Here is a 72,089-nt window from a genome sequence, read left to right on the forward strand (position 1 = left end):
GCTGCATGACCCACCTTCTCTTGAGATTCAGTTCATGGACAGATGTCCTGATATTTTCCTTTAGAATTTGCTGGTATAATTCAGAATTCATTGTTCCATCAGTGATGGCAAGCCGTCCTGGCCCAGATGCAGCAAAACAGGCACAAACCATGATACTACCACCACCACCATGTTTCACAGATGGGATAAGGTTCTTATGCTGGAATGCAGTGTTTTCCTTTCTCCAAATATATGCTTCTCATTTAAACCAAATAGTTCTATTTTGGTCTCATCTGTCCACAAAACATTTTTCCAATAGCCTTCTGGCTTGTCCACGTGATCTTTAGCAAACTGCAGACGAGCAGCAATGTTCTTTTTGGAGAGCAGTGGCTTTCTCCTTGCAACCCTGCCATGCACACCATTTTTGTTCAGTGTTCTCCTGATGGTGGACTCATGAACATTAACATAAGCCAGTGTGAGAGAGGCCTTCAATTGCTTAGAAGATACCCTGGGGTCCTTTGTGATCTCACCAACTATTACACACCTTGCTCTTGGAGTGATCTTTGTTGGTCGACCACTCCTGGGGAGGGTAACAATGGTCTTGAATTTCCTCCATTTGTACACAATCTGTCTGACTGTGGATTGGTGGAGTCCAAACTCTTTAGAGATGGTTTTCTACCCTTTTCCAGCCTGATGAGCATCAACAACACTTTTTCTGATGCCCTCAGAAATCTCCTTTGTTCGTGCCATGATACACTTCCACAAACATGTGTTGTGAAGATCAGACTTTGATAGATCCCTGTTCTTTAAATAAAACAGGGTGCCCACTCACACCTGATTGTCATCCCATTGATTGAAACCACCTGACTCTAATTTCAGCTTCAAATTAACTGCTAATCCTAGAGGTTCACATACTTTTGCCACTCACAGATATGTAATATTGGATCATTTTCCTCAATAAATAAATGACCAAGTATGATATTTTTGTCTCATTTGTTTAACTGGGTTCTCTTTATCTACTTTTAGGACTTGTGTGAAAATCTGATGATGTTTTAGGTCATATTTATGCAGAAATATAGAAAATTATAAAGGGTTCACAAACTTTCAAGCACCACTGTACATTCTTACACACCCTGACTTGCCAGGCCTTCAGCTTGTGGCCAACAAAAGCACCAAGTTTTGGCTTAAAAGCCCCCACACTAGAAAACTGCCAATGTTCCTGTAGCCCTATAGACCTGCTCTTCTGTCTGCCCTGTTTGTTGCTCTTCTGTCTGTTGTTCTGTCTGTCCTGTCTGCCTTTTCTGGCTTGGCTGGACTGTCAAAATAAAATATTCCACTTTTGTCCTGCCAGTGGTCTTACTCGTCGGGATATCTTACCTTTGAAAGAATTAAAATAGTCATGTTGGTTTAATAAATCTACGCAGTCACAACAACATGCCTTTTCCTGGAGGACAAGTTTCTTGTGTTTATTCTGAATCTTACCTGCTCTGAGTAGTAGGCAGGCCTACAGCAAAACGGTCACGTTCTTTGATATTACAGGTGACCATGCTTTATTTACTTTAGCTGAGCAATTACATACATCATAAATAATTAAAAATAAATACCCTGTAAATAAACAATAGGTATGGTGGCTAATGGCTCTTCTTGCATTTGTAATATTATCTCTTACTTGCTTTATTTTACAACATTTCCAGTATGGCTTCAAATAAAGTCATAAAGTATGATAACATACAGTAAACAAACTAAAAATGCGCCTTAATAAATGTGTGTTAAGGAGGTGCTCTTCCGTGCTGTGGCACGTCAGTAGGCCTATAATGATTTATCATGCCTAGTACACAGCTCTCGATATGGCATTAAATATTCTCACAACACTTATAGGCTAAAACGATTAAGAAACTTTATATAAGTTCATAATTATGCCAGTAACGCCACACATTGGCGTGCATATGTACAAACCTGTCTGACACACCCGTCTTCAACTTGGATACCTTCTTCTCCCTCCTGTTCCTCTAAATTGATGGTAGGCAATTATCCAACTTCCGGCGAGTGCAGCATCATTAGATGCGCCACCTACCATAGGGGAGTGTGTACAGAAGGGAACACCTCTCTGCCTGTTTAGCCATGCGTAAGGCATAATTGATCAATCACAAGTGGTTGGCGCGATGCAATGGGTAGCCTAGATCAGATAGATAAACTAGATTTTTTTCTAGCGTGAGAAATCGGAGGTATGGCGTGTGAGCATGTGAAGACAGTCAAATGCGTGTGTCTCACGCTCATTGCGTGAGAGTTGGCAGCCCAGACACTAACGTGGTGTAATACTTTGCGTCGCATGACCATACACACAGTCCTTAAATAGTCCAACCTTTAGTTCACTCATTGAAAACAGGTGTGCCTTGTTCATGGCACACGTGCTGTAGCTAACTTGGCACATGCACAGCCCAAGGTGCGCCTTCAGGTGCACGCGCCAAGGAGTAGGGACTGACACCAATTCATTTCATAAGTCATATAATTAGTTGATTAAGATCTACTTGTGTGCAATCGAAGTGTCACATGATCTTTCACATGATGTCTGGATAAATCAACTCCAAACATGTCAGAGACAAATTTGTGTAGAAGTATGGATCAGAGTTGGGTTATAAAAATATCCCAACTTGGAATGTCACAGGGAGCACCATTAAATCCATCCATCCATTATCTGTAGCCACTGATCCTGTACAGGATTGCAGGCAAGCTGGAGCCTATCCCAGCTGACTATGGGTGAGAGGTGGGGTACGCCCTGGACCAGTTGCCAGGTCATTGCAGGGCATACACATAGAAACAAACAACCATTCACACCTACAGTCAATTTAGAGCCACCAATTAGCCTAATCTGCATGTCTTTGGCCTGTGGGGGAAACTGGAACACCCAGAGGAAACCCACGCAGGCATGGGGAGAACATGCAAACTCCACACAGAAAGGCCCCTGTCAGCCCTGGGGCTCAAACCCAGAACCTTCTTGCTATGAGGCGACAGTGCTAACCACTACACTGCCATGCCACCCCCCACCATTCAATCCATTATACCAAAATGGAAAGAATATGGCACCACTACAAACCTGACAAAAGAAGGCCACCCACGAAAACTCATAGATCGGTCAAGGAGGGCATTAATCAGAGATGCAATGAAGACACCAAAGATAACACTGAAGGAACTGCAAAGATCCACAGGGGAGTGGACGTACGGCTTAAAGTGGTCCATAGGCTTAAAGTGGTCCACAGAGTGGGGCTTTATGGAAGAGTGGCCAGAAAAAAGCCGTTGCTTAAGAAAACACGTTTGGAGTTTGCCCAACAGCATGTGGCAGACTCCCCAAACACGTGGAAGAAGATTCTCTGGTCAAATGAGACTAAAATTGATCTTTCTGGCCATCATGAGAAATGCCATGTATGGCACAAACCCAACATTCTGAGAACACCATTCAAACAGTGAAGCATGGCGGTGGCAGCATCATGCTGTGGGGATATTTTTCATCTGCAGGGACAGGAAAGCTGGTCAGGACTGAAGGAAAGATGGATGGCATGAAATACAGGGCAATTCTGGAGGAAAACCTCTTTGAGTCAGCCAGAGGTTTGAGACTGGGACAAAGGTTAATGTTCCTGCAGGACAATGCCCCTAAACATACTGCTAAAACTACACTGGAGTGATTTAAAGGGAAACATTTAAATATCTTGTAATGGCCTAATCAAAGCCCAGACCTCAATCCAATTGAGAATCTGTGGCATAACTTGAAGATTGCTGTACACCAACGCAACCCATCTAACTTGAAGGAGTTGGAACAGTTTTGTCTTGAGGAATGAACACAAATCCCAGTGGCTAGATGCACTAAGCTAATAGAGATATTCCCCAAGAGACTTGCAGCTGTAATTGCAGCAAAAGGTGGCTCTACAAAGTATTGACTTTGGGGGGTGAATACCTATGCACACTCCAGATTTCTATTTTTTCATCTTAATTATTGTTTGTGTCACAATAAAACAAAAATTTTCACCTTTAAAGTTGTAGACATTTTGTGTAAATCAAATGGTGCTAACACCCCCAAATCCATTTAAGAATTTATGATTTTAATATTTTAGCTTTTTTCATCCTTTAGCTTTTAGACTATTTTAAAGGCATTAATTTCTGATGTATGTGACCTTCTTCAACTAGACTTCGTAGACTAGACATAGTATCTGTGTTTAGAAATTCCATTACTATCGTAAGTACATATTGCCCTGTGCTATATCTGACCTAAGGGTGTGCATCAGCAATGGCCTTTAAAATCTGTCTGTACCTTGCTATCATATCATATCATCAGAATTGATCAGAAATGTGTCATTATGTTTATGATTGATTCAAGATTTACACACACACACTGATGGAGATTATTTGACCTGCCCCAGACCAAGGTCTCCTCAGATGCACACAAGTCAGACACACACATAGCTGATGTCATAGTCTGATGTCATATACACCCACCCCTATTTACACACACACATGCATATACACACTCATTCACACACTCACACACACACACACACACACACACACACACACACACACACTCTGCCTTCACACAGATAAACAAAATATATAAAAAGTTTCTGTGGATGTTCCATCTTTGGCGAAGCTGTGAATTAAAAGATGGTGAAACCAATCTCTGGGTCCCTGTCTGTTCTTCGTGGTTCTCGCCCCAGAATTCTGAGGTGGCACGGAGGCATTGATCTCGAGAGGTTAATCGCTCCGGCTGGGGGGCAAGAGGTGAATCAAAAACCTATCAATTTGGGGGCTCGTCTGGGATTACCATCAATCAAGTAAGAGAGATCTCTTTCTATTTTTTTAAGGGACTTCTGCCTGGTTGGTAGTATCCGAAAACCCAGTTATCTCCACGTGTGAGCTGCCACGGAACGATTTGTTTATCCCCATGAATAGTTTCACGGGACGATCTGTTTATCCCCGTGAATAGTTGTCACGGGACGGTTTGTGTATCCCCGTGAATAGTTTCACTGGACAATTAGAGCGTGCACGTCTGTGTGTGAGTTAACACAGAATAATTAATCTCGAGACTATCCCTTCGTGCCACCATGGGGGGAAATTGTAATAAGGTACTCAGACCCGACCCTGAAGAAACCCCACGGGATTGGATGAACCGCTGTGATTTAGAATTATACACCACTCCATGGTTAGACAATTTGGCCGGCTGGACGGAATCCCAGCCTCAGCTTTTGATTCATCCCCGTGCCGGAACTTTTAAATCAAAATACCTCGCTTCGGCACACAGACAGATATACAAGGGATTTGGCAACCCAGAATGGGATTATGATTATATGACAAAAGGCTATTTAGAATGGGTCAGAATGAAATCAATATGGGATGATTTTCACGGAATTAAAGAAACTAAAGAGCAAAATAAATCATTACCATGCCCTAAGCCTGAAGATAAAGCAAAACCCGCTTTGTCTAAATCTGTTATTGTTACACCACCTACAGCCTCCGCTCTCCCGCCGATGTACGAGGGATCAAATAATGTTCCTGCATACACACCGGTCACAAAAATATATATCCGGAGTTAAGTAATAATTCATGTCCCATTGATAGCGTTCCCAGCACGCCTGTATCTCTTGACACAGGTGCTAAATCTAATAAACCTAAAGCAGATAAAAAGAAACCCTCTGTAAGCTCAAATACGCTGTTACTAAAAAACGAGACTGACGAGTCTAATACAGACGACAACTCTGATGATGATAACGATGATGATGTGAGACCAGATAGAGGTTCCCTTCCACCGCCGCCTCCCCCCGTGAATGCCGCTTGTGTATGGGTTCAGAAGGGAAGGGGACTTAAGATCACTCCGCCTTCGGCATCAGACCTAAAAGATATTATTAAAATGTTGCCTTCGTTAGACAAACCACTTAACTTTGTAGACATGCTCGTAAAAATGTGTCGACCCTGCCAGCTCATCGGAGCAGATTACCATTTTATCCTGCATGCCGTTCTAGGTGACAGTTATGATGAAACTGCATTAATAGCTGCAGTGCCATGTCTAGATCCTAAGAATGATGAATACGAAGTGGTTAAAACTAAGATAGAAGGAGACGGCAAAACCACCACAAAGAATGAGTTTAAGTTCTACTGGAAAGATACCAGTAAAGCCATGAGTGAATTAAAGGAACAATTGACGCGTTATCTGCTCTCACGACAACAGGCTAACCATGATCTTTCACAGGTTACTAATTGTAAACAGGAGAAGGCTGAACTCACTTCAAAGTTTCTGACGCATTTTAGTGAGATGTGGACTTGTCTGGGAAACATGCAATTAGATCAGCAGCAAGCCAATCCGCTCTTTACTTCGACATTTTTGAACAATTGTCGTCCTGATATACAGAAGGTTCTGAAATATCATTTAAGTGACCATAGTAATATGATAATAAAAACCCTAGGGGAAAGAATTAGAACTATGGAGGGAGATGGTATTCTGGATAGTAAGCAGGTAGCCTGCCTCTCTGTGGCTGGTGGCTACTCACAGCCCTGTGGAAACATGAATAGATGACAAAAGAATCAGAATTCGAGCATCTGCCTGCAAGGCAGGGTACGCCCTGGAGCGTGCCACTATTGTGGCAAAGAAGGACATTGGCAACATGAGTGTAGAAAGAAAAAGGCGGATGAAGCCAATTCACAGCATATGTTTCCCCTTAACCCCCCTGACCCTCAATCTTCTGATATGTTTCCCCTTCCTCCTCCTAATTTTCAGCAGCCGCCACCGGTTGCCCCTACGGCAAACCCTTTTGCACAGCAACGCCCCACAGGCCCATATCAACCTTAGAGCTGCCTACAGAGCTGTGACCCCGTAATGCTACATTGTTCTTTCGACTCTTATCTAGCCAATGATTTGCCTGTCGTAGAATTAGCTATAGATGGACAGGTGCTTCCTTTTCTAATTGATACTGGTGCTATGATGTCCTCTGTGGGAAAATCCTACGAGGGCCCTATTTCTAACAAAACCATTCACTCTGTGGGAATTGATGGGGTCCCCTTCTCCTCCCCTTGCACTCCTCTGTTATTGGTAACCTGTCCCACTGACACAGCACTTCGTAAACATCACTCTTTTGTGTTTATGCCACAGTGTCCTTTTAATCTAATGGGGCGGGATCTAATGAGTCTGTTACATTTATCCATTTCGTTTCAGGGATCCAAAATGATTATTTGCACCCCTGACTTTCTGCCTCCTGCCTTATCTCATCTCTCTTCATGTATGACTATCCCAAATATCTCTGCTGTTTGCACTGCCTCTGTAAACACTGTTATTTTCCCTTCTACAGATCCTTTGAATGACCTCCCCTCCTCCCTCTGGGCTGAACACAAGGAAGAGGTTGGCCTGGTTCACTGTGTGCCTTATGAGGCTAAGCATAAACATTTGCTTCCTGTTTATGTTAAGCAGTACCCTCTCTCTGAAAATAAGGCTAAGGGAATCAGTGTCATCCTACAGTCTCTTCTCGAGCAAGGCGTGGTGAGACCGTGTACCAGCTCGTACAATACACCTGTCAATCCAGTACCTAAACCTGATGGTACCTGACATTTTACGCAGGATTTATGTAAGATTAATGAACTGATTGTCGCTGTTGCACCCATTGTACCTGACGTTTCCTCTGTAATGTCACAGGTTCCTGCTCATCATTGCTGTTTTTCCATTATTGATCTCTGTTCTACCTTTTTCAGCGTTCCTGTTGAAGAACACACACATCCTTTGTTTGCCTTCACGCACAGGGGGAGACAGTATACTTGGACATGGTTGCCTCAAGGTTTCATTGATTCTCCTGCTGTTTTCTCAGCCATAATTCATAACGCACTCTGTGACCTCTCCCTCCCTCAGGGCTCTGTGGTCCTGCAGTATGCAGACGATCTTCTAGTATCTGCTGAGTCACCAGAAATCTGCCAAGATGCCTCCTTACGCCTGCTCCAACATCTGGCACACAAGGGCTTCAAGGTTTCCAGGACCAAGCTGCAATATTGCATGGACACTGTTAAGTATTTGGGTTTTGAACTTTCACAAGGTTGTCGTAAGCTGTCATCTGATCGGGTGCGGGTGATTCTAGACATAAAACGCCCTGCAACTAAACATGCACTTATGCCTTTTCTGGGTCTTATCAATTACTGCAGACAATGGATCCCTGACTGCTCTTTATATGACAAGATTCTCCGTTCTGCAATTTCTCATCACGATCCACTGCAACAACCTTTGACCTGGACTGACGCTATGGCGGACGCTTATCACTCCCTCAAAAGCGCCCTTTGTTCAGCCCTGGCCCTGGGTTTACCTGACTACTCCATGCCCTTCCATCTCTATGCCTGTGAACAACAAGGCACAGCCTCTGTGGTGTTGGCCCAGGAGCATGGGGGGGGGAATGCATCCTTGTGCGTTTTTATCCAAAACGTTAGACACTGTTGCTCAAGGCTTACCTGTGTGTCTAAGAGCTGTTGCCGCATGTGCTCTGATAGTTTTAGATGTGGAAAAATTGGTTTTGTCTCACCCACTGATCTTGCACTTGTCACATCAAGTTAAACAGGTGTTGCAAAATTTACAGACCCAACATATGACTGCGCAGCGATGCTCCGGATATGAAACCATTCTCTGTTCTACTGACAATCTCGAAATTCATGCCACATCCTCTTTCAATACTGTAGGTCACACTCTCACACACCTTCTTAATTCTCAGGACGACACTCTGGATGACACTGATCATGATTGTCTATCTGAAATCGTACATACTACTAGTATCAGGTCTGATCTCTCCTCCAGCCCTCTAGGGATGGGGGAAGTACTCTTTGTTGATGGCCCTTGTTCTAAACCCTCAGACGGTGTTTTCCTCTGTGGTTATTCTGTGTGTTCACTGCCTGATACTGTGCATGAGGCATATGCTCTTCCTTTCTCTTTGGCTCAGGCAGCTGAGTTGTATGCTCTAATGCGTACCTGTACTTTGTTTCAGGGCAAGGATGTCACAATCTACACAGACTCTCGTTATGCCTTTGGTGTGGCTTATGATTTTGGGAAGATTTGGCAGTCTCGAGGCTTCCACGCCACAGACGGGAAGCCCATTTCTCACTCTACCTTAGTACAAAATCTCATTGATTCTTGTCATCTTCCTAGGTCACTCGCCATAGTTAAAACTAAGGCGCATGCCTCGGGAAACACACCTGAAATCATGGGTAATTCTCTTGCCGATCGTATTGCAAAACTTGCTGCTGCTTCTGGTGTCATGTCTCCTGGCCTAGATCCTTCGCGGTGTAATACCTCTTGCCTTGCCAGCACACTGATTCCTGACTTAGATCTTTTTTCTTTACAGGCTTCAGCCTCTCCAAATGACTCTGCCTTTTGGCAGTTACAAGGTGCTTATGTTGCCTCTGATGGCCTATGTTACAGTCAGGATGGCTGCCTTTGTCTTCCATCTCATTGCCTTCCCTTCCTCGTGTGCGAATTTCACGGTGTGGCACATCGTGCACGAAGGGGGGTGAAGGGGGACATGAACAAACTTTTTGTATAGCACAAAATAATCCCTCTAAAGCAGGCACAAAACAAGAGTGTTTACCCATACCTACGTCTCCATTCCTAGAATGGCAAATTGACTTCACACACATGCCTCCCTGTGGGCCGTTTAAATATCTCCTGGTGATTGTGGACAAATTCTCTAAATGGGTAGAAGCCTTTCCCTGTTCTCGAGAAAACATGAAGGTAGTTACTCATATTCTGGCAAAATAAATAATACCTCGTTATGGGGTTCCAAATGCCATAGACTCAGACAAAGGTACCCCTTTTACCTCAAAAGTCACACAAAACCTTTGTAAGTATCTCTCACTGAACTGGTGTTTTCACATTCTGTACCACCCTCAATCCTCTGGTATCGTAGAACATACTAATCGAACATTGAAAGACAAACTAACTAAGGCCATGCAGGCCACAGGTTCGAAAAATTGGGTAGACTTATTGCCAGCCACTCTGGCTGAAATTCGTATGACACCAAGACCTAGCCTAGGGGGATACTCCCCCTACAAAATTATTTTTGGAAGACCTTTCCCTCTCCCCTTGAAGAAGGGAACTCCGGCTCTGGGTACCTCTGATTTGAAAACACATATGGATGAGTATTCTGCAGCCCTTATAGATAAGTTGCATAAAATTTGTGCCAAGGTCAATAGTACAATATCGTCTCCACCAGCAGCACCCACACACCCCTTTCACGTGGGAGACAAGGTGCTGGTGCAACTTTTTAAACGATTTGGACAATTGGGAGAACCTAGATATAGTGGGCCTGCAGAAATAGTCACCATTACTCGTACTGCTGTTTTAACTGACCTTTTTCCACAGTGGATCCATGCCACGCGATTGAAGAAGGCTCCATAACAAAGCTGTGTTACAATGACAAGTTTGCTATTAACGTTTTCTCTGTGTCCCTATCCAGTCTATGTTCTCTCTCTCTATCTCTGAGCTCTACACAGATTTGACGTGACATTTGTGCAGCCCTGGCCGACTGAGAATTCTCAGATTACTCCCTGCAAGACGTTGTGAACAAAGAGGGGATCTAGCGCCCCGTCTGGGACCAATCATCCTCACTACAACCATGAAAGTCCTCATCACGAGTTTCGTGACCACTCTACTGCTGCTCGGAGCAGGGTTACCGGCTTGAGCTGGACCTCGAGACAACATCTTCTGGCAATTCGCTAACTGGACTGCACGAGCACACATGAACGAAAGTTATGTATGTTATTTGATGCCGCCTTCTACTATTATTACACATCCACCTTTGCCTCTATGCCCTGAAGCTCTGTATTATGCTTGGGGCCCAAGGGGCCAACCTTTCAAATTTTGGGGCTCTTTCTGTAATTACTCTCCGCACCCCTCTGTGGTAGCAATGTTAAACCAGACTTCTTCAGAATCTAGCACAGATACCCCCGACATTGTCTTACAGGACTCTGTTCTCACTACTTTGCAGGTCGATATGTCCTCTAATTTCATTTTCCCTCACTGTTTTAGAACAAATTACTCTGAAAGAAGTAACGTGTATTTGGGACAAATTCCTAATTCTCAATGTAATCACATATATGATCAGAATTCCACCACCTCTCCATGTCCTCGCTAGGTCCCAAATTCATGCCAATGTAACCCTCTGCTAACTAATTGCACACGCAACAGTATCGGGTATGTCAATAATACATGTAGGGCTCATCCTGATTGTGTTCTACCACACCCTAATAATTATCCTGGTGTTAAATTAGCATTAAACTGGTACTGGTACTGTGGTAATAGATATGATCTCTTTGTTTCTTTTCCCACCAATTGGTCAGGCATTTGTGCTCCCATACGACTCAAGAACACTATCACTGCTATCCATCCCCTCTCATCGGCTGAAATGAGATGTTTATGGTACTTTCCCACCCCTGGCACATCAGCTTACTTCTAAACGGCACCGTTTCTGGACATCGCTGTTTCCTCATTTTGGCATATCTGATCTGTGGAGGGAAGTAGAAATAACACATTATCGCTTAGCCAGTTTTGTTAATGAAACCACTAGAGCTGTAGATGGTATTAGGACTGAATTAACTGCCCTGCGTCTAATGACTACTCAAAATCGTATGGCCCTTGATATTTTGTTGGCAGAAAAGGGGGGTGTTTGTGCTATGGTCGGAGAAAGCTGTTGCACTTTTGTCCCTGCTAATGATAACCCAGATGGCGAAATAGGTGCAGCCGTACATCAAATGAAACAGATCGCACAACAGCTGGAGCATGACGAGCATGGAGACTCAGCTGGGTGGACATGGTTCTCTACACTGTTTGGGAAATGGACTGCTACTTTATCTATGTGTATACCAGTGATTGTGGTTTTCCTTTTATTTCTTCTCTTTGGACCCTGCATTTTTAAATGCTTGATGGATAGGATATATAAGATGATAAATGTTTTTACCCATAAAACTCCACGCAGGGAAAACAATGTATATTATCCTGCTAGGGTGTAATACTAGTCTAATCAAAGTCTGATCTGATACTATAGTACTGATACAATAGTATCAAAGAGGGGGAATTGTTAAGAATTTATGATTTTAATATTTTAGCTTTTTTCATCCTTTAGCTTTTAGACTATTTTAAAGGCATTAATTTCTGATGTATGTGACCTTCTTTGACTAGACTTCGTAGACTAGACATAGTATCTGTGTTTAGAAATTCCATTACTATCGTAAGTACATATTGCCCTGTGCTATATCTGACCTAAGAGTGTGCATAAGCAATGGCCTTTAAAATCTGTCTGTACCTTGCTATCATATCATATCATCAGAATTGATCAGAAATGTGTCATTATGTTTATGATTGATTCAAGATTTACACACACACACTGATGGAGATTATTTGACCTGCCCCAGACCAAGGTCTCCTCACTTGCACGCAAGTCAGACACACACATAGCTGATGTCATAGTCTGATGTCATACACACCCACCCCTATTCACATGCACATACACACTCATTCACACACACACACACACACACACACACACACACACACACACACACACACACACACTCTCTCTCTCTCTCTCTCTGCCTTCACACAGATAAACAAAATATATAAAAAGTTTCTGTGGATGTTCCATCTATGGCGAAGCTGTGAATTAAAAGACGGTGAAACCAATCTCTGGGTCCCTGTCTGTTCTTCACGGTTCTTGCCCCAGAATTCTGAGGTGGCACGGAGGCATTGATCTCGAGAGGTTAATCGCACTGGCTGGGGGGCAAGAGGTGAATCAAAAACCTATCACCATTTTATTTCCAACTTGTAATGCGACAAAAGATGATAAACAAAAAGGGGGTGAATACTTTTGCAAGACACTGTATATGCAGAAGGTGTTTTTTTTAATTAATAAAATTGAAAACAAGCAGGGGCGGCATGGTGGTGTAGTGGTTAGCGCTGTCACCTCACAGCAAGAAGGTCCAGGTTTGAGCCCCGTGGCTGGTGAAGGCCTTTCTGTGCGAAGTTTGCATGTTCTCCCCGTGTCCACGTGGGTTTCCTCCGGGTGCTCTGGTTTCCCCCACAGTCCAAAGACATGCAGGTTAGGTTAACTGGTGACTCTAAATTGACCGTAGGTGTGAATGTGAGTGTGAATGGTTGTCTGTGTCTATGTGTCAGCCCTGTGATGACCTGGCAACTTGTCCAGGGTGTACCCCGCCTTTTGCCCGTAGTCAGCTGGGATAGGCTCCAGCTTGCCTGCGACCCTGTAGAACAGGATAAAGCGGCTAGAGATAATGAGATGAGAATGAGATGAAAACAAGCACACAATCCAGAATGGCAGGCAAAATCATAAATGGTAAAACAGGCAGTAGGTCGAGTGAGGCACAAACAGATTATCAAAGGCAGAATCAGCAATGAGGAAACAGGAAATCAGGGATCAGGAAACCAGGAGAACAATCAAGGAAATTAGGCTCGGTAATGTGTCAGCAACACAACTCAATACTTCGCAAACTGCGAATGCTTTCCAAGTCCTTATATAGGCATGCTGATTGTGCCTTAATCCCATGCAGGTGCGAGTCGTTAACAGATCATGTGAAAGAATCTTTTTGGAACATACTCTGTCCAGAGTGCGCCTGAGAGTCTGTCTGAGGCATGCACTAAAGCCCGGCACACATGGGTGATTTTCCGTCGCTTGGTCGCGCAACTTTTTGATGCAAGCGAAAAATCGCTTCGTGTGCAAATATTTGTGACAGAGATTTTTTGTTGCTTGCGACAGATTGCAGGTATCAAACATGCTTGATATTCTGCGACAAAAATCTCCAGTTGCTGACTTGTTGCAGAGATATCGTCGCGTGTGTGTGTCTTTGCGATAAGGAAGCAATCACCTCTAAAGGCTAAGCCAATCCCCACCCGCGAAGCAGTCATGTGATTTCCATGTGACTTGCATCCCCCTCCCCAAATTGCCCATTGTTCTCAGATAATGCGCACACGAGAGGGGAAACTTGCGTCCAAAAATCGCAATATGCTTGTGACGGAAAATTGCCCATGTGCGCTGGGCTTTAGGCACACAGGTGTGACAGCCAACTTCATTTAATATATATTCATTCCTGCATTTCAGGCCTGCAACACATTCCAAAAAAAAGCTGGGACGGGGAAATTTTGTGCTAGTAATGAGGTAAAACAATTTAATAATGATGTGATTGGTGATGTCAACAGGGAATTTGTAATCATGTTTTGGTTCAAAATCAGTATTCAGCAAAGGCATAATCACTGCGCAAAGATGAGTCGAGGATCTCCAGTTTGTCAGCAAAGGCATGAGAAAATTGAAATGCTTAAAAACATAAAAAGATGCAAAGTAATTTGGATATTTCACCCTCAACAGTGCATAATATCATTAAATGATTCAAGGAATCTGGGAAAATTTCAGTGCATAAAAGGCACTGCCTTTTAAAAGGCACTGCAAGCCTAAGCTGAACACCTGTGATCTCTGATGTCTCAGATGGCACTTCATCAAGAACTGTCATTTATCTATAGCTGATATGACCACATATGGGTTGATGTTTACTTTGGCAATCATTTATCAAGCACTGCAATATGGAGTTACAGTCACAAATGCCCCTTAAAACTTCACTGTGCAAAAATGAAGCCTTATATTAACTGTATTCAACACCATCGACTTCTCTGGGCTTGGAGGCATCCACTGTAGGATGGAACATCACACAGTGGAAATGTGTACTATGGTCAGATGAATCAGTATTCCAGGCTTTAGAATAGAATAGAATGCCTTTATTGTCACTATACACATGTACAATGAGATTAAAGCATCTCCAATAACAGTGCAAACAGCATGTAGAGAGAGAGAGAGGAAGGGGGGAGAAAAAAGGGGGGGTGTAAGGGGGGTAAGGTGCACAGTCTGAGGTGTATGTGTTGTGTTACACATTATGGAGTGAGGTATTGCACATATAAAGTATTGCACAGAGACAGTCACATTATAAATTATTGCACAAGAGAGTCACATTATAAGATAAAATATTACACATTATGAAGTATTGCAAGGTAAGGTAAGGTGCACAGACTTGAGGTGTATGTGCTGTGTGTAAGGTGCACAGTCCTGAGGTGTATGTGATGTGTTTCACATTATGGAGTGTGGTATTGCACATTATAAAAGTATTGCATAGAGAGTCATCTTATAAAGTACTGCACATTATAAATTAGTAAAATAGTAAAATAGCAAAATAAATAGACTATAAAGTCAGAGCATATCCGAGTTCAGGGTGGTTATGGCTTTTGGAAAGAAGCTGTTTTTTAATCGATTTGTCTTTGTCCTGATGCACCTGTAGCACCTCCCTGAGGGCAACAGGTCAAACAGATCAAAGCCAGGGTGGGAGCTGTCCTTGATAATATTCTTAGCTCTGCTAAGGCAGCGGGAGGTGTAAATGTCCATCAGGGAGAGGACAGGGCAGCCAGTGATCTTCTGTGCTGCCTTAACTACCCTCTGGAGCCTTTCCCTGTCTACAGCAGTGCAGCTGCCATACCATACTGTAATACAGTACGTCAGCATGCTCTCGATGGATGAGTGGTAGAAGGTCAGCAGCAAGTTGGAGCTTAAGTTGTACTTCCTGAGGACTCTCAGGAAGTGTAGCCACTGCTGAGCCTTCTTAATGACTGCTGTAATGTTTGCTGATCAGGAGATGTCGGCGGAGATGAGGACACCGAGAAACCGGAAGGTGTGGACCCTCTCCACATACACATTGTTGATGTAGAGGGGGCTAGGTCAGTGCTGTGTTTCCTGAAGTCAACAATGAGCTCTTTGGTTTTCTTGGTGTTCAGAACGAGGTTATTTTCTGAACACCAGGCTGCCAACTTCAGGACCTCCTCTCTGTAGGCTGCCTCATCTCCCTTTGAGATGAGTCCGACCACTGTGGTGTCATCAGCAAACTTGACAATAAGTTTGTTGTTGTTGTGGGTTGGACTACAGTCGTGGGTGTAGAGGCAGTACAGGAGGGGGCTCAGCACACAGCCCTGTGGAGAGCCGGTGCTCAACGTGCAGGTGGAGGAGAAGTGGGGGCCAAGTCTCACAGTCTGGGGCCGGTTAGTAAGAAAGTCCTTTAACCAGGCACATGTGAGAGGGGGGAGGCCGAGAGTGTCCAGTTTTCTAATAAGGATGTCCGGGATTATTGTATTAAAAGCTGAACTGTAATCCACAAAGAGTATGCGGACGTAGCTCTGCTGCTGCTCCAGGTGATTTAGCGCAGAGTGGAGAGCTACGGCAATGGCGTCCTCTGTGGATCTGTTTGTGCGATATGCGAACTGGTAGGGGTCAAAGTCTGGGGGGAGGTGGTCCTTGATGTGCTGAAGAACTAGTCTCTCGAAGCACTTCATGATTACCGGGGTGAGGGTCACAGGACAGTAATCATTCAGGCTGGTGACGGGAGACTTCTTCGGCACTGGGATTATTGTTGCAGATTTTAGGCAGGGCGGGATGACTGCCTGAGCCAGGGAGAGGTTAAAGATCCTGGTGAAGGTAGGGGCGAGCTGGTGGGCGCACACTCTGAGCACCTTACCAGGTACACCATCTGGGCCGGCAGCTTTCTTGGGGTTCACTGCCAGGAACACCCGTCTGACATCGTGCTCCTGTACAGTGAAAGGAGTGGTGTAGGAACTGTGTGGTGGTGGGGACAGGACAGGAGCAGATGAGTGCTGCTGAGATGTTTCAAAGCGAGCAAAGAAGCGATTTAGCTCCTCTGCTAGCGGTGCACTCCAGTCTCCTGTTGGCACATCACAGTCTCTGAAGTTTGTGATGTCCTGAATGCCCTGCCACACCTCCCGTGTGTTGTTGCTGGACAGGTGGGACTCTATGCGCAGCCTGTGGTCCGCCTTGGCTTTATTTATTCCTCTTTTCAGATCAGCTCGAGCAGCTCTGTACAGAGCTCTATCACCTGACCTGAAGGCAGCATCGTGAGCCCTGAGGAGTGAGCAGACCTGGCTGGTCATCCAGGGTTTCTGGTTTGGGAAGACCTGGATGTTTTTATCCACCGTCACATTCCCGATGCAGAACTTGATATAGTCCAGCACCGTTCCTGTGAATGTCTCCAGCTCCTGGTGTTCAAATAAGTCCCAATCTGTCTGTTTAAAGCAGTCCTGTAGTTTGGAGAGTGCGTTGTCAGGCCAGGTTGTGATAGTCCTTGTGGTGGGCCTGGCTCTGCGTCTGAGGGGGGTGTAGGCTGGGGAGAGCAGGAGGGAAAGATGGTCTGACTGGCCAAGGTGGGGGAGGAGTATGGCTCTGTACACATGCTTGATGTTGGAGTAAACATGATCCAGAGTGTTCTCCCCTCTAGTAGAACACTTAACATGTTGGTAAAACTTCGGCAGTACAGTCTTCAAGTTGGCCTTATTAAAGTCTCCTGCAATTATGTGAACACCATCAGGGTGGGCCTGCTGCTGTATGTTTATGGTGTTCAGCAGGAGAGAGAGCGCTTTGTTCACACTGGCGTCAGGTGGAATATACACAGCTGTGACAATCACTACAGTTAGCTCTCTCGGTAGAAAAAAAGGCCGGCATCTTACAGACATGTACTCGAGGTCTGGGGAACAGTGTTTATCTATAATTGTTCCGCTGTTACACCAATTATCATGCATGTAAATACAGAGCCCTCCCCCTCTGCTCTTACCGGAGTTCTCATTTCTATCCCAGCCGAGCAGAGTGCGGCCTGCTAGCTGCAAGCTAGCATCGGGTATTTCCAGATGAAGCCAGGTTTCTGTGATAATTAAAACACAGCAGTCCCGAACATAGCGATTTCCAGGGAGTTGCAATTCCAGATCATCCGTTTTATGCACCAGGGATCTGGCATTGGAAAGACACAGGCTCGGTAGAGGTGGCTTGTGTGGTTGTTTTCTTAGCCTTAGCATAGCACCCGACCTGCAGCCCCGCTTCTGCTTCCTCTACTTTTTTGGAAGAAATGGACACCATGTGCTCCGGACCAAGGATGAAAAGGACCATCCAGATGGTTACCAGCAGCAAGTTCAAAAGCCAGGGTCTGTAATGATATGGGGTTGTGTCAATGCCCTTGGCAAAGATAGCTTACACCTCTGTGATGGCAGCATTAATTCAGAAAAGTACATTTAGATTTTCAAAATGACATCTTTTCCAGGAATATTTCAACAGCACAATGCAAAGCTACATTCTGCACATGTTACAAAGGCATGGCTGTGGAAGGAGAGGGTGCCTGTCCCCTCTGTCCCCAATAGAGAATGTGTGGTGAATTTTGAAATGAAGAGTATGACAATGACTACCCCATACTGTTGCACAACTTAAGACCTGTTTGCAAGAAGAAGGGGACAAAATAACACCTGAAACACTTCATCACTTGGTGTCTTCATTCCCTAAACATTTTTAAGTATTGTAAGAAGGAATGGCAACATTGTAAAATGTTAAATGCTTTACTGTCCAAATGTTTTTGGAATGTGTTACAAGAATCAAAATTGAAATGTGTTTATTTTGAAAAAAAAAATGCCCTTGACCTCAAAGTTGAATTATCTCATCTCATTATCTCTAGCCGCTTTATCCTTCTACAGGGTCGCAGGCAAGCTGGAGCCTATCCCAGCTGACTACGGGCGAAAGTCGGGGTACACCCTGGACAAGTCGCCAGGTCATCACAGGGCTGACACATAGACACAGACAACCATTCACACTCACAGTCACACCTACGGTCAATTTAGAGTCACCAGTTAACCTAACCTGCATGTCTTTAAACTGTGGGGGAAACCGGAGCACCCGGAGGAAACCCATGCGGACACGGGGAGAACATGCAAACTCCGCACAGAAAGGCCCTCGTCGGCCACGGGGCTCGAACCCGGACCTTCTTGCTGTGAGGTGACAGTGCTAACCACTACACCACCGTGCTGCCCCAAGTTGAATTATATTTTTGAATTTGTTTGCTGGGAGGTATGATGGTGTAGTGGCTAGCACTGTCACCTCACAGCAAGAAGGTCCTGGGTTCAAACCCAGCAGCTGATGAGGGCCTTTAGCTAGTACCTCGCTGGGCTGCGACAAATTGCGAACGTCATTTGTGAGAGAGTTTCAAAAGTGTCTTGAAACATTCATGGGGCTTCTCAATTTCCTCGCAAGTGTTGCTCCTTCAGTGCTGAAATTTTGAACATATTCAAAAAATTTGTGCGACAAAATTTCTCTCAAAATAGCCGCAAATGCGTTGCTGGTGTCGCAAAGCCGTCACGAACCCTTCTCAAGTCAGTTTCTGTGAGACAGGAAGTGCAAGTGTATCTCACTGGGCTGCGACAGCCTGTGACTAGTTGGAGACACAACAATTGCTATAAAATATGCGAATATCCATTCAGTGTGATTCCAAGTGAAAATTCGCATATTTTATCGCAATTGTTGTGTCTCCAACTAGTCGCAGGCTGTTGCAGCCCAGTGAGATACTACCCTTTCTGTGTGGAGTTTGCATGTTTTCCCTGTGTCTGTGTGGGTTTGCTCCTGTTTCCCCCACAGTCCAAAGACATGCAGGTTAGGCTAATTGGTGGCTCTAAATTGACCGTAGGTGCGAATGGTTGTTTGTCTCTGTATCAGCCCTGGTGACCTGTCCAGGGTGTACCCGACACTTTTGAGCCTTGTAAGGACCCTTGAGTTATTACTAGTTAGTATGTAGGGATCCTTTGTCTGGAGTAAGCCTTTGTCCCAGTATTTAATTATTTCTTTCCAAATGATCATAAAGGGTTGTGCCTGACCCATCACTGGATAGTATTCCCAATCCTGTGTCTCCCATTTGCACTTTGCTAGGATAGCTGGGCAGTAGCCATAGATATCACCAGCCATCTTGGTGAACATTTCTCACTCTGCCAATGGGGGCCTCAGTTGTCATCCTATGCTTAGTTCTCAAAGCATCGTCTGGCATGTTCAGTCTTCATATGTCCATAGTAGTCCCATCTCCTGTGAGTTGTAAAGTACTTTTCCATAGCAAGAGCTTGTAGAAGTATGAGGGACAGTGGGTATTCCGGGACCATCTCAGAGCCAGTCCCTCCAGTTGATGGATTCTGTGATGGCAATTGGGCCTTTGACAAATCTGCCTTCTGCCAGGAGATGTTCCAAGAGGTCTGTCTGTCTGTTGCCATCCTCATAGTTGAGGGTCAGTGTAGAGAGACCCTGATGTGGGTGGAGCACAGAAGCACGGCAGGCAGTTGTTTGTGTCTTAATTATTATCTTTATTGTTGCTTTTCAGCACACAACTCAAACTCTCTCTTGCACACACACAAGCTACGATCTAGCCTTTGGTGCCGACCTCCTCTTCTCACTCTCCTTTTATAGGGCGCAGTCACTGGAGGAGACACACAAACACACGTTAACTGACAACAGGTGTAGCGATACGACCACTCACCCTCCCTGACTCCGCCCTCCATTCACAGACTGACGCTCGGCCACACCCCCGCTGCCACATACCCCCACCGCCCGACTCAGGCTGGGGAGCCATCTGGCTTGCAGTGGACTCCCTCCCCCCCTTGACGGGACAGGAAGTCCGCCACCACCATCTGCGCCCCCGGCCTGTGGACCACCTCTAATTTAAATGGCTGGAGGGCATGATACCAATGGGTGATCCGCGCATTGGCATCCTTCATGTGGTGGAGCCACTGGAGGGGCATGTGGTCCAAACAGAGGGTGAAAGGGCATCCCAGTAGGTAGTACTGGAGGGCGAGGATCACCCACTTGATGGCTAGGCACTCTTTCTATATTGTGCTGTACTTCCACCCGCCCAATTGCACACTTCTTTGAGGTAGCTGTGAGACTTGCCCACCCCAGTGACTTTAGGATGGCCCTAAGGTGTTCAAGGTGCCATGTCCAGTCATTGCTGTAGATGATAATATCGTCGAGATATGCGGCTGCATAGGTGGTGTGGGGGCAGAGGACCCTATCCATAAGCCACTGGGATGTAGCGGGCGCCCCAAACAACCCAAAAGGAAGTGTGATGAATTGGTGTAAGTCAAATGGTGTGGAAAAGGCTGTTTTCTCTCGGGACAGAGGAGTCAAGGGGATCTGCAATATCCCTTCGTTAAATCCAGTGTTGAATAAAAATGAGCAGTGCCTAATCGATTGAGCAGCTCGTCAATGAGAGGCATTGGGTACATGTCAAATTTAGACACAGCGTTGACGTTCCTATAGTCCACACAGAACTGGACCGACCCATCGGTCTTGGGGACCAGGACCACTGGGCTACTCCAGTCACTGTGGGACTCCTTGATTATGCCCATTTCGAGCAAGGCCTCGAGTTCATCCTGGACCACCTTTTTCTTGTGTTTGGGCAGGCGGTAAGGGCGGCTGCACACTACCACCCCTGGGGGCGTCTCAATGTGGTGTTCTATGAGGTGGGTGCAGCCGGGCAGGGGCAAAAACACATCAGAAAATTATTTCTGTAACTGGGCTACCTCTGTGAGTTGGGTCGGGGAGAGGTGGCCTCCACAGGGGACCGGAGTGGTGGGCGATGTCAATTTTCTTTTTTGAACCTCCAGCCCCAGCTCCGCCTTCTCTGGGATTACTGACACCAATGCCACGGGGACCTCCTCATTCCAAAGTTTTAATAGATTGAGGTGGTAAATTTGCAATGCCCCACCCCTGTCCATTCGCCTCACCTCATAGTCGACATCCCTGACTCACCGTGTGACCTCGAAGGGCCCTTGCCACTTGGCAATCAATTTGGAGCTCGATGTGGACAGTAATACGAGTACTTTGTCTCCCAGCATGAACTCCCTAAGGTGTGTACCCCTGTCATACAGTCAGACTTGACGTTCTTGTGCCTGCCGCAAATTCTCCTGGGTTAAGTGCGTGAATGTGTGGCGTTTGGCGCGCAGGTCAAGAATGTATTGAATTTCGTTCTTACTAGGTGAAGGTCCCTCCTCCCAATTTTCACGTAGCGCGTCCAAAATGCCATGTGGCTTACGGCCATATAATAATTAAAATGGTGAAAAACCTGTGGAGGCTTGTGGGACCTCTCATACTGCAAATAACAGGGGCTCAAGCCACTTATCCCAATTACATGCATCGCTGCTTATGAATTTCCAAATTATATTTTTGAGAGTTCGAATAAAATGTTCCAATAAGCCATCAGTTTGTGGGTGATAGATGCTGGTGCGGATAGGCTTAATCTCCAGTAACCCATACAGCTCGCACTGTGTGCATGACATGAATGTGGTGCCTTGGTCTGTCAGGATTTCTTTTGGAATCCCGACCTGGGAGATAAAGCGGAAGAGCACTTCTGCAATACTCTGTGCTGAGATATTGTGGAGAGGCACTGCTTCTGGGTATCGCATTGCATAGTCCACCAGAACTAAAATAAAATGATAGTATCCCCGTGCTGACCGATCTAATGGCCTGAAGAAATCCATCCCAATTCTTTCCAAAGGGGTCTCAATTAAGGGGAGAGGGCACAAAGGTGCTTTTGGAGTGGCCACGGGATTCACTAATTGGCGTTTGTGGCATGCCACACACCACCGATGGACATCCCCGCAAATCCCTGGCCAATAGAACCGGGCCATTATTCGGGCTAGTGTTTTATCCTGCCCTAAGTGTCCGGCCATGGGATTAAAGTGAGCTGCCAGGAATATGAGTTCCCGGCAGATCTTTGGAATTAATAACTGTGTTATCTTTTCGCCAGTTTGAGTGTTCTGCGTCACTCGGTATAACCTATCCTTAATAATAGCAAAGTAGGGGAAGGCCGGCATCGCATTTGGCTGGAGAATTTGACCATTGATTATTCTCACTTGGTCAAATGCATGCCTCAGAGTCCCATCTCATGACTGCTCTAACAGGAAATCCCCAAGGGAATCCCCAAGAGAGGGAGGAGGGGCAGGGCGCTCCTCACTCCATGTATCGCCCTGACGTGGTGCTGACGTAGACAGCTCTGTGACAGCTTCTCCCGCCAATGCTACTCTGGGGCTTTCCCCAGACAGATTACTGCAGGACTCACTCCTTACTATGTGCATCATTAACTCCTTAAAACATGACCAATTAGTTCCCAAAATCAGCGAGGGTTAACCGCCGCCTTTACACTATGCTTTTCCCCTCAAGATAGAATGTGGACGGACACTAAAGGGTAGTTGTGAACATCCCCGTGCACACACAACACCTTGACCACTTGTGCTCTCCCCAATGCCTCACCTTGCACCAGGCTTTGGTGGATTGAGGTCTGGTTACAGCCGGAATCCACCAAAGCCTGGTATGTATCCCCTTGGACACTTACCGGTGTACGATACGCTCCGGCCCGATCGAGGATGGTTTCTGGCACGTCGGGGACCCGGACCACCACACCCACCTCCATCGCAGAGCACTGATGTTGGAGATGTCCCGGTTCCCCACAGCACCAGCACACCGGCCCAGGTTCTCCCTCTGCACTGGTGTTACAGACATCACTCACCTGGGGGGGGGAGAAGACACAAACAAGGAAGGGGAAAACGGAAGGACACCATGGGTGCGGGGGAGCTGGCCCCCGCCTCCATGGTGGGGGAATGGGGCAAAGACGGTAAGCAGAGGGAGAGGGAGAGAGAGAAGAGATTCGCACCACAAACCCAGAAGTGAGGCATGCAATGTAGCATTCAATGTGAGGGAAAATTCATAATAGATGTTAATTGTCTACAGCAATGCGACATTACAAGGACATTTTCAGGCAAACTTAAAAATTATGTTGCACAGAAAGGTCTGTCACAAAAAACAGGATTCTGACACAACACAGACAAAATGCTGTGCAATTTTACATAAAATATGAAGCATATCGAGACCACACAAGCTGGTGGAGCTGGCCCTGAGCAGATACCATGTCCCAGAGAAGGTACGGAACCTCATCCTTGACTATTATAACAACTTCAGTTTAAGAGTGTCCTCTAGGACCTCAACGTCGGAGTGGCATTGTCTAGAGAAGGGTATCATCACTAGCTGCACACAATCTCTATGTCCCTGTTTGCATTGGCCATGAACATGTTCGTGAAGTTGGCAGAAGTGGAGTGCAGAGGTCCTTTGTCCAGATCTGGCACCCGACAACCCCCGATTAGAGCATTTATGGATGATCTCACAGTAACTACAACATCAGTGCCTGGATGCAGATGGCTTCTTCAAGGCCTTGAATGGCTCATGATATGGGCAAGAATGAGCTTCAAGTCAGTGAAGTCCAGGTCCTTAGTCTTGAGGAAAGGGAGAGTGACTGACCGGTTCCGCTTCACCCTGGAAGACATGCAGATTCCATCAGTGTCAAAAAAGCCACTGAAGAGCCTTGGCAAGCTTTTCACTAGCAACTTGAAGGACACCATAGCATGCCAGGGTACCAGGGATGACCTCAACACGTGGTTCTCGGCCGGGGACAAGTCTGGGCTCTCTGGAAAGTTTAAGGCCTGGCTCTATCAGCATGGCATTCTGCCTCCCCTCCTCAGGCCACTGCAAGTCTATGAAGTCTCGATTACCATTGTGGAGGGCTTTGAGAGGAAGATTAGTCAGTTCCTACATAGGTGGCTGGGCCTGCCACGGAGCCTAAGCAGCATTGCACTCTTCAGGCACAACAACAAGCTGCAGCTTCCGTTCAGCAGTCTGACAGAGGAGTTCAAGGTCACTCGAACCAGAGAAGTCCTGCTCTACAGAGATTCTGCCAACACCAAGGTCTCCTCAGCAGGTGTAGAGGTCAGAACAGGATGGAAGTGGCGTGCCCAGGATGCAGTGGAATGGGCGGAGGCAAGGTTGCGATACAGCACCCTGGTGGGCACGGTGGCTACTGGTTGGGCCGGGCTGGGTAGCAATTCAAAACCTAGCTACAGCAAAGCCAGCAGAAAGGAGAAGCAGAAACTGATCCAGGAGGAGGTATGTGCCAAGGTGGAGGAGGCTCGCTTTAGCAGAATGGTGGGCATGTCCAAGCAGGGGGCCTGGACCAAGTGGAAGCATATAGCTGGACGCAAGATCACCTCGGCAGAACTCTGGAAGGTGGAGCCATACCACTTCAAGTTCTTAGTCCAGTCAGTGTATGACGTCCTCCCAAGCCCTGCCAATCTGTTCACCTGGGGCCTGGCAGACTCACCTGCTTGTCAGCTCTGCCAGAAAAGGGGATCTTTAGAACATATCCTCAGCTGCTGCTCAAAGGCCTTGGGAGATCGTTGTTATCGCTGGGGGCACGACCAGGTTCTGCGGGTAGTAGCAGATACCATCTGCACTGGCATCAATAACAGCAAGCGGCAAAACCCCTCCAAGTTTACCATCACCTTTGTTCGAGCAGGTGAGAAGCCTCAGCCCCCAAAGAAAACCCAGGGGGGCCTGCTTGTAACAGCAAGGGACTGGCAATTACTGGTTGATCTTGGGAGGCAGTTGAGATTCCCAGACATTATTGCAGCAACAACACTCTGGCCAGACATGGTCTTGATGTCGGGGGCAAGCAAACAGGTGGTGCTACTTGAGCTAACTGTCTCCTGGGAAGATCGGATGGAGGAGGCTCAAGAACGAAAGAAGGCCAAGTCTGCTGACCTGGTGGAGGAGTGTCAGAGGAACGGGTGGAAGGCCCGCTGTGAGCCTACTGAAGTGGGCTGCAGGGGCTTTGCAGGCCAGTCTCTACATCGGGTCCTGGGACTCCTAGAGATCTGCGGACTGCACAGGCAAAGAGCCATGAAGAACATCATGGAAGCTGCTGAAAAGGCTTCACATTGGCTCTGGTTGAGGAGGGGGGATGAGTGGCATAGTGTGCTACCTGGACACAAGCCGGGGCCTGATCACCCCTTGCTGGGTCACCTGGGTGAGGGTGTCTGATGTTAGACCCGAAACACCCAGTGACCCCAGGCACATCACTGAAGATGTGTCCAGGTTGCACCATAAAGTGTATCTTAGTCCTTACATTATGTTTTTATGTTATAAACTGATAACGGTTAAACTTTTAAAATTTTATTTATGCATCCCTTTCAACTTGAAATAGGCTAATTATGTATTTACTACAAAAGCAAATTTGCACACTAACACTATATTGAGCTATATTAGCCCACATTCTTTGGCTTGCATGCTTTAGCATTAACTCATCTCATCTCATCATCTCTAGCCACTTTATCCTTCTACAGGGTCGCAGGCAAGCTGGAGCCTATCCCAGCTGACTACGGGCAAAAGGCGGGGTACACCCTGGACAAGTCGCCAGGTCATCACAGGGCTGACACATAGACACAGACAACCATTCACACTCACGGTCAATTTAGAGTCACCAGTTAACCTAACCTGCATGTCTTTGGACTGTGGGGGAAACCGGAGCACACCCACGCGGACAACATGCAAACTCCGCACAGAAAGGCCCTCGCCGGCCCCGGGGCTCGAACCCAGGACCTTCTTGCTGTGAGGCGACAGCGCTAACCACTACACCACCGTGCCGCCCTTTAGCATTAACTGTTTATTATTATTATTATTATTAAAATCTGTTTAACTCACTTTGTTACATCATTTGTACTACATTTAAGAAAGAAATGTCCACGTCATTTGAGAACTTGTGAGAAACGTGGAAAAAAGTTTTAGAACAAAAATGTACATGGATTTTTTACAATGTATAGTTTATAACATTTTTAATGAATTAGCTAAGACATGTATATGCAACACAGATTAAGCTTGAGTGTTAATTTCCATTATTATCTTTGAGTATATGTGTCATAAATTCCTAGTGAAACAATGTTTTGAGAAAACTAGGTCCCAAGTGACCTAAACTGGAGGCTTGTTTATCCGGTAACAGAGTTAAATTTAGAGAGGCACAAGATGTGCTATATAATGGGTGTGTGTTAATGAAGGTGAGTTGGGATGTTCTGAGGTGTAGCAGGTGTGTGTAAGTACTTCTTAGTCTCTAAGGTGTGATCTCCAGCGTGTGCACTGCAGGTGTACTGGTACGGGTGCAAGAGAGGTTCCATTTTAGTATTACAGTATGTTCAATAATAATATAATTCTTACACTTGAAGATTTAATAATTTGGCATTTTCTGTACATTTGGGGGGGGGGGGGAACAATGATATATGGTCATGTATTATGCATCTATATAGCATTTTAGAGATGGGGCAGATTTATGTCTTAATACCAAATCCATGATGTTTTTAGGTAACTTTGAACTTGTCTAGCAGGCCATATGATAATGATGTCATAGGCCAAATAGGGATACCAGTTCCTTATATGACATCATTGTCTGGGTTTGCTTCCTTGTATACACCTGTGTAAAGTTATTAAACAGTAATTGTGATTTCATAATCTTATTTTTAAATTAATTAATATTTTATAGTTATGCATATATCATGTATTCCAGCACATTTTAGTTGTTTGAGAAATCATATGAAATTCAGACATACTTGAATATGCATTTGTTTTGATTTTCATCATAAATTATAATGAGGTTCATTGGTGACAATTTAGGTACTAATTTAATAATTTCATGGAGGTAGCCTACACCAGTTATGCAGCAAGAAAACAATCCAAAGTACAAGAGCAAGTCCACATCTGAATGGCTCATTTCTTCCACAGTAATGTGGAAAACTGATCTCTAGTCATCACAATAATTTTGTTAGTGTTGCTACTACCAGTGGGACAACTAGTTATTAAAGTGAAGGGGGTAATTACTTTTTACATGGGCGAAATAGACATTGCTTATCCTTTTTCCTTCAATAAATGAAATAATCACTTAAGAACTGTGCTTTGTATTTTCTTATGTTGTCTTATATTACATTTTAGTATGAGGATCTTACATTTGTATTTGTGACAAATATGCAAAAATAGAGAAACTCCAGAGGGGAACTGCTTTTTCATGGCACTATATTTCCTATCTAATTAACTAGTTGTTAAAATAATCATGCCATTTACACTGCAAAGTAGTGGTTTTTGTCAGTGTTTGTCCCAAAAAATGGGACAAAGTTCATCCTGTATTGTTATGATTTGCCTGCAATGCCCCCCAAAGTATTAATCATTAAGTAAAAGCATTTGTGTAAAGACTAAGACATTTGTCACTTTACAGTACAGATATAGTGTGCGTGTGTGTGTGTGTGTGTGTGTGTGTGTGAGTGAGAGAGAGAGAGAGAGAGAGAGAGAGAGAGAGAGATGTATGGTACATTAATGTGTGTGAGGCTAAATCATTTGACCCCTTGTGTTTCTACTTCCTTTATTCATAATTCAAATAAGAAAAAGTAAATCCTTGTATTGATTTCCCATGTTTAGTTCATGTATTTAACTTTTATCTGACATATTGTGCTTGCCAAGGTTAATGATGCTTCTCTCACAGTGTGTGCAGGTGTGTAATAGGCATCAGGAAATCTCATGGAATCACCACGGGACCTCAGCTCAACCGTCATATGTCACCACAGCAACGGAGGAGGGCCCGACTTAAAAAGAAATTCATAAACAAGTTGTTTCAACACCCCCAGGCACTATTCACCTTGAACATCCACAAGTCTCACACACTCCAAGAAGGACCAGACCATCTGTCCCAGAATTTAACTATTTGCCGTACTCAGGTAAGCTCTCTTGCTCACAAATATAGCTAGAATTAGCATTAAACAGTATGTCATATCAAGTGTGTTTAATTTTTTTATGTTATTAATTACCGAGGCTGTGCCTATAAGTCCTTTAATCACCACTATCTGCATTGAGGAAATCAGTCTGTTTAATGAATTATTTTAATTATTGACCATATTTCTGCCATGTATAAACATATGCACTTTCTATGATAATGGTGTGTATTTCCTGAGAGTGATATTTACAGTGTAGTGTTTATTTAGTGCCACATTTTCTAAACAATGTAGTTTAACTAAAAGAGTTGTTATTTTGTGCATAGTTTATTTTATGACCTTTGGTTTGTGCAGTTTAGGGAAAAAAGTTACATATGGTCAAAGCTGATTGTAAAATGAGTGTACTATTGATAGTTTCATTGTTTTATCTTTGGCATATCTGTATGATCAAACTCACATCTGGATGGATTGTGTGTAAAAATGCTTGATTTGCAGTTAAATAATTAACATAAAGATAATCAATAATTATAACAAATACAGTAGTATAAGCAATAAAAAAATGTATGTTCATGCTGATAATCACAATTACAAAGAGAGGAAACTTGTACAAACTATAGCTTGTAGGTGATTTGTACATCCATCCATTTATTATCTGTAGCTGCTTATCCTGTACAGTGTCGCAGGCAAGCTGGAGCCTATCTCAGCTGACTATCAGCGAGAGGCAGGGTACACCCTGAACAAGTCGCCAGGTCATCACAGGGCTAACACATAGAGACAAACAACCATTCACACTCACGGTCAATTTAGAGCCACCAATTAGCTTAACCTGCATGTCTTTGGACTGTGGGGGAAACTGGAGCACCTGGAGGAAATCCACGCAGACACAGGGAGAACATGCAAACTCCACACAGAAAGGCCCTCATCAGCCACTGGGCTCGAACCCAGGACCTTCTTGCTGTGAGGCGACAGTGCTAACCACTACACCACCGTGCCGCCCCTGATTTGTACATGTATTTTGTAAATATGAATTATAATTGACGTGTATAGATCTTGGTTTTTATTAACCATTCAGTCCTTCAGCTGAATTAATTATTATTTTAATTGAAGGACGAATCTTTGGGTTTAGGGCCTGGGGTCTTGCTCAGGAGAGCCATGTCCAGTGTATTAAAAGATTTTTGGATTTTTTTTTTTTTAGTTTATTACATAATTTAATATCAACACTAAAACAGAGCAGACATGATTTTATTCATTTTAGCAGTAGTCAGTTTCACACTAGCAATCACATGAATACAGTTTTATGCTAATAATGGACAGCAGAGATAGTAATGTATGACAGAGTAATCTCACAACAGACAGATCATTCTCCACCAGAATTGCACTTTTGTAATGATACAACCCTGATTCCAAAAAGTTGAAATGCTGTGTAAAATGTAAATAAAAGCAGAATGCAATGATTTGCAAATCCTGTATTCAACTGAAGCAAGGACAGGGTGAGGTCCAACACTTTGTGAAAAACTGCATGGGCAAATAGTCCAACAGTTTAAGAACAATGTTTCTCATCATACAATTGCCAGGCATTTAGGGATATCATCAACAAATCATAATGTCATCAAAAGATTCAGAGAATCCAGTGAAATCTCTGCACATAAGAGGCAAGATGAAAAACGCTGACTACCTTTGGTCCTTCAGGTGGCACTGCATTAAAAACTGATATGATTGGATAAAGGATATTAAAACATGGGCTTGGGAACACTATGGAAAACTGTTGTCGGTAAACTGATGCAAAATGGAGAAGTGTGCTGTGGTCTGACGAGTCCAAATTTTGAATTGCTTTTGCAAATCATGGATGTTGTATCCTCTGAGGAAATGGACCATCCAGACTGTTACCAGAACAAAGTTCAAAAGCCAACATCTGTGATGGTATGGGGGTGTGCTAGTGCCCATGGCATGGGTAACTTGCATATCTACGAAGGCACAATTAATGCTGAAAGGTACATACAGGTTTTGGAGCAAAAGTGCTGCCTTCCCAACATCTTTTTCAGGGACGCCCCTGTTTGTTCTAGCAAGGCAATGCCAAGCCACATTTGACAAGTGTTACAACAGCTACTTCTTAGTAAAAGAGTGTGGGTGCTAAACTGGCCTGTCAACCTCCCATTGAAAATGTGTGGTGCGTTATGAAGTGCAAGATATAACAACAGGGACCCTGTTGAGTGTTGAGCAACACAGAAGGTAACAAGCAAGAATGGGAAAGAATTTCACTTTCAAAACTTCGATAATTTGTGTCTTCAGTTCCTAAACAGTGGCGTGCACAGATAGACACGAGGTGGTGCTCAAGCACCTGCCCTTCTGCCCTCTGTCCAAAAAAGTACCCTTTTTAAATTTTTTTTTTACAGTTTACTGAGGCCAATGTCGACATGATCTTTTAGAAAAGCCGCGGCATTAAAAGCGTGTGTGAAAATAATGTCCCGATGTGTGCCCCCTCCGCACACACACCAGACCTCTGTCTCTCTTGCTCTGTCACATGAGCAAGTGTGCAGTGCATTCAGTGTGAGGTTGCAGCAGCATAGTGTCCTGGAAGCCATGGCCTTGTCGTAGCGCAGACAATACATCGGGCGGTCAGTCAGCTCTTCCCCTGCCCCACCAGCCAAGTAACACATGAATCGAGTGAAAATGTATTGTTTGCCCTCTAAGCCCAAGCTGTAATTATTTTGTCGTGAAGTAGCCCGTCGCATACAGAAACAACTGCACATAAGTATTATATTTTTTGCTAGACCATTTTCAGATTTAGGAAAACAAAAATTTCTTTTTCTATTTTGTTCAACTAGAGATTTCTGGCAAAGTCAAAAAGCCTTGATGTAATAAATTAACATTAAGTGGTTGTTTTACACCTTTAAAAACTAAAACGGGTCAGTGGCGACCCGAACACAAGAGGAGGGTTAAATCTCAGACTTTTATAATAAGATGTTCCACATGCGCAAAAAAGTGCCCTTTTTCCCCCCCAGAGCACTTGCCCCCCAAAATGTCTGTGCACGCCACTGTTCCTAAACACTTACTGAGTGTTGTTAAAAGAAAAGGTGATGTAACACAGTGGTAAACATGCACCTGTCCTAACGTTTATGGAACATGTTGCAGGCATCAAGTTCAGAATGAGTGTATATTTACAAAAACAATGAAGCTTATCAGTTTGAACATTACATATCTAGCCTTTGTATTGTTTTCAATGGAATATAGGTCGAAAAGGATTTGTAAATCATTGCATTTTGTACTTATTTACATTTCACACAATGTCCCAACTTTTTCTGGAATCAGGGTTGTAATAATAATGAGCTGGATAAGCAGAGTATGGCTCAGAGCCTTACCAAGATAAGCCTCTGGCTTAGGGAACAGATACAGCTGCTGGAGCTTCTGCATCTGCTGCTGAACATGCAGAGAATTATATGAAGATTGAATAGAGGGTCAGATTCAGTGAATGGTACAAACCATGCGTTGTGATTAGCTTAGATGTTTATACAGTATTAATAGGATCAGCTACATATACAGCTACATATTTTTGCTCACTAGCAACATAACACCAATATGTATAGGTAATAGCATTATTACATTGTGTCAGAGTGCAAGCACTTCTGGATGCAAGTGCAGGGGAGATGCAAGTGCAGGCTTTGCAAACTGCAGTCTGAGCCAAATCAAAAAGCAGGAATCCCAATCAGGAAATGGGTGGAGGTTGATCAATCAGCAAACGGAGCAACATAGGGAAAACAATGAAATAAAGCTGAGATTGAGATTAAATGTAAACCTTGGTCAAATACAGAAAGTCAGGCAGAAATCAAACGGCTCGGCAAGGTTAGGCACGGAACACTAAACAATACTTCACAAAGTCAGTGGTGAGAGCTGAGCTTATATAGGCAAGGTGATATTTGCTGAATGGGAGACAGGTGGTATAATTAGTAGTCAGGTGACAGAGGGTGCTCTGACTCTTGGGGTTTGTAGTCCAGAGCAGCCATGTTTGGAGGCTGCTCCAAACTCGTGTTTTCAGCACCGTTACTGACACATTGCCTTGATAACTATGAATTTTTAATTATATTACAATTTTTAGCAAGGTTTTGATAATATCTTAGCATTTATTCTTATAAAGTAATTTCTTTCTTTTCTGAACTGTTTAAAACTGTTTTGCAGTATAATTATTCTAATTATAGTTCATATAGCTGTCTGCAGATGACTTTGGAACAGTTCAGTTATTTACCTGATACTAAAGATCAGCTTATTACTAAAGCAGCTTTAAAAAGTTTGTCTATATACTGTACACATAATATTCACCTTTATTGATTCCAGTAAAACATTCAGAATTGCAAAAGGCAACCCTATAAGATCATCATTTTGTCTGTTAAAGCTGTATTAACATTTGACTTTATTATTTAGATTTATTTCATTTTTTGCAGTTATGTACATTCTATGTCATTTTTGAGGCTTTAATGAATAAAGTTATTATTTTCAGCAACCTCAGACAAACTCTGAAATGAAATATATTTTCTCCTCTCCACTGTTCTTTTCTTGGAGCATGCATGACTATAGTCTGAATGTTTTCCTTTAATTGACTCACATAAATGACATATGTATGTCTAATTAGGAAAAGTATATGAGAATGGGGTGTGGGATGTGTCTGACGCAGAAACATAGCATACCTAAGGGACAGATGGGCTGGAGATTGTTTATACACAACTGAGGCTAATTCATCAATTTGCTCAAATCAGTGCTCAATTTCATGTTGTAGTACAATTTTAGGAATTAGATATATATTTTGTCTGGTGTGTGTGTGTGTGTAAAATTATCTTTTTGTGTGTAGTGTACTCGTGCAGTGATCATGCCAACCCAGCTGGAGGGAGCAATGGATGCTCTGATACGTGTCTTCTACAACTACTCAGGTAACGAAGGAGACAAATACAAACTGAACAAAGGCGAGCTGAAAGAGCTTCTGACCAGTGAACTCACCGACTTCCTTACAGTAAGGCCATTTTTTTCTCTCTCTCTCTCTCTCTCTCTCTCTCACACACACATACTCTCTCTCTCACTGCATAGCATACACAGCAAACACACAGAGCGAGAGAGAGAGACACACAGTCAGACAGAGACACAGAATGAGCAGAAACAACAAATAGTTTGATAGGCAATGAGTTATTTTGAAAAATGATTTATTTATCTGCCCTGTGATGACCTGGCGACTTGTCCAGGGTGTACCCCGCCTTTCGCCCGTAGTCAGCTGGGATACGCTCCAGCTTGCCTGTGACCCTGTAGAACAGGATAAAGCGGCTAGAGATAATGAGATGAGATGAGATTTATTTATCTATGTATTTATTTGTTGTTCTTTAATAACAGTCATAAAAACCATATGTATGGAATGAAATCAGAGTCAGCAGAACCTGAACCTGAATTTGTAATGCTTGAAAAAAACCAAAAAAACTTGCTTTTGAAAAATTTAATTTCAAGAAATTGAAATTAAAATTTAAAACAATAAATTTGTAAATAATATTTGACCTGCATTGTATCAAAACAACACATCAGCACATTATTTGATGTTTTACCTCAATAATTTTATTGCTTTTTTCACGATAGACACATATTGCAATTTTGTTTATTGCAACACAATTTAAAAAACAAATTGGGACGGTGAAGCATTTACCGTACCATTTTGTAATATTGCCATTCCTTCTCACAACATTTAAAAGATGTTTAGGGACACCAAGTAATGAAGTGTTTCAGGTGTTATATTTTGCTCATTCTTCCTCCAAACAGGTTTTAAGTTATTATGGTTTTAAGATACAGGGTTGGTGGTGTCATATTTTTCATTTTAAAATTCGCCACACATTCTCTATTGGACAGGCACCCTCTTCTTCCACAGCCATGTCTTTGTAATGTGGATCTCCATCCAGATGAACATTTTGCTTCCTTATCTGTCCATAACACACCTGAAAAGGCATATCACATGACCATTCATTTACACTAGACATGCACATGCTGGTATAAACAGCTGATGCCACTTGTTTTCTTCCAGAAAAGGGTCACATGGTGTAAAGAATCAGAGAAAGATACATCATGACTGATAAGACTCAAGCAGGATGCGAACATGGGTGTCTGTGTCATCAGTTCCAAACTGTCTCTGTTTTTGCCCTGTCTATACTAAAATACTACCCCAAAGTTTTAAAACTAAAATGGGCCAAGAGCATTTCCAAAAGTCTCCTTTTCTGGGGCTTGAAAACTCTGGAGTAGTGTGAATGCCAGGTGAAAACCTAGCAAAAGTGATACATTTTAAAACTAAAACATATTAGTGTGGACATAGCCTCAGATTCTGTACAGTAGACTTTATGCATATGGAGATATTTGCTTAACAGCTTGTAACTACAGACAGAGCTATAGGTACCGTGTCTTCCAAAGCTGGTAATAGGCTCATATTCAGGGGCGATTTCTCAGAGACAACAAGGGAAGCCGAGCTTCCCCTAAAATTCTCTCCCCAAACTGTGGCATCTATGACGTTGAATTCTCATTAAAACAATAACTTGCATAACATAATATATGCCCAAGATTGTATTTACGTTCATAACTATCCTGTAACTTATTTGAGTGATGTCTGACGAACTTGCAGTTCGCTACAAGAATCACCTTTGCTGCCAGGCTGTAACCAGCGTTGCCAGATACTGCTGACGTTTTCCAGCCAAAATATGTTCAAAACCCGCCAAAATGCACTTAAAACCTCCCAATCTGGCAACACGCTGTAACCTTTCTTACTTCAATGGGCTCTATGGCTGGCAGCCGGGTTTCCGTTGCAGTCTATGAGAGGGCTCTGAACAGCCAATTTTGGCTAGTTGTTATTGGTTAAAATTGACAAACTCGTCACTTCCAGGGAAGCCGGGCTTCTCTGGGACTAAACGAGACAGTGGGAGGGACAAGAAGCCGGGCTGATGAAGGATTATTGGAGGTAGTGTTTGAAAGACATGAGGAGGGCGGGCTCTGTCGGCGAGGAACACGGACGTATGATCAGTCAGTCCCTAGCGGATGTCGAGAAAGTGTAGTCGTGTGCCAAAGTGCTGTCCAAATTTCTTTTCATATAAACGTTTCTTCTCATTGATGTCTCTGTACATTACTCTGTAAATAAATGTAAATATTACTCGTTGTGCTCCGTTAACTTTCATCCATTCTATCAGTTTGATCATTTGCGAATTCACTCGTTTATTTCATTTGTAGTTCAATGTGGTTGTAGGCTAGCTTGAGCCTAATTGGGATCTGCAGTGCTAGCTGCTAACAGAAATTGGTGAAGTCTCTGGAAAGCACAACCAGCTAGTATGACAGGGTCACAGACCATTTTCTGGAAAAGGAGCAGAGGGCAGAATTTGTGTATAAATAGTGTGCATCATATAATGTTCATGAATCTGAAGTGTGTATATTGTTCAGTAATGTTAAGAGAATGGTGGGCTCTGTGTTATAGGTTATACCTGGGTATAATATTCAAGGTTCTGTGTGTTGCATAGCCTACCTGGTTATGAATTTCCAGACTGTGTTGCAGATGTTCAAGGATGTGTTGCACAGCTGGGTGTTGTGTTAAAGACTCTGTGTTGCATATCAGGGTATGATGTTCAAGGCTCTTTGTTGAATAGCCAGTGATTTTTGGATGTTTGATATTTTTGATTAAGGATATGAGGCACTAGCCTGGCAAGCCAGACTATAACATGAAATGTACAAGCAAAAATACTTTCTGCCACTAGGTAGGGTTGTCTAGTTCACTATGCTAATGGGGCACACCTTTCTATGCTTTGATATCTGGCCTACAGGTTTTACGATGAATGCATAAAATGGGCTTCCCCTGTTTTAAAAACCAGCAGCCGCCACTGCTCATATTATATCTGCTATCAGAGGAAGTGTATTTTTCATGCATTTCTAGTGTTTTCTGGGGAATGCTACAGAGCTGCCCACTACCTTTGAGTTGGCTTTACACCATTAGCATGGCTATCCTTATTTGCTATCACTCTTCTCAGAGTTCCCCAGATACCCAGTCTGACTATCATGCCTGTGGTTGCATACTAGCAATTTAGCTTTTTAAGTTAGTGGGGTTTCAGTGATGGAATTTTCCCACCATATCACAAACCCCTCATTTCCTCACAATACACTGAGTGATTAAACAAGCCATGCTGCAATACTCACACTTGTGCAGCCAGTGTCTAAATACCCTGGAAGCTGAAAATGGGAACCAACTATGTACTTTCTGCATTGGTATTGACCATCTTAGAGATGCAGCATCCGGTTCCCAAAATCCCTTGCACTGACTGTAGGCAAAGCTGACATGGCACACGCAGGTGGATTTAGACATTGACCATTGGTGATATGGCACCATGCATGGCTGGGTGGGTTGTGAGTACTCTTGTGTTATGTTTGTTTTTTAGCCCAGTGCTAGTAAGCACCATATGAATATGAACATGAGAGAAAATTATTATTCTACACCATTGTCCATTAGATAATCAATGCCATCCCACTTATGCTGCATTCCATTTGTACTGGGAAGTTGGGATTTCCAAGTTCCCTGTCAGAAACCTCAACTGGAATGCTCCCTGAAGTTGAATTTACCTCAATGAACCTCAACAACCCCACCTTCAAAATCCAACATGGCTGTTCCACATATCACCAGTAGTGAAAGCTCTAGTAATATACTATTTATTAGCACTTGTTTTATTTGTGTCTCATTTGATCAATTGTACACACAATACTGTCCAACTTCTAGCTCTGGAAATGTTATGGTGTTTGTATATGAAAAATACCACATAATGTGTTATCAACAAGTATTGCTAACAATGGCTAGAACTGGTATTACTAATTGCTGGTATTGGTTTTCCAACTTCTTGTACTGAAACAGAGTCAACTCAGGTGTGACTTCACTCCTGGCTCTGACTTCCAAGGTAAATGGAATGCATCAGTACATTTGGATTTCTCATCTTTTGTGAGCTTTTGGAGCACTCTGATCAGAGGAGCTGTAGTTCTATGCAGAAAATGCAGATGGCAATGTTGCAAGTAAATGGACACACTGATGAAGCTCAGATGCTATGTTTTGTGCTCTACTGCCGAGTATACATCAAGCTAATCTCAGCTTTTTCAGTATCAAACTGGGCAATATACTGCTTCTCAGCAGGACCTATAAAGACTATTCATTGTCTACATTACCTTAATGGTAATCAGCAGACAATCTTATCCAGAGCAACATACAACATCCCAGAGCAGCTGGGTGTTAGATGCCTTGCTCAAGGGCACTTCAGCCATTCCTGCTGGTTCAGGGAATCAAACCGGTGACCTTTTGGTCCCAAAGCTGCTTCTTTATTCATTAGGCCAAGGCTTTCCCCAGATAATAAATTCCACATTATCTACTGCTCTCTGTTTTATTGAAATGTTTCATAAGGTTTGGCAAAAGACTATGTTTACTGGGGTTTCACCTCCATAATGTGTGTTGACATAGAGCTGTCTGGGAAGAAACAAGGCAGCAGGGTGATTTTCTGAATTCAGTGCACATTGGGTTCTCCAGTTACTGAAAAATATACCACAAAAATCTGTGTTCCTGAACATTGCATCTGATGATGGACTATTTGAACCTCTGAGAAAATATGTTTTCCCACCTTAGGCATGAAATCCCAAACATTATTAGGAATTTCTTTGTCACTTACCGGTAGGTTGTTTTAAATTCAATCCCATAACAGGACAATTTGATTGCTCTATGAGTGTAATTTTAAAACATATTAAAACCATTTCTTCCAAAGCCTTGGTAATCACATGTCCCTTGTTAAAAATAACTTATTATAAGTATATTTTATTTGATTTTAAATAATAATAAATTGACTGTCAAGTAGGATATGGCAACTTAATGTACAAGCGGTCTTAATAAATCATGAAAATATACTTTAAGATAAACTTTAGATTAGGTTTTCATATATTTTGTTTTTGTCCTCTAAACTTTGCATACAGTTCAACAAACATTTATCTTATATTTGTTATTATTATCAAAAAATGTGTGATAATATATCAAGTTACAGGGTTGAACACACTGTAACAGGGTTGAACATACTGCAACAGGGTTGAACGAATGACAACATTTAATCAAATTGAAATTGACTTTAATTCATTAAAACAAACAAGGGGAAAGAAACATATCATTAGGCATGTAATATTTAACTCTTAAAAATATCATCACATTTATATTGAACGGATCTGTCCTACGAGAAGAAAAAAATGAAGACCTTGAATGACTGAAAGCTGTATACCGGTGACAATTGATGTCACAACACAGGCACACTCTTAACTATGAACTTTAAACTTTAAATAATTTCTGTGTTCTTCACAGATGTTAATAGAATGAATCTGTCATCTGCAGTATCAGCAGATACTGCTGTTTATTTATGCTATTTATGGTTCTTCATCCTTTAAACAGTCTGTCCCAGATCTCTTTCTGAATTTGCATGTGACGTGAATCATGTCCTTGTCATGGGCTGAGGAGGTGGGATGAGCTCAAGCACATCATCAAATGGATACCACAGTACATCCTCTTGTAGAGGCCAAAAGAACCTGTTTTTAGTTATTCCGGCATGGTGCATGCATTTGACTTGAACATCGGTTTCGTCTGTGGCAAGGATTATTCCTGGATACAATGCTTGATCATAAGCGAGCACACACCACTCCCCTATTACCTCAGAGTCATCCCAATTGATTTGTTTGTGCATTTGTGACACAGTAGCTGGGACCTTCCTGACAAAGCTGAAATGCTTTGTGTTCCAACATTCACATTCAAGCTTTCCATAGGTGGAGCACATGCAGCTGACATCTCGTGATGTTATCTCCCCTCGAGCAAGAGTGATGACCTGATGAATGCGCATGGTTCCTGGGACTGGTGGAATGGTGGACGGCATCCTATGCAGTGCTTGCTCAATCGCTTCATCTTCGATAAAATACAATTTGATCGAAGTGTCTGTCTCAGAGAGGGCCTTGAAGAGCTCATAAGCATTGTTGATGTCCTCCCTTTTAGTCCTCTCTTGTCAAGCTCTGTACTGAAGAGAAAAAAAAGTTTCCTTTCTGCCTGTACTGTGTACAGGGTCCATCACTAAAAAGGTGCACAACAGACACCTCTGGGTGTGTGGTCTGCACATAGTCCAGTGCAGGTTTCAAATGTTCCCATATGGCAGCTGGACTCTTGTGCTTGGATGGTGAGATGGAGGTAAAGCAGATTGGCTCTTGGGTTCCACCAACATAGATGACCCCGGTGTGAAGTGTAGCCTGTTGGTGGCATGATCCAAAGTGTACTGACTGTATTTCAGTGCTGTACTTACAAGAAAAGTTCTCAGAGAAGTCAATGTGGATAAGGCATTCATCATTGGCCATGCAGCTGCGTAGTCCACGGTAGTAGGCATACTGTTGCCTGATGTTGAAGAGATGCCTCTTAAACTTAATGAGGTGTGTGTGGAACCTTTCTGCAAGCTCCTCTTGACTGCTCTCAATGTATTTTTTTAACTGTTATTTTTGCTACCGAGCTTTCTTCATCATTTGACTTTGCTTTGTCTTCTGTGGTCCACTGCATATAGGTTACCTTCTGTGTACCATTATATGAGCTTGAGAGGGGAACTGTTTTGTTCTTGCAATCTTCACATTCTACATACATGCAGGCCTTGCTGCCAGTGTCACAGCAGACAAGTTCTGTGAGGCTCTCTAAATGTGAAGTTACAATAAGCTTAAGCTGACAAAGCTTGTCAGCCAGAAAGCCCAGGTTTTCATGTAACCTGCATTGGCATGTGTTGCGGTCTGAAAGGGAGGGGTGGACAACCCAACAGTCCAACTTTCAACCCCATAACAATGATTCAACCCTATAACAGTGTTTTTTGTTACGGGGTTGAAGATTTTAGCTAAAAGTAGCCATAAATACACATTAGCTAGGGTATGGAGCACTATATGGCATGAGGAAAACAAGAAATTAATATATTTTTCCAAGACAATTGTATGATTTTTCCCAAACAATAATAAATATCGTTTATGTATGTAACAGTGTTGAAAGGGTGAGGTTGACGATGTCAACTTGATGATAAAAACAATGAAATATAGACCAGAAAGTATGTTAACTCTTACCTCTCTTTACAGTGTGAGCGGGAAAAGACTTGAGTGATGTCACTTCCTGGGTGCTGAGGAAGTTGGACTGAACCATTATTTTTATAAAGGGAGGGATTGGTATGCTGTTATGGGGTTGAACAAAACTGGGGGACAGGGTTAAATTGGGTGGCACGGTGGTGTAGTGGTTAGCGCTGTCGCCTCATAGCAAGAAGGTCCGGGTTCGAGCCCTGTGGCTGGCGAGGGCCTTTCTGTGCAGAGTTTGCATGTTCTCCCCATGTCCGCGTGGGTTTCCTCTGGGTGCTCCAGTTTCCCCCACAGTCCAAAGACATGCAGGTTAGGTTAACTGGTGACTCTAAATTGACCGTGAGTGTGAATGGTTGTCTGTGTCTATGTGTCAGCCTTGTGATGACCTGGCGACTTGTCCAGGGTGTACCCCACCTTTTGCCCGTAGTCAGCTGGGATAGGCTCCAGCTTGCCTGCAACCCTGTAGAACAGGATAAAACGGCTAGAAATGATGAGATGATTAAATTGTGCTAATTTATGAATAATTCATATATTTTTCTCATATTTCTTTTATTTAGGTAAAAGTAGACAGACAAATGATTACATTAGCAGAAAAAAACTTGTGGTTACTGGCTATTTTTATTTGTTTTATATTCAAAGAAAAAGTAATTTTGGGCAGTGGGGACATGCTCATTTGGCTCACCCCTGTGCCTCAACAATCCATAAAACTTTTCAAAACATCTCATCTCATTATATCTAGCCACTTTATCCTTCTACAGGGTCGCAGGCAAGCTGGAGCCTATCCCAGCTGACTATGGGCGAGAGGCGGGGTACACCCTGGACAAGTCGCCAGGTCATCACAGGGCTGACACATAGACACAGACAACCATTCACACTCACACCTACAGTCAATTTAGAGTCACCAGTTAACCTAACCTGCATGTCTTTGGACTGTGGGGGTAACCGGAGCACCCGGAGGAAACCCACGCGGACACGGGGAGAACATGCAAACTCCACACAGAAAGGCCCTCGCCGGCCATGGGGCTCGAACCCGGACCTTCTTACTGTGAGGCGACAGTGCTAACCACTACACCACCGTGCTGCCCACTTTTCAAAACATAAATTTTTAAAATAAGTTTGTGTTATAATGCAAAGACACATGGATATTTCCATTTCTTGTATTAAAAAGCAATTGTGGTTTACTTTATATGAAAATCTTTCAGGAACACCTGTGGGACACAAAGTACACCGAATTCAGAGAATAACCCAGCAGAATTTTGCCCAAATGTGGTTGAAGGGATCTGATAATAAGTATTGAGCAACAGCACAGACTCAAGTCTCGTTAAATTTTATCAAAAGAAATGTACTACTAGGGACAGCAATACACTGGACCACTGTATTAAAATATGTGCACTGTATTAAAAGATGCTTGTTAAAAGATGTGCACTGTATTAAAAGATGTTGTTTTCCCTATGCTGCTTTGAGACTCCCTGATTACTCCATGAGCCATTATTCCATCCTTTGGGGGGGGGGGGGATCTGTGAAGGATATAGTCAGCAAAATCAAGAAATAGACCAGGAAGAGCAATAGGCTGTTTTGACTTCACCATCTTTGAGTAGTTGTGGCAGTATGAAAGACAGCTTGGCAAGAAGGGTCCAGAGGAAAATGGCTGCATGCCAACTGTATGCAATGCATATACTGTATTATATATATATATATATATATATATATATATATATATATATATATATATATATATATATGTATATATATATAATTCCCCACTTGCCCCTTCCTTCGGGTGGTCTTTTTTTTTTCCACTCAAGCTTGGGTCCTCTACCAGAGGCCTGGGAGTTTGAGGGTCCTGAGCAGTATCTTAGCTGTTCCTAGGACTGCGCTTTTCTGGACAGAGCTCTCAGATGTTATTCCTGGGATCTGTTGGAGCCAGTCTCCCTGTTTGCAGGTCCCTGCACCGAGGGCTCCTATCACCATGGGGACCACTATTGTTTTCATCTTCCACATCTTTTCTACCTCTTCTTTCTGCCCTTGATACTTCTCGAGCTTCTCAATTTCCTTTTTCCTGATGTTATTGTCACTTGGTATTGGCACATCTATCACCACAGCCTTGTTCTACTGTTTGTCCACCACTACCATGTTCAGTTGGTTAGCCATTATCAGTTTGTCCATCTGTATCTGGAAGTCCCACAGGATCTTAGCTTGGTCATTCTCAACCACCTTTGAAGGTGTGTCCCACTTTAACCTTGGGACTTCCAGTCCATACTCAGCACAGATGTTTCTGGACACTATGCCAGCCACTTGGTTATGGTGTTCCATGTACAGTGGTGCTTGAAAGTTTGTGAACCCTTTAGAATTTTCTATATTTTTGCATAAATATGACCTAAAACATCATCAGGTTTTCACATAAATCCTAAAAGTAGATAAAGAGAACCCAGTTAAACAAATGAGATAAAAATATTAGACTTGGTCATTTATTTATTGAGGAAAATGATCCAATATTACATATCTGTGAGTGGCAAAAGTATGTGAACCTTTGCTTTCAGTATCTGGTGTGACCCCCTTGTGCAGCAATAACTGCAACTAAACATTTGTGGTAACTGTTGATCAGTCCTGCACACCGGCTTGGAGGAATTTTAGCCCATTCCTCCGTACAGAACAGCTTCAACTCTGGGATGTTGGTGGGTTTCCTCACATGAACTGCTCGCTTCAGGTCCTTCCACAACATTTCCATTGGATTAAGGTCAGGACTTTGATTTGGCCATTCCAAAACATTAACTTTATTCTTCTTTAACCATTCTTTGGTAGAACGGCTTGTGTGCTTAGGGTTGTTGTCTTGCTGCATGACCCACCTTCTCTTGAGATTCAGTTCATGGACAGATGTCCTGACATTTTCCTTTAGAATTCGCTGGTATAATTCAGAATTCATTGTTCCATCAATGATGGCAAGCCGTCCTGGCCCAGATGCAGCAAAACAGGCCCAAACCATGATACTGCCACCACCATGTTTCACAGATGGGATAAGGTTCTTATGCTGGAATGCAGTGTTTTCCTTTCTCCAAACATAATGCTTCACATTTAAACCAAAAAGTTCTATTTTGGTCTCATCTGTCCACAAAACATTTTTCCAACAGCCTTCTGGCTTGTCCACGAGATCTTTAGCAAACTGCAGACGAGCAGCAATGTTCTTTTTGGAGAGCAGTGGCTTTCTCCTTGCAACCCTGCCATGCACACCATTGTTGTTCAGTGTTCTCCTGATGGTGGACTCATGAAGATTAATATTAGCCAGTGTGAGAGAGGCCTTCAGTTGCTTAGAAGTTACCCTGGGGTCCTTTGTGACCTCGCCGACTATTACACGGCTTGCTTTTGGAGTGATCTTTGTTGGTCGACCACTCCTGGGGAGGGTAACAATGGTCTTGAATTTCCTCCATTTGTACACAATCTGTCTGACTGTGGATTGGTGGAGTCCAAACTCTTTAGAGATGGTTTTGTAACCTTTTCCAGCCTGATGAGCATCAACAACGCTTTTTCTGAGGTCCTCAGAAATCTCCTTTGTTCGTGCCATGATACACTTCCACAAACATGTGTTGTGAAGATCAGACTTTGATAGATCCCTATTCTTTAAATAAAACAGGGTGCCCACTCACACCTGATTGCTGTCCCATTGATTGAAAACACCTGACTCTAATTTCACCTTCAAATTAACTGCGAATCCTAGAGGTTCACATACTTTTGCCACTGACAGATATGTAATATTGGATCATTTTCCTCAATAAATAAATGACCAAATATAATATTTTTGTCTCATTTGTTTAACTGGGTTCTCTTTATCTACTTTTAGGACTTGTGTGAAAATCTGATGATCTTTTATGTCATATTTATGAAGAAATATAGAGAATTCTAAGGGGTTCACAAACTTTCAAGCACCACTGTATGCTCTTCCTGCTAGCATCTTACACCTTGCTGTTATGTGCTGGATTGTCTCTGGGGTATCTTTGCACAGTCTGCACCTGGAGCCCTACCTTGTGTGGTAGACCCCAGCCTCTATTGATCTTGTGCTTAGGGCCTGTTCCTAGGCAGCTATGACTAGTGCCTCTGTGCTGTCTTCCAGTCCAGCTTTATCTAGCCACTGATAGGATTTTTCAATATCAGCCACTTCTTCTATCTGCCAGTGGTACATCCTGTGCAGTGGTTTGTCTTTGGCTCACTGACTTAGTGCACTCTGGTGCAGGAGATCATGGGTTTGTGTCCTGGTTGAGGCAACTCCAGTGAGGGCCTGTAGGCAAGGCCCTTATTGCTACCTGCCTACCTCATCAATGACAGACAGAAAAACAAGAGTCATGCTGGCTTGGAAGTTGCCTGGTCTAACAAGGTCTGCATCAGGTGTTGAGGAACCAGGGCAACCTAATAAGAAATGGACTACTGGAACAAGACCAAGACACTCATGGATGGACACAAGTGTTTTACTGGGAAATACACCACCTGTATTTTTCATATGAGCTACATCCATGTACACTCATGTGTGGATGCTGTTCCTTGACTTCAGTTCAGCGTTCAATACTATCATTCCACAGCATCTGGTGAACAAACTGGGTTCGCTGGGCTTCAGCACCCCCCTATGCAACTGGCTGCTGGACTTCCTCACTGAAAGACCACAGTCAGTGCGGGTCGGACAGAACACCTCCAGTGTCATCACCCTCAGCACAGGCTCCCCTCAGGGCTGTGTTCTGAGCCCTCTGCTGTTCACTCTGATGGCACACAACTGTGTCCCCAGGGCTACCAGCAACCACATTGTGAAGTTTGCGGATGACACAACAGTGGTGGGCCTCATCAGGGACAATAATGACCTGGCCTATAGAGAGGAGATGGAGCAGTTGGTTGGCTGGTGCAGGGAAAACAACCTGATCCTGAACATGGACAAAACCAAAGAGATCATTGTTGACTTCAGGAAAAACCAACCCAGCCATACTCCACTTCTTCTCAACAACACGGCCATGGAGGTGGTCAATAGCACCAAGTTCCTGGGGGTGCACATCACAGACAACTTCACCTGGTCTGTGAACACCACGTCACTGGTCAAGAAGGCACAGCAATGTCTGCACTTCCTGCGTAAGATGAGAAGAGACCACCTGCCCCTGCCCATCCTCACTACATTCTACAGAAACACCATAGAGAGTGTTCTAACCAGCTGCATCTGTGTGTGGTGTGGAGGCTACAGTGCCTCTGACTGGAAGAATGTGAGGAGAGTGGTGAGGACAGCAGAGAAAATCATTGGGACTTCTCTTCCCTCCATTCAGGACATTGCACCAAGGCGTTGCATGTCTCAAGCCAGAAACATCATCAGTGACCCCTCACACCCTCATTATGGATTGTTCTCCCCTCTGGCCTCTGGAAAGAGGTTCCGCAGCATTAGGTGCAGGACCACCAGGTTCTGTAACAGCTTTTTCCCCCAGGCCACCAGACTGCTGAACTCTAAACCCAAACTCTAAACTTCTATTTATAACTTGATTCCAAATTCCACAGGTCACTTTATACTATTGCACTTTATAATATTTCTGCTGCTACATAATTTAATTTAATACTCTTCATATTTATTTCTGTGCTGAGCCAATTTGCAATGAAATTTCATTTGGTGTACACTTGTTGCATACTGAATGACAATAAAGGAAGTCTAAGTCTATCCAGGACATTGAGAACCAAAACTATGACGTAAATCTCTATATGTCACTCATAAGGCAATTGCTGAACTGTTTTGATAAATTTGGGTACTTTTTTGTTTGTGAATCTGTCTATATAATAAAAAGAACATCACATGTTGGCTTGAAAATGTATCTTCTCATGTTGACATGTCTGTGAAGATTTTCAGTCATCCAGGTCATAGTAAACTGTGGGTGGTAAAAGAGAGCAACTGGACTTGCTTGAAGATTCTTGAAGACGTTTCACCTCTCATCCGAAAGGCTTCTTCAGTTTTGTCTGACTAATGGCCCTTTTCCACTACCCTTTTTCAGCTCACTTCAGCTCGCTTCAGCTCACTTCAGCCCGACACGGCTCGCGTTTCGACTATCTCAGAGCAGCACGACTCAGCTCGCTTCAGCCCTGCTTAGCACCCAAAACTCGCACGGTTTTGGAGTGGGGCTGAAGCGAGCTAAACTGAGCCGAGCGGGGCTAGGGGCGTGAGGAGACACTCCCCTGTGCACTGATTGGTGAGGAGGAGTGTCCTCACACGCCCACACACGCCCCGCGAGCATGCTGGGATCTGTAAACACCGTAAACCCGGAAGAAGAAGAATTATGAGAATTTCTGAAGCTTTATGTGCCTCGCCTCATCTATATGCTCTTGCCAGTATCTGTTGGCGTTGTCGGTGACAAGCCACAGCACCAAGACCAGCAACACTAACGACTCCACGTCCTCCATGTTTATTGTTTACTATCCGGGTCGTGAGACTACCGCTTAAAAGCTCACTGATGTCACTGTTTGCGCCGCCTAACGACATCACGTGACGTCCACCCACTTTCGCTAACTAAACCCAATGTGTCCACCCACTTCCAGCCAGCACGGTTCAGCGCGGTTGTAGTCGAAATGCAACTCCAACAGCCCCACTCAGCTCGACACGGCTCAGCCCAATTCAGCCGCGTTTGTAGTGGAAAAGCGGCATAATAGGGAGTATTAGGTATTTATCCTCTCATGAATGAAAAGCAATCCTAAAGTGTCATTGAGTCATCCTGTTGGTGTGGGTCACTGGGGGCTGGGTGTGAATGGCCTAGAGAGTCGTTGGGATGATCAGTAGATTGTTGGTTCTCTCTGTCCTCCTGTGAGTCACTGAAAACAGCTGGGTTTTGGTGTGCATTCAGTTGTCTGGGAAGTGTGCCAAGGACTGCATTGTAGGTGGCTGATAAATTATGTCTTAGACCACCACCTCTGTTCAGTGATGGCCATTCCAGGTTGACAAAAAAAACCCAAACAAATGGACAGATCAACATACTTGAAAAAATCTCAGATTTCCGCAAGTAACAAACAAAACAAACAAACAAACAAACAAACAAATAAATAAATAACAAGTCTTTTTGACCATAGTGAGCAGAAAAGCATTTCAGAATGTACAATATGCCAAACCTTGAGGCAGATAAACTGCAATACCAGAAGACCTAATCACGTTCCACTTATATCAGCCAAGAACAGGAACCTGAGACTATCGTGGGCTCACTGAAAGTGTACATTTGAAGATTGAAAAAACATCATGTGATCTTTTTCTAACTTGCAACTGTCTAGTTTCCTGTAGCTGTCCACTCATATCCATATCTGTTTAGCATGCATTAAGTTTGAATAATGTATTCATATTCTGTTATAGTTAACATTTTACCAATTATTGTCAACAGAAAAGTCTAAATAATCTCTCTCTCTCTCTCTCTCTTTCTCTCTCTCTCAGTCACAGAAGGACCCTCTGCTCGTGGAGAAGATCATGAATGATCTTGACTCCAATAAAGACAATGAAGTCGATTTTAATGAATTTGTGGTACTTGTAGCAGCACTGACTGTCGCCTGCAATGACTTCTTCCAGGAAATGGAGAGAAAGAAATGAGAGTGGAGAACAATCACACTCTATAAAATAGATATATTATAATATTGTGCTAAAACCTCCTTGGTTAGCTTGTGATTGTAAATGTGCATAACTATATTGTGTAAGTCCTTATGTGCATGACTGTGTGTGTTGTGTTTGTGTGTATCTGAATCAGAAATATTTCCTCTTCACTAATGTTCACTGGATAAATTTAATTTGTGAAATTTTTTAATTAAAATATTTGACCATTGGAGTGAAAATTAAACAGAGTTGATCACTTTTGCTCAAAATATGTATTACTGAGTTACTGGTTCTACTGACAATTCATTCATTTAAATGCTTTCTTTTACCACACTGAGGTATACTCAGGCCAAATCAGAGGATCACTGTTGTGTGAATTAAGGTTTGTCATGTATTTAATTGATCAGTCACAATTGTTGTTAAGTGTCATTAAAATAGTATGCAATATATTTAATAAAACCTGTTTGTGCAGAACAGTTTTGAGTTATGTTTGGTTTGTGTTGTAGTAGATACCATTATACACAGAATCCAAAATCACGAGAGTTGCTCGCTGTACATTATCCTTTACTTAAAGTAGCCCTATGTTACAAAGCTATTTGAGAAATCAGATTATGAAATTATTGTTTAAAAGCTGACCAAGAGTAAAAAGCTATTAAAGAAATATTTTTCTTTATTTGTTTAAACACTATTAAATAAATAATTTTATTTATTTGATTCACTGATTGTTTGAACATTTAAACTGCTATAGCTGGGATTCCATTACTATCCAATGTCTAATAGAATAATACATACCATAATGTAATAGAGAGACACACAGAGAGAGAGAGAGAGAGAGAGAGAGAGAGAGAGAGAGAGGAGACTTCACAGATTGATGGTGATGTATTTTAGCTTTTATAATGTGATATTATCAGAATTCACTGATGTAATGTTGATAGAATTTATAATATAGCAGTAGTAGTGCAATAGTGTGTGCAATGGGTGGCATGGTGGTGCAGTGGTTAGCACTGTCTCCTCACAGCAAGAAGGTTCCGGGTTTGAATCTTATGGGTGACAGGGGCCTTTCTGTGTGGAGTTTGCATGTTCTCTCTGTGTCGGTTTTCCCTGGGTGCTCTGGTTTCTCCCACAGTTCAAAGACGAGCAGATTAGGTACAATGGGGCCACTGTAATTGGCGCAAGCTGTAGTGGTTTCCCCAGCAATTATGTATGTATGTATATACCTTACTATGGCTAAATTAAATTTAATAGCTTTTATTAGGTAAAGAAGCAGATCTGAAGGGTTCTCAGGAGACCTTGGAGGCATAGAGTGCTTTGGTAAACTATAGCATGTGTTATTCTTTTTATTAATTTTTGCTCATTTTCATGAAACGTATCAATAATTCTGCAGAGCAATGTAGCCTATTTTAATTTGTTGTTGTTTTCCTCCCCTAAACATCACAAGCTACCGCTTCTTCTTCTGATAAAAACACAGACAAAACATTTCCAGCTGCCAACACTCAGTTTTTTGGCTTTTCACTGAAAATATAAGAATATATAATGAGAAATCTGACTGATCTGTGCATGGATACAGAAACATTTAAAGACAGAATCAAGATATATCTAAATTGTATTCATCCCTATTCACTGTTTACTCTTTGTTTATTTTTAAGATCTTCTGAACTTGAAGTCATCAAAAACACAATTTCAGTGAAAAAATATGGTTTGTACATTTAAGGATAATATTGTAGCACCTTGAACTTAACATCTAAATGAAATACACATTATAAATAAAATGCACTGTTATTAACATCAATATACAGTCCAGTCATCTTGTGTTTAAGCTTCATGAAAAGGGGATCCCAGCCAAGTTGAATGCTAGATGAGTTAATTTCACTATCCATTGATCATGCCCATTTTTCACTACAAGGAGAACATGCAAGCTCCACACAGAAAGGCCACTGGGCTCGAACCCAGAACCTTCTTGCTGTGAGGCAATAGTGCTAACCACTACACTACCATGCTGTCCCTGAATTCTGTAGTTCTTCTCCAAAAGCTGCTCAACATCAGCAGACTTGAAGGCTGCACTCAGAGCTTTGTTCTTTCTTACAAAAACAATTCTGACAAGCCTGTCCCAATCCTGAAAATTGATGTAAGGTGGTGGATTTTTTTTGGTTCTTTCTTGACCATACAGCTGTAGATTCCACTTTAGGAGGAGGTCTGAAATTACTTTTTCAACCTTTATGAGGTGGTTGACCCTGGCCAGTAGTTGTGTGTTGACAGATAACCTGCAGTAGAGCTTATCTCCAGGCTTCACCACCAACTGCATGGCAAACTACCACTGGAACATCAGCACTGCATATCTGAAGAAAAGTCTATGAAGGCATAGATTGCAGACAAATGGTAGTGATATCTGATAGGGTAAATTTGCTACACATACATCAAATAATGACAGTTCAGTCTTCAAAATATCACCAAGCAAAATTTGAAGTTTCATCAGCATCAATATGCACTGTACTGGTTTCTGACATTCAGCTACAAGCCTGTTGTCCAGCTCAAATGGGATTAGTTTTTTGGCCTTTTCCAGAAGCTCCACTATTGCTTTCAGTTCCAATGTAGGTCTCAAGGCAAGGCTGCCTTCTCAGTAATGCTGTTAATGAGCAAGGGATTTTTCAGAATATGCTGCTCAATACCAGTGTTAAACATGATCCCTTGACTTCACCTCTTGGTATTGTCAAGATTTCTTTTCTACTTTAACTTTAGGCATTTTGATTAAATCCAGAGATCTCATAGAGAATTACATAAAGTTTTTATCATAAATATGAGCTCACAGCATGTATGTAACATCAGAACTATAATCAGGGAAGAAGGTTGGGATTTCTCAGATTTCTTACTTAAACCTCACTCTCAGATTTCTTCCTGACGGCCAAAAGGATCTAAATTTCTAAAGAAGTTTCAGCTAAAATATTTAATATTAAAATATTTAAGGACAGATCTGAAAAGCATTCCTTGTACAGGTAGAAATGATGTGTATTTGTTAAAATATGTGCATGTAAATGCACAAATTAACTTTGTGTGTCGATAGAACATTTACCTCTGCACAGGTAAAGTAATTCCATCTACACTTGAAAATTGTTGACACCTGTACATACACTATATTGCCAAAAGTATTTGCTCACCTGCCTTGACTCACATATGAGCTTAAGTGACATCCCATTCCTAATCCATAGGGTTCAATATGACGTCGGTCCACCCTTTGCAGCTAGAACAGCTTCAACTCTTCTGGGAAGGCTGTCCACAAGGTTTAAGAGTGTGTTTCTAATAACGTTGTTATTATTATTATTATTAATTTCTTATTATTTTATTATTGTTATTTTATTGTTCTGTTTTTATTGTTTGTTTTTTACTGTTCAGTGTCCTTGGGTACCTTGAAAGGCGCTTATAAATAAAATGTATTATTATTATTATTATTATTATTATTATTAATGGGAATTTTTGACCATTCTTCCAGAAGCGCATTTGTGAGGTCACATACTGATGTTGGACGAGAAGGCCTGGCTCTCAGTCTCCGCTCTAATTCATCCCAAAGGTGTTCTATCAGGTTGAGGTCAGGACTCTGTGCAGGCCAGTCAAGTTCATCCACACCAGACTCTGTCATCCATGTCTTTATGGACCTTGCTTTGTGCACTGGTGCAGAGTCATGTTGGAAGAGGAAGGGGCCAGCTACAAATCGTAAAAACAGTCTGCATGCCTAGGTGCTTAATTTCATACACCTGTGGCCATGGAAGTGATTGGAACACCTGATTCCGCTAATTTGGATGGGTGAGCAAATACTTTTGGCAATATAATGTATGTAGGCAACACATATTGATCTGTAATGGGCAAGCTTTTACATGTGCTGAGTCAACTGTAAAGCTGTAGGTATAGAAATAACCACAGTCCTTCCCAAAGTGTTTTGCTGCTCTCTGGTGGGCTCATACACACTGCAGGCCTGATAGAAAGAAGATTGTTGGCCCACTGACAACAAAGCAGCTGCCACCAGTAGTCCACTGTTTTTTTTTGTTTTGTTTTTTGCACCTTTTATATTTACCCTTCCCCCCTACAGACACACCCCTGCTTCTTAAAAGAACCCCTGCATGTAATGTGTTATATATTACTTAGAAGTGGTGATTGAAAATTTGTGAGCCCAATAGAATTTTCTATATTTCTCCCTAAATATGACCTAAAACATCATCAGATTTTCACACAAGTCCTATAAGTAGATAAAAGAGAACTAAATTAAACAAATAAGACAAAAATACTTGGTCATTTATTTACTGAGGAAAATGATCCAATATTACATGTCTGCCAGGGGCAGAAGTATGTGAACCGTTGCTTTCAGTATCTGGTGTGACCCCCTTGTACAGCAATAACTGCAATTAAACATTTTCAGTAATTGTTTATCAGCTCTGCACATCAATTTGGAGGAATTTTAGGTCATTCCTTTGTATAGACCAGCTTCAACTCTGGGATGTTGGTGGGTTTCCTTAAATGAACTGCTCACTTCAAGTCCATCCATAACATTTCGATTGGATTAAGCTCAGGACTTTGACATAGCCATTCAAAAATATTAAATCTATTCTTCTTTAACCATTCCATGGTAGAACGACTTGTGTGCTTAGGGTCATTGTCTTGTTGCATGACCCACTTTCTCTTGATTCAGTTCATGGACAGATGTCCTGACATTTTCCTTTATAATTCACTGGTGTACTTCAGAATCCATTGTTCCATTAGTGATGGCAAGCTCTCCTGGTTCAGATGCAGCAAAAAAGACCCAAACCATGACAGTACCATATTTCACAGATGGGATAAAGTTCTTATGCTGATACTTATGCCTCATGGACTATTACATGTCTTGCTCTTGGAGTGATCTTTGTTGGTGGATCACTCCTGGGGAGGATAACAATAGTCTTTAATATCCTCCATCTGTCTGACTGTGGATTGGTGGAGTCCAAAGTCTTTAGAGATGCTTTTGTAACTTTTTTCCAGCTTGATGAACATCAACAACTCTTTTTCTGAGATCCTCAGGAATCTCCTTTGTTCATAGCATGGTACACTTCCACAGACATGTGCTGTGAAAATCAGACTTTGATGGATCCCTGTTCTTTAAATAAAACAAGGCACTCACTCACACCTGATTGTCATCCCATTGATTGAAATAAAACCTGACTCTAATTTCACCTCCAAATTAATTGCTAAACCTCAAGGTTCACATACTTTTTCCACTCACAGCTCTGTAATATTGGATTGTCCCCCCCAAAACAAACAAACAAACAAACAAACAAACCCTAAATAAATAAATAAATAAATGTCCAAGTCTAAAATTGTGCTTCTCAAACAAACCCTTTTTATGCTGGCACAGAGAAACTACCAGCTGTTGTCAATCATGATCACTTGGCAAGTTGAAAGACATTTTGGAACATTCAGCATACTAAATTAATAATCTAGTTAAGTGTACTGTAAATATATTTTTGACTCTGTGTTAGTTTTAGAAAACCCAAAATGAATTTAAACTTGTGCACCAAATTCTTGTTTTTCTTCCTTTAAAGACATTAAAGAAAACAGTTCAAGTGAAGCTCTATTAAAGGAAACAGTTCAAAGAAATTATTGAAAGCCCAATATTGCCATGACATTCATGTCCATGATGAGTGAATGCAAACCTCTGACTGCAGCTGTATATTGTCTATCAAGGTTTTACAACCCCGATTCCAAAAAAGTTGGGACAAAGTACAAATTGTAAATAAAAATGGAATGTAATAATTTACAAATCTCAAAAACTGATATTGTATTCACAATAGAACATAGACAACATATCAAATGTTGAAAGTGAGACATTTTGAAATTTCATGTCAAATATTGGCTCTTTTGAAATTTCATGACAGCAACACATCTCAAAAAAGTTGGGACAGAGGCAATAAGAGGCTGGAAAAGTTAAAGGTACAAAAAAGGAACAGCTGGAGGACCAAATTGCAACTCATTAGGTCAACTGGACATACTGTAGGTCATTAACACGACTGGGTATAAAAAGAGCATCTTGGAGTGGCAGCGGCTCTCAGAAGTAGAGATGGGAAGAGGATCACCAATCCCCCTAATTCTGCACTGACAAATAGTGGAGCAATATCAGAAAGGAGTTCGACAGTGTAAAATTGCAAAGAGTTTGAACATATCATCTACAGTGCATAATATCATCAAAAGATTCAGAGAATCTGGAAGAATCTCTGTGCATAAGGGTCAAGGCCAGAAAACCATACTGGGTGCCCGTGATCTTCGGGCCCTTAGACAGCACTGCATCACATACAGGCATGCTTCTGTATTGGAAATCACAAAATGGGCTCAGGAATATTTCCAGAGAACATTATCTGTGAACACAATTCACCGTGCCATCCGCCGTTGCCAGCTAAAACTCTATAGTTCAAAGAAGAAGCCGTATCTAAACATGATCCAGAAGCGCAGATGTCTTCTCTGGGCCAAGGATCATTTAAAATGGACTGTGGCAAAGTGGAAAACTGTTCTGTGGTCAGGTGAATCAAAATTTGAAGTTCTTTATGGAAATCAGGGATGCCGTGTCATTCGGACTAAAGAGGAGAAGGACAACCCAAGTTGGCATCAGCGCTCAGTTTAGAAGCCTGCATCTCTGATGGTATGGGGTTGCATTAGTGCATGTGGCATGGGCAACTTACACATCTGGAAAGACACCATCAATGCTGAAAAGGTATATCCAGGTTCTAGAGCAACATATGCTCCCATCCAGACGACGTCTCTTTCAGGGAAGACCTTGCATTTTTCAACATGACAATGCCAAACCACATACTGCATCAATTACAGCATCATGGCTGCGTAGAAGAAGGGTCCGGGTACTGAACTGGCCAGCCTGCAGTCCAGATCTTTCACCCATAGAAAATATTTGGCACATCATAAAACGGAAGATACGACAAAAAAGACCTACAGTGGTGCTTGAAAGTTTGTAAACCCTTTAGAATTTTCTATATTTCTGCATAAATATGACCTAAAACATCATCAGATTTTCACACAAGTCCTAAAAGTAGATAAAGAGAACCCAGTCAAACAAATGAGACAAAAATATTATACTTGCTCATTTATTTACTGAGGAAAATGATCCAATATTACATATCTGTGAGTGGCAAAAGTATGTGAACCTTTGCTTTCAGTATCTGGTGTGACCCCCTTGTGCAGCAATAACTGCATCTAAACATTTCCGGTAACTGTTGATCAGTCCTACACACCGGCTTGGAGGAATTTTAGCCCATTCCTCCATACAGAACAGCTTCAACTCTGGGATGTTGGTGGGTTTCCTCACATGAACTGCTCGCTTCAGGTCCTTCCACAACATTTCGATTGGATTAAGGTCAGGACTTTGACTTGGCCATTCCAAAACATTAACTTTATTCTTCTTTAACCATTCTTTGGTAGAACGACTTGTGTGCTTAGGGTCGTTGTCTTGCTGCATGACCCACCTTCTCTTGAGATTCAGTTCATGGACAGATGTCCTGACATTTTCCTTTAGAATTCGCTAGTATCATTCAGAATTCATTGTTCCATCAATGACGGCAAGCCGTCCTGGCCCAGATGTAGCAAAACAGGCCCAAACCATGACACTACCACCACCATGTTTCACAGATGGGATAAGGTTCTTATGCTGGAATGCAGTGTTTTACTTTCTCCAAACATAATGCTTCTCATTTAAACCAAAAAGTTCTATTTTGGTCTCATCTATCCACAAAACATTTTTCCAATAGTCTTCTGGCTTGTCCACGTGAACTTTAGCAAACTGCAGATGAGCAGCAATGTTCTTTTTGGAGAGCAGTGGCTTTCTCCTTGCAACCTTGCCCTGCACACCATTGTTGTTCAGTGTTCTCCTGATGGTGGACTCATGAACATTAACATTAGTCAATGTGAGAGAGGCCTACGGTTGCTTAGAAGTTACTGTGGGGTCCTTTGTGACCTCACCGACTATTACACGCCTTGCTGTTGGCGTGATTTTTGTTGGTTGCCCACTCCTGGGGAGGGTAACAATGGTCTTGAATTTCCTCCATTTGTACACAATCTGTCTGACTGTGGATTGGTGGAGTCCAAACTCTTTAGAGATGGTTTTATAACCTTTTCCAGCCTGATGAGCATCAACAACGCTTTTTCTGAGGTCCTCAGAAATCTCCTTTGTTCGTGCCATGATACACTTCCACAAACGTGTTCTGAAGATCAGACTTTGATAGATCCCTGTTCTTTAAATAAAACAGGGTGCCCACTCACACCTGATTGTCATCCCATTGATTGAAAACACCTGACTCTAATTTCACCTTCAAATTAACTGCTAAACCTAGAGGTTCACATACTTTTGCCACTCACAGATATGTAATATTGGATCATTTTCCTCAATAAATAAATGAGCAAGTATAATATTTTTGTCTCATTTGTTTAACTGGGTTCTCTTTATCTACTTTTAGGACTTGTGTGAAAATCTGATGATGTTTTAGGTCATATTTATGCAGAAATACAGAACATTCTAAAGGGTCACAAACTTTCAAGCACTACTGTAAGACAGTTGAGCAACTAGAATCCTACATTAGACAAGAATGGGTTAACATTCCTATCCCTAAACTTGAGCAACTTGTCTCCTCAGTCCCCAGACGTTTACAGACTGTTGTAAAGAGAAAAGGGGATGTCTCACAGTGGTAAACATGGCCTTGTCCCAACTTTTTTGAGATGTGTTGTTGTCATGAAATTTAAAATCACCTATTTTTTCTCTTTAAATGATACCTTTTCTCAGTTTAAACATTTGATATGTCATCTATGTTCATCTAAATTCAGAACTTAGCAAAATCACAAATACCAAATACCAATACAACATCAGCAGCTCAAGGGTAGGTTTCCCCAAAGCCTCTTCAGGCTAAGAGCATCTTTAACCACCTTTTAAGATGCATCATTCAGCTAAAGTGGCTTTCCCGAACAACGTCGTAGGCAAACTAGTACTTTAGTGTGTTCTTAGCTTATGATGGACCTGCATCACTCTTTGACAACAAAGAGCTTATTGCTCACAGCCGAATACACATGCACCTCCAAGGGACTCTCACAATCAATGGGGGAACCTGGTGTTGAATATGCTGCCACTGTTAAATTATTTTTCTTGTACATTGCAAGTACATTGAGATAATTACAACCCCAATTCCAAAAAGTTGGGACACTGTGTAAAGCATAAAAAAAAGATTTGCAAATCATGGGAACCCTATATTTCACTGAAAATATTACAAAGGCAACATAGCAAATGTTGAAACTGAGAAGTTTTATTGTTTTTTGAAAAATATATGCTCATTTTGAATTTGATATCAGCAATGATACATGACACACACACATACACACACACAGATAGATAGATAGATAGATAGATAGATAGATAGAGTTAGGTCCATAAATATTTGGACAGAGACAACATTTTTCTAATTTTGGTTCTGTACATTACCACAATACATTTTGAACAAAATTCAGATGCAGTTGAAGTTCAGACTTTCAGCTTTAATTCAGTGGGTTGAACAAAATGATTGCATAAAAATGTGAGGAACTAAAGCATTTTTTAAACACAATCCCTTCTTTTCAGGGGCTCAAAAGTAATTGGACAAATTAAATAATTGTAAATAAAATGTTCATTTCTAATACTTGGTTGAAAACCCTTTATTAACAATGACTGCCTGAAGTCTTGAACTCATGGACATCACCAGACGCTGTGTTTCCTCCTTTTTAATGCTCTGCCAGGCCTTTACTGCAGCGGTTTTCAGTTGTTGTTTGTTTGTGGGCCTTTCTGTCTGAAGTTTAGTCTTTAACAAGTGAAATGCATGCTCAATTGGGTTGAGATCAGGTGATTGACTTGGCCATTCAAGAATATTCCACTTATTTGCTTTAATAAACTACTGGGTTGCTTTGGCTTTACGTTTTGGGTCATTGTCCATCTGTATTATGAAACGCCGACCAATCAGTTTGGCCGCATTTGGCTGGATTTGAGCACACAGTATGTCTCTGAATACCTCAGAATTCATCCGGCTGCTTCTGTCCTGTGTCACATCATCAATAAACACTAGTGACCCAGTGCCACTGGCAGCCATGCATGCCCAAGCCATCACACTGCCTCCACCGTGTTTTACAGATGATGTGGTATGCTTTGGATCATGAGCTGTACCATGCTTTTGCCATACTTTTTTCTTTCCATCATTCTGGTAGAGGTTGATCTTGGTTTCATCTGTCCAAAGAATGTTCTTCCAGAACTGTGCTGGCTTGTTTAGATGTTTTTTAGCAAAGTCCAATCTAGCCTTTTTATTCTTGAGGCTTATGAGTGGCTTGCACCGTGCAGTGAACCCTCTGTATTTACTTTCATGCAGTCTTCTCTTTATGGTAGATTTGGATATTGATATGCCTACTTCCTGGAGAGTGTTGTTCACTTGGTTGGCTGTTGTGAAGGGGTTTCTCTTCACCATGGAAATTATTCTGCAATCATCCACCACTGTTGTCTTCTGTGGGCATCCAGGTCTTTTTGCATTGATGAGTTAACCAGTGCTTTCTTTCTTTCTCAGGATGTACCAAACTGTAGATTTTGCCACTCCTAATATTGTAGCAATTTCTCGGATATTTTTTTTTTCTGTTTTTGCAGCTTAAGGATGGCTTGTTTCACCTGCATGGAGAGCTCCTTTGACCGCATGTTTTCTTCACAGCAAAATCTTCCAAATGCAAGCATCACACCTCAAATCAACTCCAGGCCTTTTATCTGCTTAATTGAGAATGACATAATGAAGGAATTGCTCACACCTGCCCATGAAATAGCCTTTGAGTCAATTGTCCAATTACTTTTGGTCCCTTTAAAAACAGGGTGGCACATGTTAAGGAGCTGAAACTCCTAAACCCTTCATCCAATTTTAATGTGGATACCCTCAAATGAAAGCTGAAAGTCTGGACTTTATGTCCATGTCCATTATATAACTATAACTTGAATATGTTTCAGTAAACAGGTAAAAAAAGAAAGTTGTGTCAGTGTCCAAATATATATGGACCTAACTGTAGATAGATAGATAGATAGATAGATAGATAGATAGATAGATAGATAGATAGATATACTGTATAGACCCCTTGTACTGATGTCACACTTACATTAGCAACCACTGCTACCCTTGGCCTGGGAGAGAAGCGAACTTTGTTTACATACTGAAGACAAGTAATATTGAAGATATCAGATGTTAGTAGTTCGAAGAAAACTACAGCTAAAAAAGGTTCACTACTGGATTACTTGGATAATCTAAGTCAGATGCAAAGGAGAGATATACGCAGAAATTAGAGTTTATTAGTCGTTATGATCCGTACAAAATTCCCCAAAATGATTGGAGTGACGATGTAGATTTGTGGCCAAGTGTTACCTACATAGATGATGGAATGTACCTTCTCACTGCATATTCGTTTTATTTTAAATTTTTTTTAAGTATCGTTTACTGAAAGAGAAGAGCAGGCAGGATTGAGAATCGAGTGGCTGAGGTTTGTTTACACCAGATACTAAAACTTGTAGCGTCCTAGCAACCACCGCAAAGATGTGTACAAAGCCCAAAAATGCCTACTTACCCAGGCATAAATGATACAAGATTTATCTTGTCCTATCTTGATCCACGGATCTTTAACCCATCCACATATAAAAAGTTGTATGCCTCCATGCTTTTCATCTGTTTGTCCATGTAGAATGATGTTTGCAACACCAGGTAGTTTGAGATGTCAGGGAACTCAACAGATGGATTATTTTCCAACTCATAGGAAAAAAAATCCTTCTTTACTAGCATGTAAGGATCTATCCCATTGCAAAGAGCAACTTTCTGAAGGTGTCTTGGCTGTGCATTGGCCTCTAAACTGTGAAAATATTCAGAGACGATTTCACTGGCTCTTTGCATAATGGCAGCCAAATCGGTTTGCCTGACCACCACTTCATTCACCAGAAGTAAACTTGCAAGCAAAAGTCTGAATATAACCTATATTCCATTCCAGGTTAACCACTCGCAAAGAATGACCAAAAAACCTTTAACTCTGTGGATTGTCAGTGAAAAAATGGCAAGATCGTGGCTGCACGCTGTATGGCAGGCCTTGGAGAGAGTTGTTCTCACATAGATAGCATCATTGTTGTGGGCTATCGAAGCTGGAGTGAAACAAAGGGATTTACTGACAGTTCTAGACAAAAAGGCATACTGGATTCTTGTTAATGCTCTGAAAAAAGTCTCCTACTCCCAGATCAGAGATATTTCCTTTCTAAAGAAAACCCAAAGTCAAGTTCCTAAATCACAATCAGAAGTTCAAGACAAAGTTCCAGGGAGATAGGAATACCTTTTATCTTTTTCTCTATTTGAATGATTGGAACAACCAAAAACAGAGCAAAAACGAACCATATTTAAGACAAATTAAGCCTTGTTTACAAGAAAGACAGTGTCTGGTTGTCCCCCAGGAGAAATTATCACGTAATGCATGACGTTGCATGCAAGGGGTCTATTGATTATTTATTTATTTATTTATTTATTTATTATTTTTTAATCACTGCATGAAGAATTGTAGAATTAAATTGATACATGCACTGTGGTCATGCATTTTGGTTAGGTGTCAGGCAGTAATAGATGTGGTATAATTTTTTTTAACTAATGAATATTAATCACAGCCCCAATTTCAAAAAGGTTTGGGGTACTGTGTAAAATAAATTAAAATAGAATACAATGCTTTGCAAATCCTTTTTGACCTATATTCAATTGAATATAATGCAAGGGCAAGACAATTTATGGTCAAACTGATAAACTTTATTTTTTTTTTTGGAAATATTCACTCAGTGATAGTATCATTGGATATGACGAGGGCATCCATGAAAGGCTCAGTTGTTCACAGGCAAAGATGGGGCAAGGTTCACCACTATAAGAACTACATGCATCAATATAGAATTGCAAAGAATTTAGTGATTTCATCATCTACAATCCATAATATCATCAAAAGATTCAGAGAATCCAGAAAAAAATCTCTGCACATAAAGGGCAAGGCCGAAAATCAACATTGAATGCCCATGACCTTCGATCCCTCAGGTGACACTGCATTAAAAACTGACATGATTGGATTAAGGATATTACTCCATGGGCTTGGGAACACTTTGGAAAACCGGTGTTAGTGAATGCAATTTGTTGCTACATCTACAAGTGGAAAGAGAAACTATATATCAACAATGTCTAGAAATGCCACCAAATTCTCTGGGCCTGAGGTCATCTGAGATGGACTGATGCAAAATGGAAAAGTGTGTTGTGGTCTGCCAAGTCCATGTTTCAAATTGTTTTTGGAAATCAGACATTTTGTCCTCCATGTTAAAGATGAAATGAACCATCCAGATTGTTACCAGCACAAAGTTCAAAAGCCAGCATCTGTTGGGGGTATGGGGGTGTGTTAGTGCCCATGGCATGGGTAACTTGCACATTTGTGAAGACACCATAAATGCTGAACGGTACATACAGGTTTTGGAGCAACATATTTTCTACTTTCACATACCCATAATGCCTTGTGACTTGGGGGGTAACCAGGCGCTATATTTGTATACTAAGTCAGATAACCTCAGTCATTTCTTCGTATTCACATGGAGTAAAATGACTTTTCTTGATTTAAAATTTTATAGAATCCCTAAAGAGGCTTAGCATCGAAAATTGTGGTTACACAGAATTCACTGTCAAAATTTTACACTGACAGACAACACATGACTGTGTTCTGCACACTTCAGTGGTGGAGTAAAGTCTGATGAGTTACGAAGCCTACAGCCCCTCTATGTTTAGTCATAAAAAGTGCGAAAACCAAAAAACAAGGACAAGTCAAAGAACTGAAAAGGACAACTTTATTGAAGGCTCAACTCCCAAAACAAAACGCAAATGATGCAGTGTAAGTAAACTTACATGTACTTCCCCTTTTAGTGTTTATGTAAATACAGTAGATCGAATTTTGACCCTAACAGCTAACAGCTTCCCCTAACAGCACAAAGACTGTCGTAATCTGGTAGCATATGAGCTTGAGGAAAATCAGAGTGAAAGAAATCAAAATCAACTTAAATTTAAAAAATAAATTTGACAGTTCTGCTGTGGGGCGGCACGGTGGTGTAGTGGTTAGCGCTGTCGCCTCACAGCAAGAAGGTCCTGGGTTCGAGCCCCGGGGCCGGCGAGGGCCTTTCTGTGTGGAGTTTGCATGTTCTCCCCGTGTCCGCGTGGGTTTCCTCCGGGTGCTCTGGTTTCCCCCACAGTCCAAAGACATGCAGGTTAGGTTAACTGGTGACTCTAAATTGACCGTGAGTGTGAATGGTTGTCTGTGTCTATGTGTCAGCCCTGTGATGACCTGGCAACTTGTCCAGGGTGTACCCCGCCTTTCGCCCGTAGTCAGTTGGGATAGGCTCCAGCTTGCCTGCGACCCTGTAGAAGGATAAAGCGGCTAGAGATAATGAGATGAGTTCTGCTGTGTTTACAGTACTTACTTGACTGAATGAATTCCTTGCTTGTGTTCCCATATATGAAGTGTTTTGTATTTTCTTACGGCTTTTTCATCGTAACCAGCATCCAGCAAAAATTATTTGACTGTGGATTCTTCTATGATCAGTGTCAATCTTTCAAAGCTCGTCTGCCAATCTTCTAACTTCTGCAGGTAAGTAGTTGTTGGAACACCTGTGTTGAGAGATGAAGACTGTCGCCTGAAGTAGCGATGTTCAAAGCGTTCAATATGATATTTACAAGTGCTTTTTTACCGATTGATTTCCAGAAGTCCACAGAAAATGCTTTGCAGGTTTCTTTAAGCTTTGGTTTAGTTAGTTTTGACACTTCTTTGAAGGTTTTAAGGAGATTTCAATTCAAAAGGTTATGGTCAGCGTGCAATGCTATGTTGTTTTAGTTTGTTTATATTTTGGTTACCCACCAAGGCGCAAAGCATTATGGGTAATATGAAAGTAGCCAATGCTGCCATCCAGATAATGCCTTTTTAGTTCCTGCTTAGTTTCGCTCAATTCTAGTGCAAGCTCTGCCATAACATACCTCAGGGACAGTTCCTGATTTTCCACTATATAAACAGTTCATGTACATTTATTCAGTGCCAATAATGTATGCATTCAGAGCCATTTATTCATTCATTGCTTTAATGTGTTGTGATCCTTGTGTCACATAAGCATTCCAAGAATGCTGATCATCTGTGTCTGTGCTGACCCTTGTGTCTTTTTGTTTTATGTTAGTAAATGAATACTAGGTTCATACTTTTGAGAAGAACTGCTCACAGCAGTAGGTTGTCCCAAACAGTGATGCAAACTTCAGTGCATGTCTCCTCAGAGTGGGAAAATCCTCAGGACGCACATACAGTTTGTAGAACTCAAGCAGAGGAAGATTGTTGTACCTAGCTTTGAGCTCATTGCTGCTTTGCAGCTCAATGATTTTGTGCTGTAGGTTGTCAGGCACATCAGCTGGTTCCACACTGAATGGTGTTGCAAATATGTTCAGGTCCTTCTCGTAACTTCTCATCAGCTGGAACCGCTCTCCGAAGGCCTGGAGTAGTTTTGCACACTCCCCAGCATATTCAGATGTCACAGCAGGCTTTTATTCTTGCAAAGTAGGAAAGTGTACAGTGTTTCCCCTTTCCAGTTGCACTTGCCACAGCTTCAGTTTAGCTTCAAATTATTTCACATTTGAAAACAGTGAGCTGAAAAACTGGTTGGGACCTTAGAGCTTAACATTCAGTTCTGAGAGGTACTTGATAATGTCCACCATGAAGGCCAAATCACACAGCCACTTGCTATCACTGAGTTCAGTGATTGGTTTGCCCTTCATCTCCATGAACTGCTTTTCTTCTTCCCTCAAGTTGTAGAAGCGTGTAAGCATATCTGCACGACTCAGCCGCCACACCTCACAATGGTAAACCAGGTCTCCATACTCTGACTCAAGCTCACTCAGTAGCTCTTTAAACTGGCTGCTGTTAAGTCCTCTGCTTTTAATGAAGTTGATGGTGGAAACAACAGTAGTCATCACATTATTGAGCTTCAGGGAACGTGCACACAGGCTCTCTTGGTGTACGATACAGTGGCACACAACTAACTCATTTGGATCCAGACTGAGACGACTCATTTCTTTTTTAACCAATGCAGTCAATCCTTTCTGCACACCAACCATGACTGGGGCTCCGTCTGTAGCCAGTCCACTTAGCTTGTCAAACTGCAGGTCAAATTTGTTCATAGCCAAAACAACTTGCTCAAACAAATCCTCACCTTTGGTAGTGCCATGCATGGCTTGCAAAGACAGCATTTCCTCCCGCGTATCAAACTCAGCTGTAATCCCATGCACAAAAATGGCGAGTTGGGCGGTATTTGTGATGTCTGTTGTCTCGTCGCAGGCTAATGAGAAAAACGGAAAATCCCTTGCGGTATCCTTCAGCGTTTTCTCAATGTCTTGTGCCATGTCAGTAATCTGACTGGAGACAATTCTTCGAGACAAACTAACACTTTGGAAAAGTTTCACTTTGTCCGGTGCGAGCAGTTCCGTGGCAGTGACAAGGCACTCCTTCACAAACTCCCCTTCTGAATGTGGTTTCAGTTTCTTAGCGATTAGCTCACTTACCACAAAACTAGCCCAGGGCTCGACATTAGCACTTGCCCAATGGCCCGGCGGTGTTTTTTACGTCTTTTCGGCCAGTTTGGGCCACTAAATTTGGCCAAACATTGGCCCGGGCGGGTCAGTACATTTTCGATACAAATTAACAAATTTTATTACTCATATTTTACCCAGAATTGTGAAGAAATTGTTCGTAAAATGCACCTTTTCGATACGAGGTCCGCCATCTTTGTTTTCATCACGCTCCGCTCCGCGGCAGGAGTGTGTCGTCTTCGTGCATCTTCAGAGATGTTCAGCGCTGTTCAGAAGCGTCATTTTGGCAGGAAAATAGCATCTTGTAGATGAAGACGGTTGCGGCAAGGAGACCATCAGAACGGTGAAATTCAAATAGAAATATGTTCAAACTCCATGCTCCCCAACCTGGCCAAAGGCCAGGTAAACAGTTTAAATATGATCGTGCATAAATTAACTATCGGGTGTTAATGAACGGCTTCATTCTGAACTCGGCAGCCAATCAGAGCGCGTGACGTCACGCTCGGTTTACAACTTGCCAAATCGTAAAACAGCATTTCAACACACGCGCTTTAGCTTCAGATGGTGTAAAATCGTTCAGACTTTGTATATTAATATCAAAATTTCAGGATACACTGCCAAGAAATATGGCTACATGTGTATCAACTTTTAGTGATTAAAGAATGAAGTATAAATGTTGGTTGCTATGACTGAAATAGAAGAACAGATAAAATAATGTGGTAAATTAGATCTGATCCCATATATTATATTATTCAAATATCCAAAGATGATGAAATCTATCAAAATAGCCAAACTAGGTCTACATTAGGCGGCACGGTGGTGTAGTGGTTAGCGCTGTCGCCTCACAGCAAGAAGGTCCTGGGTTCGAGCCCCAGGGCTGGCGAGGGCCTTTCTGTGTGGAGTTTGCATGTTCTCCCCGTGTCCGCGTGGGTTTCCTCCGGGTGCTCCGTTTTCCCCCACAGTCCAAAGACATGCAGGTTAGGTTAACTGGTGACTCTAAATTGACCGTAGGTGTGAATGTGAGTGTGAATGGTTGTCTGTGTCTATGTGTCAGCCCTGTGATGACCTGGCGACTTGTCCAGGGTGTACCCCGCCTTTCGCCCGTAGTCAGCTGGGATAGGCTCCAGCTTGCCTGCAACCCTGTAGAAGGATAAAGCAGCTAGAGATAATGAGATGAGAATGAGGTCTACATTAGTTCATTACAACAAAAATAACTATTCTGACCCTCTCTGGTACAACCAGACCATGCTAAACCCAGTATACCCCCAGTTGCTAGGGTATCTGCTGTTGCCATGGCAACGGTTTATGCAAATGAGCTGAATTTGCAAAAATGTACTACTAGTTCCCCCAAGGACATATCCTGAAAATTTGGTGTTTATATCTTGTCTTATTAAAAAAAATACAACATTTTACCCCTTTTTGGCTCACCTGAGCATACCTGTTAATTAGCTAATTAACAGGTAATTAGGGTTATAAATCACCCCTGAGCAGGTAAGGCTTTGCAAAAATCTCACTAGATTATTCCCCAAAGTCCACCCTTGCAGGAAATGTATGGTTTGTCAATGATTCTCATGATATTTTATTAATTAAGAAATAAAACTTCTTCATGGGCATTAAAAATGCCCATTTAAATCCAGCATGATAAGGGTTAGTATGCCACCCTCACCTTTCATCCAGACTTGGGACTGGCCTGTGTGCGTCGAACCCTAACCCTATTACTCCTGGGCTATTAGTGCTATTTTGAATTTATGTTTGAAAGTTTTAAGTGAAAGTTTACAAGTGAACAGGGGTGGAGCTAAGGGGTGGCCAGGGGGGCGTGGCCACCCCAGGGCACGCCTTGGCCCCACCCTGGCCACCCCAGGGCCGGACAATAAAATTTATAAAACCGATATGTCCCACAAAATGTTAGTTCCGCCGGCTGGATTTTTGTTCCGCCTATTTGGTTTCTGCGGGGATGCATATTACCGTAGCACATAAACATTTCGCGCGTTCAAGCAGCAGGTGGTATCAGATAGTCATGCTCTAGTCCTACAACACAACAACCTATGAGAGCGTGCGATTAATTTGGGATGCAAGTTATTCATCTCTAATACTCTCTTCAAGTTCTCACTTTGTAGACATACAGTTACAATTCTGTCCTCAGACAATTCAGAGTTTCCAGATATCTCCACTTTGCCCGGGGTTTTATCCGGCTACAGTGGGATTTGTGCTGTGTGCACACATAGATACTAGATAGATAGAAAGCAAAACATCGGTGGTTTTCGATTGTACGACTCAAAAGAGAAAATTAAGTCGGCAAGTTAGCTGTCTGTGAATCACTTTGCTCACTCTAACCGCAGAATACAACTTTTAAAGTTAATGTTTGTCTGTTACATGAAAATATAGAGTTGTGTGTTACTGATGGGAGTACACATTGATTAATAATTGTCACACTCATACATACACAACACTCATGCATTCTCTCAACACACACTCTCCCCCTACCCCTTTCATGCACCACATTTCTATATTTACATGTAACACACTCACTCATACACAACACTTATGCACTCTCTTAACACACGCACACAAGTTGTGCACTACATTTCTATATTTACATGTAACATTCATACACTCTCAACACAGACACACAACTCATGCACTAAATTTTTATATTTAAATGTAACACTCATGCACTGTTTTAACACACTCTCTCTCTCTCTCTCTCTCTCACTCATATATGAACACATACTTCACTCTCTTAACACACACTATGTCTTTCTCTCACTCACTATGAGATACAACTCATGCACTCTCAACACACACACACACACACCACTCATGCATGATGCACTACATTTCTATATTTACATGTAACACACTCACTGGTATACACAACACTCGTGCACTCTCAACACACACCCACACACCACACATGCACTACATTTCTATATTCACATATAACACACACACAACACTCATGCACTCTGAACATACACGCTGCCTCTCACACACACAACTTATGCTCTTCATTTTTGTATTTACATGTACCATATCTTCACACACACACACACACACACACACACACACACACACACACACACACACACACACACACAATTCGTATACTACAGCTCATCTATATCTACATGCAGTGCACATAGTTTCCCCCTCTCTCTCTCACACACACACACACACACACACACACACCACTCATGCACTACACCTCATCTATGTCATGTGTTACATCAGTGTAACAGTTTCACTCACTCACACACACAAACACATTTTGTAACTCAACACATTTAGTTTGTACAGTACTTACAATGGACAATATCACATGTTGTAAGTGTTTACATATGTTGTATGTATGAGTTAAGTATGCAAGTATTTTCCTTTTCCTGAGCAAAGCACTCTTTATTCAAGCCTGACTAATATCCTTACTACTTCTCAGGTGCCTGGGACAGGTGATCTTTTAGTTTTTACTTTTGCATTTTAGTAGTGATCGTTAAAATCCTGATGCGTAACTAAAGTAAACAAGTTGGATGGTTTCTTTGTTTTGCAGATGCTTTATCTTACATAAATAAATTAATACATTAATTTCTGACCTCTTGGCTCACATGGGTTTTGTTCATGAGTTAGGCACCAGATATGCCACCAGATACATCAGAATACAAGAAATCAAATCTAGCTAATTTAAAATTTCCCGGGGGAGGACCCCCGGACCCCCCATTTACTCACAGCATGGCCACCCCTTGTATATCCTTGGCCCCCCTTTGGCCACCCCATGTAAAAAAAAATCCTGGCTACGCCACTGCAAGTGAATTATCTGGAAAGTGATTAATTTTGATAGAGTTTTGAGGTTTTAAGTAAAAGATTACTAGTGAGTGGTAGTACTAAAATTTTGCATTCGAGTGAATTTCTTTGTGGAGTATATTTTGATCGTATGGTAGTATTTATAGTGCCATTTTTAAATTTTGTTTGAAAACTTTCAGTCAAAGTTTGCAAATGAGCAAATTCCTTTGATGCATTCTGATAGGATTTTGATAGTATTTCTAGTGCTTTTTAAAAATTCTGTTGGAAAGTGTTTAGTGAGAGAGATGCATTTTAGTAGTACTAAGACAGTGCAGTATTTATTTAATTGAGTTGTTACTATTTTGGTTAAATCTTATTAAAATTTAATTTATATATAATATTATAGTTCTCTGTATTTTTACATGAGCTTACAGAAGGAAAACACATTTGATGCAATCCAATAATACTTTTCACTGTGACTATTTTAAGAAATTATAAACATTCTTCTAAAGCATCACTTGTGTTATGTTCTGTGGGTCTCTGTATGTATACAATATTCAGGCATGAGATTTTTCAGCTAAAAATCTGATTTAAGCAAACTTCCCTTTCATTGTTATTATATTAAAATTCAAGACGAGTATTATTTCAGATTTTTCACTCTGAGCTATCTCATGCCTGATACATGAATCCCATAACCTATAGTAATTGATCGAACAATATCAACAATTCAAAAACTCTTTAATTATATAAATTTCAAATGGTTTGCAATTAATTGGGATCCACTGTTTTTTATCGTTTGAACTGCGCATCATACCCTCGTCCAATTGAAAATGTCGTTCACACACTTTTCTCCCCCATGAGAATTTTGAAAAGTTGACAAGTATATATAATATTAATTACTGTAATAAAAATAAATAATTAGTATCTATATGCTTGGCATATAGATACTGAAATGAATGTTTAAAACATGTGTATTTACCTGTGAAAATCCCTCTGGTGGGATGCTGTGCCTTCTGCCGGCTTGAAGGCATACTTCTCCCTGTCCGTGCAGGGCTCGCCGGTGCTGCTACTATCATCATTAAATTCTTCCTCCTCCTCCCCGCTGCTGTTTCAGGCTGGGTTACTTCACTTTTGCTCGCTTCTTCTTGGGTCCCATTTTCTAAACTTTAAACTGAAAAAATTTCCCACAAAATATCCACTGTTCTTCAGTCGAAAGACAGATGCAGAATGCTGCAGACACTCTGGTTTTATACCCACTCCTGGCTTGCATCACACGCAAGTTATGAGTGATTGTAACGTGCTAATCACATGCATCACACACGCTTCACAAGTGCGGCCCAAACTCGTAATGCAAGAAACTGGTAAAATGCAAGTCTCACACACTCACTGATCATGTGCGTCAGATATACACTTTCCACGGGCTAATGGCGCAATTTTTCCCACGCCTCGAGGAAGTCAGGTGTGCAACCTGTACTTGACAAGTGCTCCTCCCCCAAACTTTCCCTCGGGTTCACCGCGACCCTGCAGCACCGGCTGCGAGCTACCAAACCGCGTGTCCAAAACACTTACTTGTGAGTGAGGCTTAACCTGCATGTTTTTGGACTGTGGGGGAAACCATAGCACCGGAAAAAAAACCCACGTAGACGGGGAGGATATGCAAACTCCACACAGAATTGCTCTTATCGGCCACTGGGCTTGAACCTCGGACCTTCTTGCTATGAGGCACCAGTGCTAACCACTACACCACCGTGATAGTTTAGAATGTTCTTTAAGGAAATGTGTTAACTAGAAACTAATTCTAATTGAATGCAGTTTATGTTTTCATCTAAAAATGTGTTTGCTAATTGCGAAAATGAAGGAACTGAATTTCTTTAGTAGATAGTCACCAACTGGGTAATAGAAATTACATTACAGCAATGCAGTAACTAGGTTAATTGTATAGGCTATTATTGAGTATCATTGTTTTGATGGCAGTAAAATATAACCTTTATATATTAAGGTTTGTGTAAACACATGGGGCCTGGAATTCATTTTCCTTATGGAACAGACATTGTAAAGACAGTGATTTAAAAGAAAGAGAATATTTGCATTTTATGATGTTTAATAACTAAATACAGAGAACGAATTTCAGGGAACATACCACAACCTTGAATATGAACCAGTACTGATATTAATCCGATATTGTTTTCTTTAAAAATACTAATCTTTTATATGTAAATATTTCCAGTTCCAAAAATATATATTTCTTTCCCAAAGTACAATTCCGGGCGGCATGGTGGTTAGCGCCGTCGCCTCACAGCAAGAAGGTCCGGGTTCGAGCCCCGTGGCCGGCGAGGGCCTTTCTGTGCGGAGTTTGCATGTTGTCCGGGTGCTCCGGTTTCTCCCACAGTCCAAAGACATGCAGGTTAGGTTAACTGGTGGCTCTAAAGTGAGTGTGAATGGTTGTCTGTGTCTTTGTGTTAGCCCTGTGATGACCTGGCGACTTGTCCAGGGTGTACCCCGCCTTTCGCCCATAGTCAGCTGGGATAGGCTCCAACTTGCCTGCGACCTTGTAGAAGGATAAAGCGGCTAGAGATGATGAGATGAGATGAAGTACAATTCCAGTCTTTGCCATTTGTTAACAAGATACGATATCTCCACTATCTAATCTACCATTTATTTATTTATTTTTGCTAGTATTGGTCCGATTCCAATGGGTATTGGATTGATCTCTAAACATTACTGTTACATTGGTACTGTCTGGTTAAACTGTTCATTTTCAGGTTGGTTTCTCATACTATGTGTATAGGTATGTTATTTTTGTGTTATGCATGTAACATATGGGGGCGGCACGGTGGTGTAGTGGTTAGCGCTGTCGCCTCACAGCAAGAAGGTCCGCGTTCGAGCCCCGTGGCCAGCAAGGGCCTTTCTGTGTGGAGTTTGCATGTTCTCCCCGTGTCCGCGTGGGTTTCCTCCGGGTGCTCTGGTTTCCCCCAAAGACATGCAGGTTAGGTTAACTGGTGACTCTAAATTGACCGTAGGTGTGAGTGTGAATGGTTGTCTGTGTCTATGTGTCGGCCCTGTGATGACCTGGCGACTTGTCCAGGGCGTACCCCGCCTTTCGCCCGTAGTCAGCTGGGATAGGCTCCAGCTTGCCTGCGACCCTGTAGAACAGGATAAAGCGGCTACAGATAATGAGATGAGATGTAACATATGTGCTGTATTCTACTCAAGTGCATATTTGCAGCTTATCACATTATGCAAGACTGATGTCCTAAAGCAGCCTGAAATTTCATTGATGAATGAAATGAAATGAAATCCTACTCCTCCATTGTACAGTAGCATCTTGACTGTGAATAACATATTTAACATACCTGAAATATCCAGTAGGTGGTGATATTCCTCTATTACTTACCTGCGCATTATCATGAGAGAAGAACAGATTCCTCGAGTACACGTGTGATTACTTTTTTATTTGTTTGTTTGTTTGCTCTAA

The 72,089-nt window shown here is 42.2% G+C and overlaps 1 protein-coding gene and 1 pseudogene across 1 annotated transcript; one reads left to right on the plus strand and one right to left on the minus strand.

Annotated features, from left to right (window-relative positions):
- Positions 1-33,317: 33,317 nt before the first annotated feature.
- Positions 33,318-48,173, plus strand: s100z (S100 calcium binding protein Z). The gene is made up of 2 exons (XM_060935027.1): positions 33,318-33,458; positions 48,021-48,173. Exons 1-2 carry the CDS (start codon positions 33,318-33,320, stop codon positions 48,171-48,173), a joined length of 294 nt encoding a protein of 97 aa, XP_060791010.1.
- A 1,706-nt stretch (positions 48,174-49,879) lies between these two features.
- LOC132895800 (probable dimethyladenosine transferase) lies at positions 49,880-50,913 on the minus strand (annotated as a pseudogene).
- Between the last annotated feature and the right edge of the window lie 21,176 nt (positions 50,914-72,089).

The sequence above is a fragment of the Neoarius graeffei genome, chromosome 12 (genome assembly GCF_027579695.1).
Source record: "Neoarius graeffei isolate fNeoGra1 chromosome 12, fNeoGra1.pri, whole genome shotgun sequence".
In the NCBI taxonomy this organism is placed as follows: Eukaryota; Metazoa; Chordata; class Actinopteri; order Siluriformes; family Ariidae; genus Neoarius; species Neoarius graeffei.

Coding starts and splice junctions, on each gene's coding strand:
- s100z (XM_060935027.1), top strand. CDS start 33,318: ATGCCAACCCAGCTGGAGGGAGCAATGGATGCTCTGATACGTGTCTTC. Junction 33,459..48,020: donor AACTCACCGACTTCCTTACA/GTAAGGCCATTT, acceptor TCTCTCTCTCAG/TCACAGAAGGACCCTCTGCT.